The 72,089-nt window shown below is 44.1% G+C and overlaps 2 protein-coding genes across 2 annotated transcripts; both read right to left on the bottom strand.

Moving 5' to 3' along the window:
• Positions 1–25,459: 25,459 nt before the first annotated feature.
• On the bottom strand, positions 25,460–45,017 carry hs3st3b1b (heparan sulfate (glucosamine) 3-O-sulfotransferase 3B1b). Its single transcript, XM_068306151.1, has 2 exons — positions 43,738–45,017; positions 25,460–28,750 (listed from the first exon to the last, which is right to left on the bottom strand). Exons 1-2 carry the CDS (start codon positions 44,316–44,318, stop codon positions 28,132–28,134), a joined length of 1,200 nt encoding a protein of 399 aa, XP_068162252.1. The 5' UTR covers positions 44,319–45,017; the 3' UTR covers positions 25,460–28,131.
• Positions 45,018–47,418: 2,401 nt separating this feature from the next.
• Positions 47,419–64,991, bottom strand: cox10 (cytochrome c oxidase assembly factor heme A:farnesyltransferase COX10). Its single transcript, XM_068305528.1, has 7 exons — positions 64,888–64,991; positions 64,001–64,143; positions 63,462–63,852; positions 62,696–62,820; positions 50,006–50,076; positions 48,351–48,583; positions 47,419–48,270 (listed from the first exon to the last, which is right to left on the bottom strand). Exons 1-7 carry the CDS (start codon positions 64,916–64,918, stop codon positions 47,852–47,854), a joined length of 1,413 nt encoding a protein of 470 aa, XP_068161629.1. The 5' UTR covers positions 64,919–64,991; the 3' UTR covers positions 47,419–47,851.
• Between the last annotated feature and the right edge of the window lie 7,098 nt (positions 64,992–72,089).

Raw genomic sequence — 72,089 nt, 5'->3', positions numbered from 1 at the left:
TGGTTCACAGCTGTGTCTGCACAATGATTCCAATTTAACATAATTTCTACATCCCAGTGAAAAAAAGATTTATTAACAGTCGAAAAGCAACATCTTGCGACACGTGAAGAAAACGGTGCTGCGGCTTCGTCGCCATCGCTCAGTCAGCAAAAAACCTCACTTCCAAACCTGTGTTCTTCATTTTGGCTCGCGGGAAGCTCTTCCATCTTTAATTCCATGGAAATTCCCCCGAAAGTCTGCTCCTAATCACATATTGTGCTGAATATTGAATTTTTAGAGTACGGTGAATGTTTACACGTGGGGCAAACCTGATTGGCCCCCCGGAGTGACTATTTGTCATTATGAATGAAGGAGGTTCATTAACGATGGAGGCAGTTGTTCGTCCAGAGGGCAAAAGATGTTTTTGGGGGGTTTTTTGCGCTGGCGCCGACTCAGCAGATTTTCAAAGAACAACCGTGGGGACCGGATTCATAAAATATGAAATGGTGTCCTGAAAGAGAACGATAGAATGCAGGAAATGGGAAAAGTTAATGGAAAAACCCAATCCAGAGACTTGATAGAGTTCTTATGAACATCTTCCAGGCAGCGTCACTCACGCCTCTTGTCTTTCTTTCCAGCGATCCCACTCTACGAAGCACGCCCAGCACATGACATTGCACATGCACAGAGACCATGACATAACTCCCGCCGCCCATGCGGTCGTACTCCCGCCATGTGCCCCCGAAACATAAAAGGAAGCCGGGGCAGAAAGCGTTCCGCCGCCGTAACGACCTGTGTTTGCTTTGCTGCCGATCACGTTTCCACTCTGCGGCCGGACGGAAAGACCTGAGAAAAAAGCTCAGGAGACGTAACAGATCGGAACGCTCGCTCGCCCACGGGCGGGGGGGGTTGCATATTTTTAAGGTAGGAAATGTGCATCAAGGAAACTCTGCCCTCGCTGTCCATAAGGGATAAAAATACATAGTAAGTTGGTTTGGTTGGACTGACTTGAAGTAAAACAAATATATATGTTGGAAAGCATGCATATCTAAGCTGGGAACAACACATGAAAGTCATAAAGAAGTACTTACTCCCAACAGTGCAAACTTACAGGTTTGAGTGCTGCCAAGTTTATTGGGGCCCGCTTAGAATCTGGTGGTTTTACTTATATGAGAGTGAAATTGAAACAAACAAATATTTTGGCTGCTTTTCTCTCCGTCTTCGAGACCATTTTTGACTCTGTTATTTGCTCGACCAGCGACCCTTTTTTTCTGACAAAAATAAACAAAAAACGGAGGTAAATTTTTAAACGGATCGTGTTTACATGCCACAGGGTGGGAAAAAAAAGAAAAACAGAAAGCTGGGGTAACCTATGATTTTTTTTTTAGTGGCATTCTTGGGTATTTTTTACGACATGTCCGCAGACTTGCACCACTGGAAGAGAGTTTTTACAGCGCCAGGCAAGGGGGAACCTTGAGTTTGCATGCAAAGGATTTATTCCCACAACAATACAATTGACGAATGCATTGTTTTTTGGTGAACGCCCTGTTTTCCTTTCTCAGTTCCGTCCCCATTCATGTATCGGAATGACGGCGGCCCCTGCACCTGTCTGAGCATTTTATTTCTGCTGGGGCCTGTGGCCGGACGAGGAGGTGTCAGAATGAAGTAGAGGAGAGTGGGAGAGGCTTGTGGGAAGGTGGGGGTGCGTGCTTTGATACCTCGGGGTGTTTGATTGACGGGTGCAGACAGGGACACAGCAACAAGTGGACTGCAGTTACTTCAGCTGCACCGTGGACGATGAGGGGCAAACCCCCTCAGCTGTGACGAATATGTGTGTGTGTGTGTGTGTGTGTGTGTGTGTCTGTGTGTGTTGTTTTTTTTCTACTACTTGATCAATCAGTTAAAGACCGACTAATAAACACAATTTAATCTCTGTTTCTCTTAATATTAAATCCTTCAGTTATCAGACATCTGTTACCATAGTAATAAACTGTACATTAATACTACGGTAAATACTCACTGAACTCAGTGAGTGTGTGTCCTGTAGCTTCTTGAAAATAAACACAACATGAATGGAACATTATAAACGTGATGCACTTGAACGCATCACTTTCATTTGCCCTGAAAGACAGCAATAGTAAACGGTGACACTGTTAGCAATTACATCAAATTACACACACTGTGTGTGTGTGTGTGTGTGTGTGTGTGTGTGTGTGTGTGTGTGTGTGTGTGTGTGTGTGTGTGTGTGTGTGTGTGTGTGTGTGTAAAGACAAACTGAATTCAATGCCAGGATAGTAGAAACCGCCAAGAGCCCTGAAAACAAGTATATACAGTATAGAGGTAATTACTGACAGTAAATACACCCCACGGCTGTTGCCGAAAAACAATGTCAACCACAATAAGTCTAAGAAATGTCAGAGATTGTAATTTGAAAGTCATCTTGAACTGGAGCGAAACCACCCAAGACTTATTTTCTTAAACTCAAACCATGGCCCTCAGCTGTCGTCCACATGCAAACTCCAGTTTTTTTAATAGACCGCCGTTTGTGGTGTCGCTTCTTTCTAATCAGAATCGATTCCGTTTCATTCAGAAAAAAAAGAAAAGAAATGACATTCCTCTGAAGACACGCTGGGTTTTTCTCGCAGGACGATTGGCAGTACAGTTTACTCTAGATCGGAAAAAAAAAAAAGACCAAATCACGTCTTAAAGAGAGCAGGAGAATCTGACTTATCTGTTCAGACGGCAAATTTGGATTCAGGTTTGTTTTTTTTGCCCTCCTTGTTTTGCTTGGCTGGAGCGTTTCGGACTCGTTTTCGAACCCGCTCGTGCCTCCCTGTGTGGCGGGATGCAGGGGACCAGCAAGACTGGTGGGGGTGGGGGGAGCCAAAGACCCCTTGAGGAGAGACACCTGAGCATGGGGGGGTGGGGGGTTGGCACTTCCATTCCACCTTAAATACAGACTCTTTAAGAAGGAATAATAAAAACGCCTAACCTTTTTAAACATAAGGCCCAGTATTCTCATAACACTCACATACGAAGCCATTGGGGGAATTCAGTCATTGAATTGGTTGGGGTTGGTTGTGTGTGTGTGTGTGTGTGGGGGGGGGGGGGGGATCTCGCATCTACTCCCCACAGTGCCTGCAGCAAGACTAGATTGCCTTTCCTAAACCTCCTGAATAATAAAGGCTGGGTGGTGTAAAATGGCAGGAACGTTCCAATCTGATTTGACATAAGGGGAGGATTGTTTCAATCCAATCCGTCTTTCAGTCGCCGTTTACCCACAGACACGATGCCCGTCCTCTGAGGCGGCGGTAAAAACGTCTGGTAGATGTTTTTTTTCTTCTTTTTATTGGTTTGGAGAGTTGTGTGGCGTGTAATTGGCAACTCTGGCCTCAGGATCTTGAGCAGATAATAACTGTCTGTCTGGAGAGCGATGTCTCAGACCAAATGTGCTAAATTCATTACCTGGGACCATTATTCAATCACTCCACTCCATTAGGACATCCGTTATTCACCGTAGCGCTCACGCTGCAGCCAAGATGAAGACAACCTCCGGCTCTCCGGGAGGATCCATCCTTCACGAGGATGAAGATGGATCAGGGGGGTGGGGGGTGGGGGGTGGGGGGGGGTGTTTGAAAGATTTACAAGGAGCAACACAGTCAGAATCGCAAAAAATGCAAAATATTCCAACCTCAAGTTACGTTTTTGCCAAAGGTAATTGAGAAACGGGCTTCGGCGGCGCTACACAACATGAGAAACCACAACCTGTCAAACCGTGAGGATCAAATGTTTCAGCCTGACAGTGCAAAACTGGAGAGGATGACAGAACAATGTGTGCTAGCAATACAAAAAAAAAAAAAAGAGTTTTCTGAAAATGTGATGGGAAAAAAAGTCTCATTTGAAGTCTCAGAAATTTCCATTGAAGGCAAGCAGTTTATTTACTTTTAGAAGCATTTAAAAGCAAAAAAACTCAAGCGTGCACAATTTTATTACGATAAAACAAGTGTGTAAACCAAGCCCGCCCCACTTGTGAAGTAACAAATTCAAAATGATCACTAAATGATGAATATTTCAGATTGAATTTTTTTTTTTTTAGCCCCAACTCGCTGTGCCAACGTTGGGGAGCCGGCATAACTCTGAAGGCTGCCCATCGGGTGAAGCTGTCTGACACGAAAGCCCCAGCAGACTGCAGAACAGAACACCCCCCCCCAAGGAAAAAATAAAAAAAACGAGGTGGGAGTGGGGTCAGATGGCCCTGATGGCGCAGGAGCCACGCAATTTCATGGCATATTTTCTCACAGATGCGTCCGTGGCAACTCATGCAAGGTGGAGTTCGGCCGCTGACAGGGGTGATGGATGGACCTCCCGAGTGCCTGAGTCAAAAAATAAATAAAATCAGGCCTCCTCTTCATGCTCACTTGAACCCACTGTACAGAATACTTTTATATATTTCATATCTTTCAATGGTTTGACCATCAGAAAGTGATGATTGACGGATTGCAGAACAATCGCGATGCTCTGAGCTCTGCCCTCGGCTGGGAGCTTCCCGGTCGTGCTGGATCGCGTAATCGGAAAGTTGATCACTTTGTAAACCAGACTTAAATTAGTTTAAGTTTAATAATCCGTATATGATGACGCAAACCAGGCGAATCTGAGGTATCTACGCCGGGCTGTGCCGCATTAATGTGGTAATATTTGTACTTCCAACTTACAAATAAGCAGCCGTGGAGACATTTCTCAAATGAAATGACAGTTTTATGTTTCCTCGTATGTAATGAAGGGAAGTTGGCTCCACTTTAAAAGTTTATAAAACCAATAAAAAAGAGCCACAGGGTGAGGGGGGGGAAGGGCAGCGGATAAAGGTACACACCAACGATTTCCCTGCTCACCTGAAAGCACCGTGCAATTTCCCCCGAAAGGTGGGAATTCCCCCCACCCACCCCCAGGATGAGTCGCGAACTTGCATGCGATGCATGATCGATGTGATTCGGCGGCTGATTTGAAAATGAAACAGATGTTTTTGAAACGGAAACATTCGTCTTCTGCGGAAGCTCTGTCGACATGCCGGTTTTAATTCGGCACGTCCACAAGAAAGAAAGAGCGTTAAGGAAGGCCCTCCCCAGACAAGGTTGATCATATCAGACCCCCACCCGGCTAATTTGATTAATGTTCTACAGTGCGACGCGTCCAACATGTCTGACGGGAGTCGCTCATGCATTGCATTTTTTGATTAACAAGTAGGGGAGGACATGCATGGTGATGTCAGTTCATCATCACACGCAGCTTATTGGCTGATTTTCACATTTTCCAACCACAGCGTGATTATTATAATCACCACGGCGACATGGGTTGTGTCTCACTGATCTCACCTGGCGTGGTGCTTCACAGCGCCACCTGTAGAAAGCCCGAGGGGATGCCCTCCGTCTGGTGAAAAGCAAACTCTGGGATTCCCCACATTCCCAGAGCTGTGTTTATTCTTCAGATCACGACGCCCTCGGGCTCAAGTAGGACGATCCCGCTGTCTGTTTCCTTCCGAATCCCATTCAGGAATAGCTGTCTGCAGGAAAGATCTCCAGCGGTGATGTGCACCGGAACATCTGTTTGCATGTATGCATGTATGTGAAAAGACACCGGGCACCAAAGCCTAACCTCAAGCTTCACCTTTTCCCCGAAACGATCTATGAAGGCTGATTTATGCCACTGCATTATTAAAACAGCCACACACAAAAAAAAACATACAGAAGTTCAGATCACCTGAAGACCTTAATGTTTGTCTCAGCTGCTTAATGTCGCAAATTTCAAAATGCATTGCTGATTTCATGACGATATATTGGGTGTTTTCTGTACTCCAGAAGGTTCCTCGTGTTCGTTCCTCTTTGCAGGACCTCACCGGCTCTATCCACGCTCTATTTAGACTAAATTCCCCAAACCTTCCTGTTCCTCTTGCTGCTTTTGGCAGGGATCAGGCCACCACACTGGTTATGGATCTGTCCACGGTAATAGATGGTCTTCCATGCAGACACCCTGTTCAGTGCTCTTCTGTTGCTCTTCACCTAACATATACACCGGACTCCTGCAAAGATCAATATGAGGTCTCCCTGCTCCTGAAATCTGAAGCCTCCTGAACAAACCTATTACGGTATCAGAGCCGACGTCTGCTAAAAGCCTGCTCCATTAGATTTGCAGACAAAAGATGATGTAAAAGTGTTTTCTTTCATGAATTGATATTTTTCCTCTTTTATCTAAGATGACAAATGAAATTGCCGTCGCACCCCCCCCCCCCTCCGGTCCCTCCGCGGGCACGTTGGATAAAAACGTTTCTGACAAATGACTGATGGCAATTTAATACAGTGTACAGTGCAGAAACTTAGAGTACAATAAGAGCGCAATACTGAAGCGCTGAATTTGGTGGATTTGACGCCATGAAGTCAGCCTGCATGAATCCTTCAGGGCACCGGATCAACCAAAAGCCATCTGCCCCTCATCCAACGCCCACCAAGGCACATGCAATCTGTTGCCCACCAGATAGCAAGTGCTCATTAATCTCTATGAAACTAAAGCAGGACTTGGCATAGATATGTAACCTGTAACAAAATTTGCAAGTGCAGCTACTGCTAATTTTTGCTAATCATGCAATGCCGCTGTGGAGTTTACCGTTAGCTCATTGAGAAGCATCACAAACGTGAACGCCATTAAACCCTGAGCTAAGAAGCAACTTTGGTCCCGGGGATGAAAACAAACGCTTCCTGCCTGCGGTTTTGGAACGAGAGCAGGAAAGTCAGACGTCACTAAAAAAAAAATGAAGTTCATTAATTCTTAAAAAAATGAAAACATTACATCATCTACCCATGCGAGGTGTGTGAGAGAGAGAGTGGGGAGGGGGGTGTTTGATGAGGTCCAGAAAAGTAAAGTTTCTCTGTGATATGGGTGAATAGTCCCCCCATAAACTAGACTCCTGAAGGCGTGCCGTTGCTCCCTTCAACCAGGGGGCTAATCAGCCTTACCAGGGGGAACTGAGGTAAGAGTCTTCAGCTGCGAGGGTAAGAGGACGAGGGTTTGACTAGGGGAGGGGGTAGCAGCCAGACGCGAGACAGAGAGCCCCTGTAATCACCCAGAGAAGGAGATGACGACTGCACCACAGATTAAGTTGAAATGACACCAAATAGAGAGAGGAAGAGAAGAGAGGGCATAGATGGACGTAAGACAAGGGTTTTTTCTGATGACCTGAGCTGACAGATAAGAGAAGGAGAAACGAAATGGGATAAGAAATGGGGGGGGGGGGTGCGGAAAAGGTTGAGCTTTACAGGAAAAGAGGATATAATACCAATCAGACCAGCCAAAGGGCCTGCACAAGGAAGCTGGGTTTCCTCTGGTGTTTATCTTAATGCCTGGATTTAAGGTTCAGGGTCTGGGAAGAGTAAAGACTTTGAGGGGTTCATAAAAGGACAGTCTGGGTGGGATTAGAAAGATCAAAAAGGTGCCCGGTGGTACCTTATGTAAGGATGCACAAAAAATGCTGCATAAATTCAGATTATTTTGGATTATTAAGAAGAGAAACATCCTTCAACTCAGTATTTGTACGTCTCCAGTGGACAGAGTGTGAGCAGAATACTGATGGATATTTACGCTAAAGGCAACCTGCGGTTAGCATATATCACACAAACTACACCATTAAATACACATCATGAAGCATCGGAAAAGGCTGGTCTAAATAGAGGAGCTTCCCATCATTACTGGAAAGATGCAACAGATGTGCATTGGTGCAAACCCAGAGGGGGGAGCATTCCAGAGGTTTGGGCCAGCCACACTGAAGGCCCTGTTGCCCATGGTGGGGGTAGGGGAGAGTGGGGACACTGTGGGCATCTGAGGAATAGTGAGTGAGGAGGTGTGGAGGTGTGATGGGGACCGAAGAGGTAGGAGGATGTCTTTATAAACAGGAAGTGCTGTGGAACAGATGCAGTATTTAACTGGACGCCAGTGTAGTTACTGGACGGCCGATGGGATATGCTTTTTAACATCTTGACTTGATTTTCAAATTGTCTCGATTAATTTTCATAAATTCCAACGCACGTCGTTCCAATCGGGCGAAAAGATGACATCACATCACGTTTTTTAAAAGAGGATACCTCTCGGTCCTGGAGGAAGTGAAGGAGTGTGTTCTTTATAATTTGGTCCAGTGAGCCCCGTGGTGCCTGCAGGCCAATCCAGATGGCCGTCCACCTCTCAGCACATCCAGGAAGCGTTTGCCTGCAGCCAGGATGTGATCAGTGTCAGCACCCGGACCTCAACACACACACACACACACACACACTAACACACACACTCATCAGGCCAGCTGCCTGCCAGGAAACGTCCGACCGATGGGCTTACACGTGTTCCGCTTCACCGCACCGGTTCCGTTTGTCGGTTTCTCCCTCCGTTTGTTCTCACGGCTGCTTTAAAGGCCAACTGGTCACCAGAACCAGTTGTGTGTTGATTAACTTTTATCTGAGTGGATGCAAGAAACTGAAGACCCTGGAAATAAAGTTTCTACATTGGTGCAGACTGACCTGGACATTGTTAGAGAAGTAGGATGAGCCAAACGCTACTGCGGGCTCAAGGGTCAAGGTGTCAGAGGAGTTAAAGGTTTGTCGTAAATTCAACTGAGGATGGAGCTGCCGGGGAAGACGAGAAGAGGAAGACTAGTGAGGAAGTCCGCGGACGCGTGAGACATTGGAAGAAATAGCAACGGGAAAATGCCAAAAGAAGAAGAATATTTTGAAGATTTTATTAGATAAATGAGTATTAATAGGGAGGAAAAGGAAAGGAGCTTCCACATGCTTCAAACTACTTTAATACTACGTTTATAATTATTTTTTTTATTCTCACTGACTGTGATTGAATCTGAAAACCTCACTCTGGACTCTTCTGAAGGAAAGTTTCTGATGAACTCCAAATTGAATTTCCAGATGTAAATCATTGTTGTAAATATTTAATGGACTGCAAACAACTCCTCAATAAAGAAAAAGTATTTCATCATAGTTGAAAGTTGTAAAAAAAAAAAAAAAAGAAAAAAAAAAGCATTTTAACCTAATTTTGGCAGTGGTCTTTGGTTTATTTTTGTATTTATACCACAAGAATTAACACTACACTGCAAATAAATAGACGTTACTAACCCTGCCTCAAGTAAACGAGAACATATAACAAGACTAAATCTAACAGGAACTGGAAAGAGATTAATGGAAAATGCTCTAATTGGCCCTTAAATCAAGAGGATTAGGAGCCATATGTGAGGTTCTCTAATCTCATCTGTCGGAGCCCTGGAGGCTCCCTCTGTTAGTATGTTTTACATTAGCTGAATTAAATGCAATGTGCCGGTGTGATGCCATTCTCCTCTGGGCTCAGGATATAGGAGGCACACAGAGCGTCTTTAGAGTGTCAAAGCAGTTGAGATGAGGAGCTGGTATATATTTATTTACAGGGTAAATATTCCAAATTCCTGCTAGGCTTACATCAAGCGTCTGCAGCGTCAAACACAACTGAGAGAAGCGTTTAAATATTTATCATACACACATATTAATAGACTGCATTTTCTGCACAAATTAAGTCGATCTCGTCCTGAAGAGTTCACCGGTGCGGAAGTTGCTCTATATAAATATTTCATCGAGCCTCGCTTTCCTCTGCGAGTTCTAAACTATTAAAACTTTGTATGGAAATTTAATGGCAAGCTAACAGGTATGCATTGATGGGTGAATGCAGATAAGGTACAATAGATTAAAGTTAATGGTATATCCTGGTTTGTTTGTTTTTTTTAATTCCTGAAGGAGTTTTGCAAAGTCGTCCTCCTGGTGGATGCAGCTTTGAATTGAAAACAGCACTTAAAAACTTTAAATTTAAGCTGCACTTATTCTGAATTTTAACTCAATGTATGCAAAAAAGCAACTCTTACACAGTAACATGGACTAAAAGAGACCAATTACACTTCAATATGAACAGTAGGCCCTACGGTGATGCTGCATTTTGTCCATGCACTTATTTTTTTAGTCGCATATGACCTGAACCCGGCAAGAACAAGTCAAGGGTTGGGTTTTTACCTCATGATGGAGCATTTCTCATCTTCTCACAGATATTTGGAACATAATGAGGCCATGATGTGAATCTGGAGACAGAAATGAGATCATCAGCGAAGGACAGATTAGAGTTAAGGTCCGTCTATCAACACGCTAATATAGCTGTAAATGTATTCCTCTTGAAGATGGGTTGCCAGTTCCATAAGCTTCATGTCGTGAAATGAGGTGGAAAATCAGTTCCATGTTGAGGTTTAAAAACATTTCTTCTACGTTTTTTTTTTGGTGTTTTTTTGATTTTAATGGTGAAGAGTTGACGACAGGCAGAGACAACCAGATGATTCCAGTATCTGTTATGGGAAACTGGTTTGTTTATGGAAAGAAGGAGCTAATTCTCATTAAAAAAGATCTTTTTCTCATTAGTCGCCACCTTTGACTTCTTTAATATAAAAAATTTAAAGAGACATTGTCCGAAGGTTTCGCACAATCTTCTCGTTATTAATAGAAGCGATTACATTTCAGGAGTTCACACTAAACTGAAAAGAATCGGATCAGGTTAAAAATAGAGCAGATATACAATAAAACAGAATTAAAGATGATGCAGTGATAATCGTGGTTATCCACGTGTGTTTGGAGAAAGGAGAATGATTCAAGGATTAAAAAAGAAGATATATGCTAAAAGATTGATCCAAATAGGGAGGGTGCTGATATTTGAGACCAACAGCATGAGACTCAAAATAAAGCCACAAGGAAAAGAATTTTAATGAAGTATAAACCTCTGGATGACATGCAGGAAGTAAAATGTAATCATCCAGAACAGGAAACAGCATTTTAAAGAATGCAAAGAACAGTAAGGGCGTACAGAAATATCGAGGTTGGACCAAGACATCTGGGCCTTCGTGTGCGAGACTGGAGGAGGGGGTGTGTGTGTGTGTGTGTGTGTGTGTATAGGGGGGTCTCAGGTGTTTTATCCATCATGAACGCTGAAAGACAGGAAAGACGACCAGACTTACGGCATGACTTGCGATTCGGTTGGTATTCCCATCAGGAGCGACGGATGCAGTCGGTGAGGCCAGACGTATTCTGGTGTCCGCATTTTCCCCACTGTTAGCGTGTGTTCATAGCATTTGTTACAATTGTAACACACACAAATGTTTCCATCGCACGTGTGCAATCCCACATGTTAAGACGGAGCATAACGGTCCATAAATGATTCACTGCGTGCAACGTTTGCGAGAGGTAGTCTTTAATTCAGAGCGAAATGTTTACTCAGCCCCGGGAGGAAAGAAGAGTCGAGTTTAAAGATATAAAAAGACAGCTCTCCATGTAGAGGGGAAATGTAGGGGAAATGATGGCTCATTTGGAATATTCTCTTTACAGCCAGCATCATATGCATGTAAGACTTGGGACTGGAATTAACACGGGATATGTTCTACATATATATTTGCTATCTGTTGTGTTTTTCATAAAACATGAAAATTGACACTTAATTTAGGAGAAAAGATCTGATCGTGGAAAGGTTTCCTCATGCTCAAAACAAGGTTTTATTGTTGCTTCTTCATGCTTTTATTATGAAAGAAACCCACCACGATCGCCACCATTCCCACCACACTAAAGGCCTCCCATTATTCTGTATGCTATTAAAGAGTGGGTCGCCGCTGACCACTGCCCATTCAGGACACCCTGACCTCATCCACCCCCACCTACGAGACAGCAGAGGTTTGACCGCAGCCCATTGTGGACGCGTCGTAATGGTCTCTGGAGAGAGACCAGACCTGGGTGGCATCCCTCTGTGATTGATGCTGACCCGACCCCGGCGGTGGTCTGTCCCAAAGAGTGTGGCGGCAGCTGCAATTAGCCTGAATTTGTTCATTTAAGTGTCCACTTCTTCCACAAAAGGGACTGCCTGTAGATTCCTTCCATCTCTCTCTTTTTTTTTTCTTCCAATTGAGATGGAGAACTTTTCTTTTTCTTTTCTGTCTCGACACAAATCAGTAGACAGTACAGTCTTTTCATTATTAATATTGACATAAGAGATGGTGACTTCTGTGTGTGCACCAAATGTCTTGTGCATAAATGGCGCAGGCGGCTGACATGCACTTAGTGTTTTTGCTGCAAATTAGTTCACTAACATCTACTCTGAACTCTTTTGCACTGGGTATCTCATCATCATCTTCACCTTTCTTTCATGCTTCTGCCTTCTTTCTCTCTCCATTTTTCTTGAAATCTTATTTTCATCTTTATCCTGAATGAATTCTGACATTTTTTTATGCAGACAGTGACAATGAATGGCAGCTCGTACCAGGTAAAAACACTTTTATAGCACATTTATAGCATAATCAGGCTGGGGTTTGCTGTTTAGAGTTCACTTTCTTCATCTTGAATGCTTTAATTCAACGAAATTCATCCTGGACTGTTTTGGTGATATGAAGTTTCCTCCCCCCCACCTGAGGAAGTCCTAAAGGAAGAGCTCCTATCACTTCCTATCTGCTCCTGTCTCCTGTCCTGCAGAGAACTGTCACCACCGCTCCCTTCAGCCTCTAATGCCTCGTCTGTCTGTGTTTAAGGGGTGATAACACCACCACTGTCGTCGAGCAGCTCCACAGGGGGCAGCACAGCCCCCACCTCCCCACCAACCAGACTCCAACCACCGTTGTAAAGAGACCTGGGAGTTTAACTCTCCCCCGTTTCGCTCCTCATCCTCAGCGTCTCCCTCCGTTTGTCTCTCGCACCCTGTCACACGTTCTGGCATCTTCATCTGGGGACACTTCAAGACATAAACATGAGATCGTCCTCTTCCTCAGCAAGAGAGAAGAAAGTGTGTTAGGAAGGGATTAAAAAAAAAAAAAAGACCAGTCACCGCTGGATAGAATCTACTGGGAAACGTGTAAATCTTGTTCTCCTGCATTATTGAGCCGACAAAGTCCTGAATCCAAGGTGTGGATAGAAATAAGGATTAGCAAAAGGTAACTTGTTTATTTAAGACCGATCCTCAGGTCGCTCTGTCACATTCAGCTTCCCTTTAACTTCCTCCTCCTTCTGCTGCAGCCTCACATTTATCTCCTCCGACGACACCGGTGTGATATATTCACAGAGAGAACATTCAACGCATCAATAAAAAGTCTCACAAAAAATACTTCTGAGTGCATGAGAAATGTGTTGGAGTCCAAATATAAGAATTTCTGTCAAAATGATCAACAACCAAGGTTGTTGATATCTGAGTATTTGATCACGTGCAAGCAAATATATCACTATTGATATAAGGGGGAGGGAGTAGGGAGTGCCAACTCAGTGAGAGCCGATCTAATGATCGGCACAAGCAGATGGTGAGGGCCGGCGTCACCCGCTGCCCCCGGCGGTCAGTGGGACTCTGAATTATCTGTGTTTGGTGTGATGCATCTCATGGTTGATCATCATCATCATCATCATCATGAAGACTTTTGTTTTTTCGAGGCCACACCTTCAACTCCTTGATGCCTTGACAGTAAGAGATTTTAGATTTTTAGAGGCTTGATAAATGTGTGTTTCTTTTTTCCCAGGAGAATCCCTGCGGCACAAACGACCAAAGAGGAGCTGCTGTTAAATTGTGTGTGTGTGTGTGTGTGTGTGTGTGTGTGTGTGTGTGTGTGTGTGTGTGTGTGTGTGTGTGTGTGTGTGTCTGTGTGTGTGGAAAGGGGGTGGTAGGGTAGGAATGTCTTTTAATGGGGAGGGTGAGAAAGTAGGAGATACGGTAGCAGAAGATAGTGGAAACCAGAAGCCAGATAATGTGTTTACCATCTTCTCTCATGGCGTTTCACCCTCCACACACACACACACACACACACACACACACACACACACACTGAGTGGCAGCTCCGTCTGGGTCAACATTGCACCCTTTGACATACCAGCGGTGAGAGATGGGTGGTGTCGGCTCACCTGGTTTTTGGCTGTGTGGCATAGCAGAGGACAGTAGGGGAGCAAAGCGGCTGTTCAGTATATTTATTTAGCTGTTCGGGGGGGGGGGGGATCAGCGACGGCTTAATTTACCCTCCTGCTGCACAGCCTGCAAAGTCAGGCAGTATAGAGGCTGTTAAATATGGAACGGTTTCACTTTCATTCCTCTTTACGCTCAAAAAGAGGCTGAATCCCAACCAAATCTTAGCAAGCTTCAACCCCTCCGCGAGTGGTTGTCATGGCAGCGCGCTGATGTTCTACTGTACGGCACTCTAATTTATAGACACCAGCGCTCTCAGGTTCTTCATCTCACCACAAGTGAGCTTTTAGTGTGAAAGCTGAGCTGACAGACGGGCTAGGACTTCTTCCAGGGAGGAGGGATTTACACCGAACCCGACAAAAGGTGCGGTCCAGCTTTAAAGGCGGCCATGCTGCCTGTGTTTGCTTTCCTATGTATTGATCTATTTATTTATTTACTCCTAGCTTGATCCCTCTTCTCACCATCCTCTCTTGCTCTCCTCGTCCAAACACCCGGGGATTTCTCCTCCATTTTTAAATGATGCATGAGCGTTGGGGGGGGGGGGGGGCTGCTGTGATCCTGACTGACACTAAAAGTCTGTCTAGATTTAGAATCTTGAAATTTTCATCCGTAAGTGTGCAGTCGAGATCCATCTCACGCCTCCTTTGCCTTCCTTGCTTTTACCGACACACTCCTTTGCATGGTTAGCCCCATTCTCTCAGTCACATGCACACTTGTATGAACATCTAACACATACAGCCTCACACACAGCAACCGGTAACACACCAACATACACACACAGAGGTATAGCTAGACAGCAAGACTGCCCACGCGTCACCGAAACACAACGCCGTCATTCTTGACTCGTGAATTAGCGATTCTTGCCCTGTGCTCAATCGAACCTTGCCTGCATTCAAGGACATTTTTAATATCACACCCTGAATTTTTACGGCCGTAAAAACAAGCAGGGCCACTGGAATTATAATGGTGGACAACTTGTGCTATTATCTGCACTCTTCAAGAACTAATGTCTCATGTGTCATTCAGATGCTTCTTTTCAGACGCTTCTTTTTTTTTTGTTTTTTTTGGGAGGCTGAGAGAGATTTATCCATCCAAGACCCGATGGAGTTAGATTTGAGTGAAGAGTCACAGATTTCCAGTTTTTCCCCCGAAATCTAACCAAGTATTTTTTTGTGCACAAACATAACTGGGGTATTTTATCTTATACTGATTGTGACATAGCTGACATTCCTATGTCTTCTCTTGAAAGTCAAGAAGACGGTTTCACTTTCTTAGACCTTGAAAGTCTACAAGGCCTATTTTTATTGTAAGTGTAGGGTTTCGTGGTTTGAATTGAAAGTCGTTGGACTCTTTATTTTTTTTTTGTAGCCTAAATAAAGCTTTTGTCACCACGGCTGAAATGTTAGCCATCGGCTTTGATGTCATTTTCGTGAGCTGTCAGCATCTCATCTCATATCCAGCGCTTTTAAAGCTTCTATATTTCTGCACATGCCTTTTTACTTCGCAGCAAAGACCAAAGCAAAGACTTTGAAGATAATTCCATTCAAGGAGACATCATTGGAGCATCGTTTCCTGGACTGAGGGGAAAGTCCCACCCCACCAACCGAGGGCAAACCAGTAAGGCATTAGAAGAAGGGGGTCATAATTGACGACAGAGCTCACATGTTCGCCCGTAGCTGTTTTTCCCATTTCGCCATAGAAACAACAACCCTTTTTCCATTAGAAATACACTTGATGGTTGTAGTGAGTAATCAGCTGATAAGGCGCCTGGAGCTCAGCCCCTTGTGGTATCAGTTAATTCTCTGAATAAGAAGGAAAAAACGGGAGCCTGGTGAGGAGTTGATAAACTTCCAATGCTAATCGAACGCCATTCATGTCCGGTTGAGAGCCGAGCGCTGTTGCGGCATCAACGGATCTCTTATCAAGAGGCCCATTAATTGGCTGCCATGTTTCCGTCTGTCTGTGTAAAAGTCGCCGGTATCAAAACCCTGACCGGGAGCGATGGGAAGATAACCCTCCGATGTCAGTAATACTTCAAGTCACCACCCACCTCTGCCTCCATCACTTCCATTTTCCACTCCATCTACACCCCCCACCTCACATGCTTCAAGAGGGATAAGTCAACCTGAAGAGAGGAGCTAACCACAGTGTGGAGAAGCACCACTCACACTAATGGACAGAATATGATAGCAGGAAGGGGAAAAAGGCTTTGCAGACTCCCTCCTCCAGACTCACCTACCAGCTTCTCTCTGTTTGTCACTTTCTTTAATGTCCTTTTCTTTTTTTTTCCTCCCTTGGCTAAAACACTTCACATACTTGCTTCTTCACTCTATCACATCTTCTCACTTGCGCCCTTGTCAACTCTAACAGCTGTGAAAAAAATCCCATCTTTGCTCACCGGCGATTTCCGTCTCGTTTTAGTATTTTTGGCAGGGATACGGTTCATTCGGGGTTAAAATAGCACCTCCTGACACCTATAAAAAGTGACCGCCCACGCTTCTGTTTCTATCTCTCCTTCACCTTTTTAGCCCCGCTGGAGGACAATCGAATGGATGCTTTTATGTCAGCGGTCTGGCCATTTGCTTTTATTGGCACTTATTAAAAGGACATAGACTTGAGCAACCTCGAGGTTGGTCTGCTCCCGTCGCTGTCCTTTCAAAGTTTTTTAATTTTTAAATATTTTTTTTATTGTTTTTTATTCTTTTTATTTTAATTTTAGAAATTTTATTAAATTTTATTTTATTTTATTTTGTTTGTTTGCCGCTATTGCTGTGTTTCTAAAGCAATTTTTTTTTTTCCGATGCAGCTAACTTTTATTTATATTCACATCATTCCCACCCAGTATAAATTCTTCACAGTTGTGTTATCTCAAAGCAGTCCTTTAAACTTTTAGCATGCTGCTAAAAATGGACTAGCTCTTCCACGTATGAGCCATGTGACTGGGTTTCCTCTGGGATGTTTGGTAACGTCGGTTACCGCTGTGAGGCTCCGGGAAGCCACTGAAGAAGGTAATAACAGGAGTAAAGGACTTTATTTTCAGGAATTTTATAGACAAAATTAGAAGAAGCCAAATGTATGTACATAAACAGGGCAAATGAAGAATATAATATTCATATGTGCTCATTCTTTAAAAATACAACCGTAGTGATGCCACTTTGGGGCCTATAAAAATGTGTAAAACGTCATTCTAAAGCAAATTCTTTTTGTTTCGAAAACTTCCTGAAGATACAATAAAAAAATAGTTTCCTATACTCCACTATACTCAATCTTCCAGTTTAATGCAACACCACACCAGTAACTTCTACCTTTACCCTGAGGAGCCGCCTCAAATTTTCAGTTTCCTTTAATGTCGCACCCACATTCTCACAACGACGTGATCCAGTTCTGTGTGATGCAGACCGTATCAGAAGCACCATAATCAATGCATCATCCCCATCTGATTCTTTTTCTTTTTTTTTGTCTTTGAACTAGTGCGAAGACACCATTGCCCCGAAGATAGAAAAAAAAAAATAATAAAAATGAACGTTTGAACCGAGCTTCAAAACCGGAGTGAATAAATTTAGTCTGGTGAACTATATATATGCACGACTGTCGCCGTTTGATCAGGCTGGTAACTAATGGAACAGAAGGCTGGACTTTCATCTTTAAAAATTCACACATAGCTAGATAGTTCTGCTAGAAAATATACCTACATGTTTTAATTCCATGTCAGGATGACAAATGAATGATGTTGCGATAACACAAAATCACAGGCTAACAGTGTTCCAGCTACACCATTTACATTTTACTGACTGTTTTCAAGAGAAACTGAAGATATGCTACATTGTAGATGCTAAGCTACATCCTTCCCTTTTAATATTAGGTGTTAACTGAAAATATGACCCAATTAAAATCAGCCCAACGGCTCAATGCGGCTCAGGTATGTCACCGCCTGCAGGGGTTTCAAATCAAATCTCCAGTAAGATGGAACAATTAATATTTGTTGTCAGCTAGTAATTATCAGGTATGCATTTATTCCTGTATTATTGTTGCTTCATTTATTGAAACCGAGTCCCTAAATCTACGACAAACTGAACGCAAGTCAGTCGAAAGTTTTTCAAAGAATTTCCCTAGAATTTCAAATTTAAATCAAGTCATTTGACCTCAGCAGAAGCAGGTTTCAAAATAAAAGAACTTCCTGATGTAGTTCTAGTTCAAAGCAGTTTTATTTAGAGACAAAACTAGTCAAATAAATTTAAAAACAATAATAATAAAACAGATTGACCAAAGTTTACACAACAGATCATTATAACTGTGCTGCAATAAAAAAAAAAATTCTTATCAAATCAACATTTGTTCACATTTTTTTTGCACTATAAAGGAAAATTTTAACCCTTGGATCATATTTTTATGTTGAAATAACTTATATTTTACAGTGTAGATATGATGGAGGGATGCAGCAGGAAGATGGAAACACAGCAGAAATAAAATCCACCATGTAATGAAACTATCGCATGTTTTAAACGACTTATTGATGGCCGGTGTTCAATCTGGTGGATTGGAATAAAGACATTAAACACAGGTGGGACTCGTGTGTTCACTTCTTCCTCCTGTTGGTGTGTCGATGGCGTGCAGCCATGGTGCGTGAGACTGTGTTGTTTGTGGAAACAATGACGAACACACACACACACACACACACACAGACACACACACTCAGGGGTCTCTGGCCCCCATTTGTGGGAGATGATGCTCAGTGGGCAATCTCAGCGCACAGATGTCAGCGTTTTATTAGAAGAGATGCCCACCAGCCCCCGAGGCGGAGAACAGGCTATGAATAAATTTATTACACTAATGTGATGACCTCATAACTGTAATTGACGTTCAAACGCTGCGGTGATGCAGCCAATTGATGTAACAGTCATTAAGGAGATGGAAAAATACACGTCGTGATGCATCTCCATTCTTCCCCCCCTTTTCTGACCGTCTCGTCTACATCTGCGTCCCCGATGCCACCGTGTATTTTTTTGTCGACGTGTCTCCAGAGGGGAAAACACCCCCAAATGGGGGCCCCCAGTTTTTCATGCCGGGACCGGGAAGGCACGGCTTGGCGGAGGAGTTTCCACCACCTCCATCACCAGGCTAACCACCTCAAACAAGCTCCTCAACCGAGCAGGAGCACCGGGCGGCGGGTTTGGGACGCCCTCATCAGGGCCTGATTAGGGCCGTGGGGTCGTGGAGCAGCCTGGGGGGGGGGTGTGAGGGAGGGAAGTGGCGGGGCAATGGTTTCCAGACTGACGAGGTGGTAGCGATTGGGGGAAGCGTTACCATTGAAGTCAGAATGTGACATCACCTAAACAAAAAGATGAAATGGCGCTCTGTTCCCGCCAGAGCGCCATTTCCTGCGGTTTTACAGTGATGCATGTGGAAAACGCGGCGGTGCAAACACACACACACACACACACGCAGACGCGCCCACATTTTCCCTCTTGTTTTCCTTTCCCCACTTTTCTCTGGTGCAGATGCACACAACATGCAACCACAGTCAGTTCTGACAAGGAAGAGAATAATCTGTCTCACAAAAAAAATAAAAAAATAAAAATGGAATCAGCCATCCAAGTCCAGCTTTAAGAGATTCCCAGAAATCCCTCTGTCTGACGTCCAAAATCTAATTTCAATTTTTTTTTATTTTATTTTGTTTGATATCAGATGAACAGACGGAGTCCTGATGACAGCATGATAAGCAGCAGTAATAAACACAGACGGAGCTGAAATGATGTGCAGAAACCTTTGTAGATCTCCCCCCTCCCTCTGATCTGATCACCAAAAAAGAAATGACTTACCCCGCTTTCTCTCTCCCTTTTGCCTCCCACATGCTATCATGCCAACAGCTGGGCGAAAGCCCTCTGAGATATTGTCTCATTTGTTAGAGAATTCTCTCATCATTATATAAAGACCTCATTCCCCCCCACCACAACCACCCAAGCTGTCTCATGCTGGGGCTTAATGTTAATAATCATGCATTAGATCGGACAGGGACGCTCACTCATGGACTTACGCTGGTCTCCTCTGGCAATGCAGCTTTTTTTTTTTTTTATACACTCCTCTTCCTCATCAGAGAAGAGATTGAATCCATCCGTCTGTGGAGACGGGAGCTTCCAACAGGGTTGGACTGATCGTCCCATGATGATAACGCAGGTTGCCAGATCTTACCTCCATATGCAATATTGATGGCCATCAGTCGGCGCGTGTCTGACCGCATTTAAGTGTCTCAGCAGGGGATGGCGGTGCAGTAATCAAAACACACACACACACACACACACTTGGGCTGACTTGCTTCCCCATCATGCAGTTCGTCATCAAGCGTGCGTTGGGACACTGAAACTGGAGCTCACACGTGCAAACGAACACGCACAGATACACGTGCCTATCACGTGTGTCGTTTTCACAGCCTATATTAATGGAACCGCAGTACACAATCAATAATTAATAAGGACTCTAATTCATTTGTAACGTCTAGACAGCTTCATACAGTAGCATTAAAACTGCTTGAATAAAAGTTTTCTTTGGTTTTAACCACTCATGATAATATTATTATTATTATTACTATATTATTATCATTATTATTATTATTATTACTATTAATAATAATAATAATAATAAATGTTTTATTGATTATCTGTTTCTGAATGATCTTTGGGTTTGGAAAATTACCATATTTTCTCCTCCACATCTGTCTATGAGTCACTCTTGACATTTGCTGAGATGCTTGCCTCGGTCACATGACTACCTTCTTAAAGGGGCCGCTCCATCCGTTAACACAGAATATATTAAACTGAAACTCCCAAGCGAGAAAAAAAAAAAAGAAAGAAAAAAAAGATGTTATGAGGATGCGGCTAATAAAGATGCATATTGAATTCACATGTATTATTATATTTAGAAAACAACGTTTTTATGCTGGTGTATCGTGCTGCTTTGTTTTATTTACCTGCCACAATTTAAAGGCCAAATCTGTGAAAATACTGTCTGACATTAAACTGGTCTGTGGCACAAAAACAGAAAAAAAAAACCCTCAACATTGCACATCCTCAGGAATACACCTGAGAAGGTAGACTACTCCATCACTGCATGGGACGGATGCGAGCTCATGCTAATCTGCATTCATAAACATGGAAGAAAAGAACACTGAGCCAACTAGTTGTCAACTAGTTGTTCTTCTCAGAAACACAAATCAATCACTTCATCTATATATACTGTATGTTATACAGTACATGCAGCACGATTCTGGGAGTTCCTCTGAGCAGGTATTTAAAAGCGTCTGGTGCTTCTACATGAAAGGGCCGAGGTGCAGAAGGGGACAAGCCTAAACTTGATCCTGGCTCAGATAAAAGTGACGGAGACGAGGTGTGACTGACTGATCTGAGGAAAGCAAACACTGTCGGACCCCCACCCCGCCCCTACTTCCCCTTTGTTTAACCAGTCATTAACCCCCCGTGTAAACCAGCACGGACTTCACCTCAGGTGCGTCCTCTAATCCCCCTTTTATACACGCCGTGATAAGATAGGCTGCCTCTTGATCCCAGCGTTTCCTCACGCCATAACATCTCAGGGTGGGGGGCCTGTCGCGACACGTCTGACGTCGGTCAGAGGAGACGGCCGTGTGGGAGGAACTGGATTGGGTGAGGAGGGGGGGAGAGGAAGATGGACCCTCCACCCCACCTGAGTGTCGTCAAGTCAGAAAATGTAGGATCTAAATTTAGATTAAATTTGTGATGCAATAAAGCCTCACAAATTTATATGTCAGGTCTTTTTTTTTTTTCATCTCTTCTGTTTCTTAGACTGTGGGGAATTCCTTTGTGACAAGCCTTCCTCTTCAAGGCGAACGCAGCTTTTTTCTTTATCTGCCATCCGCTGCTAATTCTTCTGGCACAGATAGATATGCGAGTCTAAATTTAAAGTAAGGTTTAAGCTATTTTTATTGAATGTCATTCATCCTGATGTAAATGACCAGAAAGTTTCAGTAGAGGAAAAATATCACTTATCTTTCATTAAGCATTAGGACTTGAAGATTACACCCAATGTGAGAGTCTGAGACCAGCAGCAAGAAAATCACAGGAGGTGGACATTGACCACAGACATCTGAATCCATCCTCTAAGCCATTTCCTTTTTTTAAAGAGCTCCTTAATGCTGAGCTCTCGGAGGAGAGAGAGTCGGGTAGACGTCTGAATATTTAATGCCCCCCCCCACCCCCCCCTCCGCCGTGTTCTCAGCCATTGTGACAAGCCTGTTTGGATACTGTGTGACTGCTTTGCGGCAGCTTGAAGCTAATATGATCCAACACACCACATCGCAACCTGCTCCACAGTGTCGAGGGTGAAGGGGGTAGGGGGGCAGGGGGGGGGGGGCGATGAATGGGATGCATCAATAGGGGGGTTGGCGTGTCTAGTGCTGCCAGGTGTCTTTTCCCATCCCAAAGCCCAAAGCAGCAGCCGACAGAACCCATAACAGCCCAGAAGGCACCCTCGATGACAATAAGACATTGTCTGCATACGCTACAATTACCCCCCCCCCCACCCACCCACCCACCCCGGTTTTTTCCTGCCTAGCTTCTCCGCTAATTACACAAACCATTTCCTTCAAGATGGCTCGCCTGGCTGACGGCCCAGAAATCCATCATTCCTCTATCCGCATCTGCCGGGGATCCGCGAACAGGTTAATCGGGCCAGTCGTGAGTTAACGCAGGTCAACCTTTTTGAATTCGGGCAACAAGCTGTAGCGCCTGTCAGGGAGAAACACGTTTCCACTTCAACCTGCCAAAAGCTTTTTGTTTTCATCGTTCAAAAAAAACGCCACATCCTGTTTGCCCTCCTCTCCGGCGTGTCTTTCAGTGCTCCAGCTGAACAATTATCCGGCTCTATACTTGTACATATCGATGAGGATTTGCGATGAAAGGCGGAATCCCTACGTGCACCGGAGAGCAAAGAGTGCTATTTATTTTCCAAACACGGCTAAATAGTCTGGACAAGCTGTGCCGCCAGTTTCCATCAACCACCGCTTTCAACGTGTCTTCGTTTGGACGCCACCAGCGTTTCGATGACAACCGTCTGGAACGCTGTTATGCCTACGATGAGGCAAATCGTTATACCCCAAAAACCAAATTTCAAGAGAAAAACACCACAGATGCTTTTTTTTTTTTTTTTTTTTTTAAAGTAAAGGAATATTTTTTTTTACTCCCCTCAGGATGATTTCCGTGGCTGACGGGAAGAGAAACACTTTACCCACCTTTTTTTTTTTTATTTGCCACTACATCACAGCAATGCAAACTCTGGGGTTTTCAGCTATGTTCCACTTATTATTACAGCCCACCTCTTCCTTCGGGGGGGTGGGGGTGGAAAGCATGAACGGGACGATTTGCCGAGTTTAGCCAATACAAATTGGGAATGGGAAGTTTAATTGCATTTTTTTTTTAAAATTGTTCTATTCCATCCAAGTCTGCCCCAGTTAATTGAATTTGGATTTTAACGATACAGCCCAGTGTTACACATTGGTTCCATTGCAGAAAACTTCCAACCTATCGACTCTTTGTGCATTTGAATAAGAACAGTTCTGAGTCACACATCACAGCGGGGATCTTCTGTTGGTTTTTTTTTAGCAACTGAAAGGATGTCAGTCAGATATAGAATATCTACACCCCTGAGAGCACCAAGAGAAACAACCATTTAGAGCTAATATTTCCTCCAGATATCTAGATCAGTACCTCATACTCGACTCCGGAAGGAGAAAATAGTGGAATAATAATATATTTCCTTTTCATTTGTTTCCCACTTCCTGACTTTGCTTCCAATGGTAGCTGCAGGTCAAAGGACACCGAGCAATTTAAAAGGAATTGAAGTCAAACCTGACGTCCACATTTTTTGTCAATATTTTTGAACCATAGCAACAACTTGATTTTAGTGGTGCAAAGGTAAAGGAAATGAAACAGGATGTTGTCATCTGTAACACAATGTGATATTTATTATCTGTTGGATGCACATCAGCCAATGAATCCCCATTACCAAGTTTTGCTGCAGGTCAACATCCCGATCCGTGGACGGGTCTGTAAATACATCACCTCCGATATTGTGAATGGAGGCCCTGTTAACACACAGAAGTGTTTCAGAGCCTTGTAAATAAGCAGCCCTGGAGGTGTATCTCATTATGAGCCATGAGGAAACATTGGCTGCTTTTATAGAGAGAGAGGGTGTGCGTAACGGGAGGGGGGCATTTCCGATAAGCAGGCAGGACCCACCGCTACCGGCAACCAAACCTCCCACACAGATACGGGTCACCTGAAACCACACAGGCCCCCACACTCCCTCCACCACAGCGCCAGACTAAGCAGGAAACCAAACCATAAAAGAATTATCCACAGGTTTTTTTTTTGTTTTTGTTTTTTTTGGAACCGCTCCACAGAACGCCAGCCTGACACACGTGTTCGCCCACGCCGACTCCTTCAATCACACCTGAGGTACCGGACAGGTGGTCTGCTGTCAATCTTGTTTGGGTTCTTGCGTGCGTCACAAGACGTGTGAATGTTTGAGAAATCAAACGCTTCCAAAATAAACTGATCTCACCCACGTTTGAACCAAAAGTGGCAGAAAAAGAGACGCGAGACGAACCGAATGTGGCAGACTCAGATTCAATCCCATTATGTAATAATTTCTGAGTGTCAAACAACTGATGCTGACAATGCTTCAAGATTATTGTAACTGTATGTAGGATGTTGTGTCACATAACAACCACAGCAAAATGATTAAAAAATGCTCATTTTTTTCATTTCAATAATCAACACTTAAATAACGGCATGCATTTTTCATGATATGCAAATAAAATTGTAATCAGATTGTGTTTGTACACCAACAAACCCATCACATCTAACACCAGTAAGAGCCAACAAGACAACTGAAAGCATGAAACTTAGCACCAGTACTTAGCAGCTTACCTTTAGGGAAGCTTGGGAGAGTCATCCCAGCACCAACCTGGTTCAATACGGACACTTCCGGGTCAAAGTGCACCCGTGTGATGATGTCAGCGATGGCACAGGAAGAAGCAGTGCGGTGCCAGAATAGCAGTCATAACCTCCATCTAATCTGAGCTGAAGTGGCATTTATACTGTTTTAATTTACATCATGTTCACTACCAGCAGTGGGTTTAAAAATTTTTTTTATGCCTGCATGGAGGTAAATAAGTTTGACAAACATGGATTTCAGAGTGAATCCCAGTTTATGAATGGATTTTTTTCCATTAAACCTAATTAAACTACAGTTAATACCTCAACGTTGCAGCTTTTGTAGATTATTCTCTGATTAAATTTAACTTGATTGGCACCTTTTAAAGAGTTCATTGATTAAAAAAAAAGCTTATTTTTCAGGATATATTTTCTTTTAAAATAAATCTTGGAGGAAAGCGAGGAAATGAAGGTCTGGTACAAGCAGAAATTTGGTAAAATATATACTTTTTTTTATTTATTTCTTCATACAAAGAAATATTACGAATGTTCGCTCTTTAATCGGCTAGAAACATCTGTTCCGTTTTTTTTCTTTTTCAATCGTGTAAAATTAACTCTTTGATGTACATATCACAAAATACTTGATTTACACATCTTTTTCATTTTTGTACATACAGATTTTCTAGTCTAAATACATATTATATGTGGGTAAGACAAACATTTCTAACATCTTTAGATCTCGAAACAGGTTGAATAAAACTCAACCATAACCGACGCAGCAGCATGATGTGAATCCATGGGTGCCAGTTGGTTTTATTTTCAGATACTCCTTCCCAAAATTCAAATGCAGTACTCCATCAATTACAGGGAAAATGTCAGACTTTCCTTTCAGAATGTGACAGCTTGCTTTGAGAGGTCATCATAAATGCTTTTTAATAATCAAACATTGCACTAAGGTGAGAGCACGGGGGGGTTGTTGGAGGCTTTCCCACTCGATTTTCACTCAGAGCATCAGGGAGAGATATCAGAAATAAAAAAGGACAGCGCTATAAAAAAAAAAATCCAGTTTAACAAGCCTCCATCTCCCCGAACGACTGGCTTCAACTGACCAATAGGAAAGTCTCTGAATGGCGATGGAGGCAGGCGAGCTGTGTTTGGATTGGATAATTATAGAGGCACAATATTTCCTTAACTTCAGAAAAATCCTGGAACAATCAATTCAAACTTCAAACTCAAACTTGACAATGAGACCTTAAAAGACCGACTTGGAGGGACTTTCGCACGAGGACAGGTTGTGTACATTCAGTTCGGGCCCCTCCTCTGGATGGAAATAATCCCTTCTGATAATCCCTGCATTTTCAGAATGGCCACCCCATGAGTATGCATAGCATAACGCGGCGAAGCACGACCACCTCCCTGCGCCCTTATTATATATAGCGCACCACCCGCTGCAACGAGACGGTGCCACGCATCAAAGAATGATAACTACTTCACCCTCTTGCATATCAAGAATTCAAGTAGAAAGAGAGAGAGAGAGAACAACAAAAAAAACAAAAGAAAGCAGAGATAGTGACTCAAGCTGTGTGAAACATGATATCAACCCAAAGGCTTTTTTGGCAACAAGTAGAGAGCTGAGATCTGGTGTGGAGAGATGAGACTAGCGAGGATGAGGAGAGTGGATAAGGCATAAAGTATATAGGCCATGGACGATGGCACATGAGGTTTTTCTCGACGACTCCAGAGAGGTTAAACGCGGAACTCCGCCTGAGGCAATTCTTGCTGTGCTGAGAGTGCTTCACAAAAAAAAAAAAAAAAAACCTTTCCTCCTTCTTTGATCGTTGTTAGTCTGGGAGCTAAGAATGTCTAAGATCTTTTGGATTTCTGTTTGAAGAAGCGCTTGAAGACGGGTTTCTTGTTCGCAATCTTGGCTATCTTTAACGCCTCATTTCAGGCAGATACACCTCTGCTGCCGCACACAAAGATATTTCATCTTCCCGTCAAAATTAAAAAATAAATTTAAAAAAAAGGCACACGCTAATCGCGACCCATGGTGCCGCTCTCCTCAACAAACCAAAAGCTTAACTTTTACAAGAAAATTTGATTGCGACTTTGCGTGACCTTTGAACTGATCCGATAGGGGCCGAGAGGCTGGCTCTCAGCCAACTCCGCTTCTAATGGGGAGCGGCTCGATCGATCTGCTAGTTACCTTTACCCAATTAGCATAATGTTAACATGGGCCTGTATGTGGTCCTGGAGAGGATTTAGCATTTGATGGATGGGCCATTCATTAGAATAGGCAGCGGGTGCATCGTGAATGAAAGGGCAACTGGACCCTCTGAGCATATGTGGTACAATGAGGATCAATAAGACCTATTGATCTACCTGCTAGTGAATGGGAAGCAACATGTGATCGGCAATGTCCAATGCCATCGCAAGAAAATTGGATTGTTGAAAACATAACTGGAAGTGAGTTGAAAAAGACGAAGGAAAAGGTATCATCCACATATAAAAGAGAAATATGTGCAATCTGTACCCGTAATTCGGTGCTTTTTACGTTTTCCACCCTAATTTCTAGTTCAGGTTAGCGCTGATTATCTGCATTATGGAACACTGAATGAGTCCAGTGAGTTCACAGAAATATGCTGGCGAAGCGAGATAATTCAAAATTAAAGACGAGGAATGTTAAAAACAACAAGGCCAGATGTTACTGATAAGTATGGTTAGACAGTGTAACAGTTCTCGCTCAGTGACAGCTGCCATGACGGCGCCGGGTAACGGTCCCTATTCCATCAAACGTAGGCTACAGTCGTCTCCATCCTCACGTGACCACCCTCTCACCCCGTCCAAACCAACGCACACACTGAGGGTAATTAGTCCAGCGCCAAAAGGGCTGTGATAATTAACACTCCTCTCTTCCCTGAACCACATCTACACTCTCTCTCTCTCACTTGACGCTGACCTCAACCCAAACCCCGCCACCACAGGCAGCTAAGTGAATTAATTGCTTAGAAATAAAAATAAATTATTATAAAATAGATTTCTGTACATTTTACATATATATAGCAATATCTCCAAGTCTTGCCATTTGAATTACACAGAAAAAACAACAACAACAACCTCTCACCAAATTAAACAAAAAAAAGAATTGTCTCTCGTGATTTTCACATCAATCCCAACCAAAGTTTTGTCCCGTCATCTGGTAGAACTTCATGTTGAAGGGCCTGTAGAAGTCCCGTAGCCTCTGCACCACCTCGGGGTCAATGTTCGGATGGGTCCGCCCTTTGGTTTTACCCAGGCAGTGAGGTTTGCTGCTGCCCTCTGCCTTCTTGAGGCACGGGAAACCCTTAGTTTGGTTTAAGTAAAAGTGTTTGTCTGTGATGATCCTCTTAAGGCCCAGAAAGTCCTGCACCCGACCCAGCTCTCCAGCCGGATCGCTGATGAGGCGCTCGCCGCTCACGAACAGGATCTGGCCCATGGGGAAGTACTGCAGCCAGTTGTCCAGGTGCTTGGCGTAGATGCCGATCTGGATGGCGCTCCACGAGGTGTCAATCAGCCCTGTAGTCCTGTTTTTGAAGGTGAGGCTCTCGAAAGAGGGAATGTCAGGCTTCTTAGACAGTGTCTGTGTGTAATCTGAGATAGCCCTGGTGACCGGGTCCCTCACGACTATGATCAGCTTGGTGTCCCTGGACATGGCGGAGATCCTTGCCGGAGCCTCTCTGGTCACGAAGTAGCTGGGGGTTTTCTCCATGGTGATCTGGCCCTCTAGGGTCCTAGGCATCAAGTCCCTGCAGAAAAAAAAAATAACATGCACAAAAAAATGAGGTTAGAAGGAGGGTAAGGTGCAGCAGGAGGGTAAGGTGCAGCAAAGACTTACATAATGCAATCAAGTTGATGGAGTGAACTCCGTTCTGTAATCAATTACTCACTGAGCCTGCTTAGCCTTATTATAGTGCTCGAAAACCTATTAGTGTAGGCAGCTCTCCAACATCAACATGCTCACTCACTCATAAGATATTTCACTACTGACAGAAAACAGAGAACTCTTATTTACTGCATAATCAAGCACAGGGAAACATTTACGGGATTTTCTAAACACAACTGACCCTGAATTTAACCGTATTACGGATTTGGAGCTGGGTTTTCCCATAATGGCTAAGACTCTTCAACCAAACCTCTTTGTTTAGCAGCTTCTAAGTTACCCCAGAATAATTCTGATTAGACTTATGATGCAGTTTTCATAAATTAGTTCATGTGTGGATTCTATTAGCAGGTGTGTCTGCCCTTTTCTTAATCCTCTCTGCTGGGTGTGATGTTCCAAAGTGGTCAGGCTTAATCAAAAGTAATTCTCTATCTTTATACCATCAGAAAGGGGGGGGGGCACACAGCTCATCTCACATAGACATAGTCATACCATGATGCCCCACCCTTCTTCCCACCCACAAGAAAAATTAAATAAATGAAAAAGAAACCACGCCACAATGCTGAAAGATTGTTTCAGAAAGTGAATCTGTTTTTGACGGGAGTGGGTTTGGGTTTTTTTGCCGCGCAGCTACGTTACATACAGACATATAATCAAGAGCTACTTGAGAACTGGTCTTGAAGGAAAAGTGAATCCACTTTGCTTTCTCAGCATTTGGTTTCAGACTCGGTGGCCGACCTCAGAATCTAGATTATGATGGAGGCGATAAGAGCGGTTTGACTGACATCGGGACTTGGATCACTTTCCTTTCATTGCCTGTGTTACGCCCGAATATATGCGTTTGTGGTGTTGGCTTGATGGGATGACTGGCCTGAATGTCACGGGCTGCAACCATTTATTCTACTTTGTTACAGTAATGGCAAATAATGTGATTGTGAGCGTTCCAATACGATAACCAAAACCAGCAAACAATAGTTTAAAGCACTCAAAGAAGGAAAAGGAAAAGGCGAGATAAGGATTGTTCTATCAGGGTGAACACGCTCTCTTAGATAAGACTCCTGTTAGCCTGTTTTGCATTAGACCTCACCTTTATTGTTAAGGCTGGAGTACAGGAACGCCACTGTGCATGCAGTATTATTGTAGCTGATCCCATTCAAATGTGCATAATCCTATACAATAAGTATTTACACAACAAAAAGGGTAAAAGATGTCAAAACTACAATGTCAGTCCAACTGTTTCCTTAGAAGTCTCTAAGAGTCGATTCATCCCCAGAGCTTCGGCTGTTCCTACACTCTAAAAGCTGGAATCTAGTTCATGTCCATCTACTTCATTGCTAATTCATGTAACATTGGCTCTCCATCAGTGCACACATCTATATGTAAGAATGAGGAAATTGTAGGGAAAAGACATTTTTGCAGGGTAATGTCAGGTAACCAATAAAATACCTCATTGAAATGGTGTTGGCAGATTTGTGTAATCCTAATGCACTGCCAGTGATCTAATTATGATAATATCGTCTTGATTGCTGACACATTAGCGGCTTGAATGGAGTCTGGGCCTGAGCTCATTAATAAGGTGTTGAAAACCAAGCAGATAGAGCATGTGGTTTTTATGCAAGAGCATGTCGGATCTTTCCTCCAGCAAAAAATAACCGGAGATATGCAAATGTCACATTATCAGCACATGCACATTTGTTCTCTGACGCAACGTAAAAATGTATATACAGCACCTCTTTGATGTCGGCAAAGAATACAAACCATGCATGCTTGACTTCAACGATTCGCTGTTTGTCTTTTTTCTCGATGCAAAATAGCGACAACTGCCTGCGAGCTTGTTGTCATTCCTTGGGCTAACGTACAAAAAAAAAGAGTCCGGAGTCGACACAACAGACGCAAATGGCTTCCGATCTAATCCGATTTTGAAATGACAATGCAGCATGCAGATAGAGAGGAGGCCTGAGTTACAATGTGCACGGTAATAGATTATGCTGATCCGAGCTCAGGGAATCCTTCTTTTTTTTTTTTTTTTTAAATCAAGTGTTGGGGGTCGGAGGAGCGTAAAACAAGGAGATGGTTGGATAGTGAGGGAGAAAGAAAGTGCCAAATCCACAAGAAGAGAACCCCCCTGCCCAATAAAAAATCTCCACCTCTGACTTTGCCCACTCTTTGCTAAAGAGAAGGATAGAAAGGGGAACAGAGGAGGGGAATTTTAGTGGGACAAGTAGCTCTTGGAGAAACAATGCCTATTATGCTCTTTTTTGATTTATGAGGTGCTGCTTTCAAAGATTCCCTCAGCAAACAGGCAATTCTGTGACACAGTGGCTCGTCTTTATTCCTGCTTTTCTTTGAAAGTCATCCATTGTCCTTGAGCAGAGGGGTGAGCAGGGCAGTGGTCAGGGCAAGAGGGCGGGGGGCAGGGTAGAAGAGAAGGAGTGAGGGAGGGGATGCCGAGTGGAGCACTTCTCCGTCCATCTTTACCTCGAGTGGGAGAAGTCGTTGGAGAGCTCTTAAGTGTGCCAAGATTGCCCTGCAAACATCACCCCCTCCCCCTTAGATACCATGGACTCCATAGACTATCCAATATGGAAGTCAGTAACGTTTAAAACAAGCTGTGATTGACCTACTTGGCATCGAAAGCCCGAAAGCAACATTTTTTTCCTTGCTTTTTTGACTTTTACGTGATATATTTCTTCCCCCCCATCAACGCCTCTCTCATCTTTGTCCATTGAATATATTTCCAAGTTAGAAGACGTGCCAAAAACAGCGATAAGACACAAAGCAGAAGCCCTTGTCACATGACAGCATCAAACGGGGGCCGGCGGACTGGCCCTTTGGCCTCTGTTTTAAAGAACCCTCATCCCAGCGGAGATAAACAGCAGGCAGGAAAATGGTTATTTCTGGATGATGCTCCTGCCTCCCTCTTGTCATGTCTGATTTGATGATAACTGGCTGTCACCGAGACGTCTGTCGCAGCATCCCTGACAAAATGACTAGTTTGCCTGTAGACAAAAGGAAAAAAGCTATTGGGAGTGCTGTTTGTCAATTTTCCCTTTGATACAAGAGGTTCTCAATTGTCTCTCATGTCTGGAGTTGAAAGGATTTGAATCTCAAATTAGGGTTTGTTTATTTAAATACAGACAAATGGGTGTATTTTGTATCCACAAGCAAAGAGAGTCTTTACTCTTATGGGCATTTGAATCTAAAGATGTCTGGTTTCTATGGCTTAACGCCCTGGAGTGAGTGTTAATCTCCCCCTGGGAGGTAACACCATGTAAAACAACAACCTGCACTGAACAGGCTCCAAGCAGAGGCTGAATTAACCAAGATAAGAGAATCAAACGCAAATCAGACAGACTTGGACTTTCTCTCGATGTTGAACCAGTTCACAGTCTCCACTCTTCACCCAGTCCCTTTTTCCATTGATCCTCAAGTTTCCCTCGGTCCCCGACGACCAGGTCTTGGGGTCCAACAGCAAAGTGACACTTCACAAGTGGGAAGAAGGAAAGGGAGGAAATGAGGGAAGGAGCGCTGAAAGACTCCCTTTCTTTTCCAAGGGCCACTTGCCCAAGCACTTCACGTGCACCCAACGTGGGTGATGTACAAGCGTTTCCAGAAAATACAAAGAAACATCTTTATTTCTCATTGGACGATAAGGATCTCGAGTACCACTCACTCGTTCACGGTGAGCCTGCGGACTACAAGCGTTTGAGTGTAGCGTGCAAATTCAAATAAAACGCATTTATCTTGAGGGACAATACTTGAATGTGCTGTAGAAATCCCTTTCTTAGTTTTGAAAAACGATGGAAAAGATGATGATGATACTGGGAGATTTAGATGGTTCACTGCAAGAATTCATGGATGAGTCACCAGTAAGTTAAGTGGTCATTAATAACCGTTTTCACAACCATCACTCCCTTTAATAAAAAACAGTAGATGCCTGCATGCTCTGAAATGGAACTGAAGTGAGCAACATGTTTATCTAAGACATACAGTATAAAGACACACAGACACTATGGCTGCAACCAGGGGGGGGTGGGCTCGCTGAATATTCTCAAGGCAGCATTTAAGCGCTTACAGAACCCGGACATTTTGAAATACTCCCCAGTGTTTCTGGAGTCTGACATTATATTTCACCACAGAGCATGGCTTCGGTTGTAAATTAAAAGAAGAGAGAGAGAGGATGGTTTATGGCACGGTCGGCCACGGCCACTCAAATGCAAAGAGAAGAGCGACGGCTGCCGTCACATGTTCATCTGGTCTCTCCTTGGAGGTACTCAGCCCAGGTGTTAGTATGCAGCCACTTAGAGGCTTCTGACAATCCGTTTCCTGACTGAAAAACACCAGGGATCCCTGCTCACAGCTGAGATCTTGCAGGCACGAGCGATTACGTATCCTATATGTGTCTGGTTGGGGTACGACAAAGTATGCACGCCTTTGCACCTTCGGTTGTGTAAGCCTTCATATTTTCACACCTGCATGGAACTCGACACCAGGACTCATCCATTTAATGAGCCCTTGGTTCATGAGTTCTAAGTTCATCATCCTCATCGACCAGATCAGAGAGAACCGCCAGCGCTCCTCCCAAGCCTGAGGTTTCGAATTAACAGGCTTCATTGAATAATGGTGTCACTGGAAACGAAGGAAGGTGGCTGAGTGGATGCCCCTCCGAATCATCCGTCTGCAAAAAGGATTAATAATTCAGGCTAACGTTGTGTCACATTCTCAGACCTGGACGGTGGGGCCTTTCATTGGGTAGTCTTTATTATGTAGCTCTAAGAGGAGAACCGAAAGCTAAATTTCTGACGCAGATGACTGGGGAGTGATGTCAAAAAGGCCTATTCATGTCAAATTAATTTCTACTATATCTGATTCTTGACTAAAACGTTCCTACTACCTCACCAGTAATCTTATGGGCAGTAATCCACTGCATGACTTTCTGGCTCGGGGTATTTGTTGCAATAATTTCCAGGTACAAAACCTCTGTGCTTTCTCGTGATCCCGTTGTAAGCCAGGTCCTAATTTACTCAGAAAGGCTAACATTTAAGTCACATTTCCACTCTGGGCTTGACTCAACTTGACGCTACTCACCTTTTTTTGTTTTTCCATTAGGTATAAAGTACCAGCCACCTGGTATTACTTTTTTTTTATACCCCAGGAATGCTGTGAAGGGAATTTAAAAGGTCAGGTGAAACACTGAAGACCTCTGATTGGTTAGAGAGAATCATCACACGTGGAACATCCTACACAGTATAAATCAAGCAATGACTGTAAGGTCAACTGTAAGGTTTTAGATGCTGAACTTTTGTTAAACATTAGTTTCAAACTCTGACCATTAAAGCAAAGATTAATCATAATAATACTTTAATGGAAATTTTATTCTAGCAAGAAAAAGGAGGAAGGGGGTCAGAAGATGAGGGATGATGGGTAATGACTGGACTGGAGGCTTTAAGGTCAAAGTATATTGAAGCAGCCACTGTTTTAAGCTTCTCCAGAACAACAGTGCAATGTCCAAACTGATAAAGACCGTCATGTTCCTTGCTCCCTGACACCCATACGCTGCACTGGAGTCCTAATCCGGTTGATAAATGAAACTCCCAGACCCTTAGCTCCGTCAAGAAGTGGCTCTATGTCAGAGCGGCCTGGGAATCTACTGACCCTCCCTATAAACAAAGCTGCTAACCCGACCGACGCAACTCATCCATCCATCATGTTTCACTGGAAACAGGGAGTCGAGCATCGCCAGATTGCTGCATGTTTTTCATAGCATCTCACACAGTGTGTGTGTGTCTGTGTGTGTATGTCTGTGTGCGTGTGTGTGTGTGTGTGTAGGAGAGGGAGAGTGACTGACAAAAAGGAGGATAGATGGAAAGTTAGGCCTCGAGGTCGCTTTGCATTCAAACTGGTTTGTGTCTGATACCCATCCTGGCTTCGGAGGCAACATCATAAACTAGTAATGTAGAATAAATAAATAGAGAACTAACCGCCGCATTTAATGTAATGGACTACATGTCAGACACCTCAACAGCATATTATCCCAGCCACAGCTGAAGAATCTCCCCTGTTGCGTTCTGAAAATATTTAAAACGGAGGCTGAGACATTCTACTCTTATGACATTGTGGGCGCTTTGTGATGGGCAGCATCTCAGAGCCGTGACAAGCGCAAATTATTCAATTCAATATCTAAATATCATTTTTCCTACTCAGAAAATCTGTCTCTAAGTAGTCTCGTTGCTATTTGGCACTTTTTGGAAAAGAATGCAGGAATTTGAGGAGCCATTGAGGGTTTTTCGGCCTGGATTTACCGAGTGTTAATAACCCTGCAGCGAAGCGAAGAAGCCCACCATGTGGTATAAATAAAACAGAGGAGCTGGTGAAAGGAGTGGTGGAGGGTCGGAATACCTCCTCCTTTCCTCTCATCGACCTACAAAATGAGTGTTGACGTTTTTCTTCAGGTTTCCCCTCAAAATGTGGTATTTTTTATTTTTTTTCAAAGAATTGAAGGACGCCATCGTTCTGGAAACACCTATCTCACTTCTTTGTTTGACGTGAAGTGCGGGACGGGAGGCGAAGTCGACATCAAACCCGCCGCCAGTTCCTCGTCCGCAGATCACTTTCACACACCTATTAAACCACAACACTTGGAAAGGTTAACCTTGTTTCTTTAGGGCTGGTAATCTTCATTATTAATCATTGTGTTTGTTCTGGGTGTTTGCTGAAGGTGTTAGCCCAGAGCTAGCTACACATTCCATTGCTCCGTCAGCATCGAGGTGAGACTGACTGACAGCCTGGACGAATTAAACCGATGAACCGTGGATAGATAAAAAATAAAGAAATACAACAACACAAAACAACAATGAAAGGTTTCAGGCATGGGCTTGTGTGTGTATGTGTGTGTGTGTGTGTGGTAGCATTTGTGGGTGATTTTTGCGTGGGTGTGCAGGCAGCGTCAGCCATTCTTGCTGATTTCCTGACACTTGACATGCACCACAAGCACATGACTCCTTGATCTATCTACAGCAAAGATGAATAAAAGATGAAACAGACTCCAGAGGAACATGCATGCCACCCCCCCCCCAGCCCCCAAACCCATTCCCTGGATGCACACAAAGAAACGTACGCACACACACACACACACACACGCACGCAAGCTACTTTGCATCCTGTTTGAATTGCCTGTCATCCGTAACGGCCTGCACACCTATTCTGAAGGCATGAAGTATAAAGTGTGTGTGTGTGTGTGTGTGTGTGTGTGTGTGTGTGTGTGTGTGTGTGTGTGTGTGTGTGTGTGTGTGTGTGTGTGTGTGTGTGTGTGTGTGTGTGTGTGTGTGTGTGTGTGTATTCAGAAAGAGGGGATTTCCTCTCTGTATGTCACTCAGTGGATAGAAAACCTTCTCCCGGTGCAGAGCTATCATTTAGCCTCTATTTGTCACACTGCAGCTGCTTCATGCTAATGGTTTTACAAATTCCTGAAGTCACGCCACCTCCTCGGCTAACCTGTAATTAGCTAAATTGAGAAAAGACAGCAACAGTCGCGACAATTAACCTGCTCATTCCAGGAGAGGCAAAGAGCGGCAGCAGAAATCCTCAGACAGTCTTTGAGTTTTCTTTGGACCTGGGCCTAGATGTTGTCTTCAACGATGCCTCTTAATGCCCCGCAGACGGGGTAATTACGGTGAACAACAGGTACTGCTTCACTTGTTCTTGCCAAACGCTGTCATCGGTGCCAGACGTTCAGTATCAGGGTTTCGTTATTTCATTTGGGGAGGGGAGTGTCATGACAAATGCTGTAAACTGTCAGGCAGGAAGTCTGTCAAGAAGTCGCTCGGTTTGAACTGATGATCTCAAACTCTGCCCTGGTAGACAAAGATATTCCCGGGGGGGGCAGTGTAAAAATGAATGTATGAGAAATGCCATTTCACTTCCAGACACCACACGTAGCCCAACAGCTAACTCAAGTTTATGTACTACTATCTTTTCCATCATTTCACCCCTAGACAAGTTCACCACAGAAATACAAAAGTCCCAGAAACCTTTTTGCTTCCCGCGAAACCGCTATTCTGACCCAGATTTTCACATGTGCAATAATTTATGACAAACCAATTCGCTCACGATACCTGCATTGATCGCCAATGGAGTTGAAGTTTGTGTTATTGTTTCAAAATGAACAATATCACAATTCCAAGAGACGAGTATCAAAGAAGTCAGACGAAAAAAATCAGAATTGAAATTGTCGATTTCTCTAAATTATATATCTTGCTTTTTTTTTGGTCTTTTAATTAAACAGTCCAGGCAAAGAAAAAGTGACAGTTTGATTGTTTGCCGGTGTCTTTATGCCATTTCCAGGGCTGCATTCTGATCGGGAAGACTTAAACGAAGGAGAGAAAAACTAACTCGTGCTGGAAAAATAATTGGAAGCGAGCAGAGTTTGGCCAACTTGTCTCGGGTTTGAGCTGAAGTGTTCTCCCAGCTCTCACGAGCCCGGCAGCTCCGGGAGCAGATCTAAATGGAGAGAGTGACTGGTGTCGAGCCTCCGCGGAGCAGGGACACAACTTGGGGCTTCTAATGAGCTCTGCTCTTTTACTGCCAGGCTAATGGAAACCTCTGGAGACCTCAGTCACTCCCTCTCTCTCCGACTTTGTGTGTCCTCCTCTCTCCCAGCGGCAAGCACTCTCTCTAGAACCCTAATGGCTACCTCTGGGATTTAATACCAGGGACAAGTGCACCTTTACAGGTTTACTGTCATCACTTTCTCCTCTCCTTCCACCCTCTCCTCAACTGCATTTTCTTTTGCAGAACAGTATGGAGTTCCATTTCTGGTCGAACTCTAAGACGAACAACATCGGAGTATTAAAACATTGGAGTGTTTGTTTCCTCCAGCTTCCAGGGGAATCATTTAAAGGCGCTAAAAGGTGCTTACTTAACAGAAATGAATGAACATTAGCTCCGTAGGGAGGATGTCTGGTTCTGTTCTGTTTAACAACATCCAAATTATCACCTTGTTAAATAGGCAACTATTCTCACATCGTACAGAGGAAACGTTTGTGCCCCATTTTCTCCATCTTCCTTCCTTCCTTCCTTCCTCCTAATTGCTGTTATTTATAAGTCATGTCATAGTGGTTAACTTCCAATTGCAAATGCTGCATAAGCAGAGACACACTGTAGAGTGAATGAGCACAAACAATCACACACTTTTTGTGGTCCTCTTGTTTGCCCTGATGAATAAATGAATGTTTGACATCAAGTTCCTGTCAGGCGCTGTGTCCTTTATCCTCAGCTCCAGCAGGAGGTTCCTGTCTGTGGCGGCCATATTGTCTTCACATGGCTGGGTAATGCTCGCTGGACACTATCTGGAGGTGGAGGGAGGGGGTGGCAGGCCACCACGGTGCAGCGCTGCCACTCCCTTCTCCACAGGTTTCGTCTTTCACAATTACCCGCTTGTAATTTGGGGGTGAAAGCTGCCTTTTCTCTTCCCTGCTACCTCCTGGTCTTTCTCCATGAGCCATGCCAGCTTAAGCAGTTGGGGAGACCTAGCAAAAGGCCTCTCTGGAAGACAGCCGCTCATGGTCAGCGACGCCTGCAGCAGGCCCCGCTAGGGATTGGACGAACCAAGCATGACACGCAATGCTATTCTTACACGCCACCGGTGCAGGAAACACAGCTGGGGAACGGTGAAAACAGTCTATACAGGAGGGATTTGAGGATGATATTTTTGGGAGGAACTAGGAGGTGCTGAGGGGAAATCCCATCAGCAAATAATCAACTCTTTTGGGAACTCAAGGTGAATGTTTGCCAACACAGACACAGTTTCAATCTTTTTTTTCTCTTTTTTTTTTCATGTTGGCGACCACTGCTGAAGATTTGAGCAGAGGATGTGAACCTGCTGTCGACTGTACGGCTGGTTGGCCGAGCGCTCATCCCAGAGGAACCGTGGAGTTCCAGGAACCAGGAAACAATGAGAGCTCCAACGTATCTAATCACCCGAGTTCATCTTTGTTCCTCCTGGAACCGCAATGCGGAGAAAGGCCACTTAAAGCGTCAACGCTAGCTGGTTCTGTCAAAACACAGATTGTCTTAAAACAGAGAAAGAACTCGATTGCCGTTATGCAACCCGTTGTCGTGAAAACTGTGCAGTCATGCTATTGTTTTCTGCAGGAGACTATAAAATCCCTCGTGGGGTTGTAGGATCCAGAAGCTTTATGTAGCTCTGCAGATGGTCAACACACAGACTCTGTCAGCAAACAGACGTGGGACCGACCCCAGCCAAAGGCCCTTAACCTATCCCTGCACATTACCTCCAATCAGCCCTGACCAATCAATACCGGCTCTCCCAGAGGACTCAGACCAGCGTGACATTTGTGTACCCTGTCTGAGTGTTTCTCATTCTTTTGTGACTTGACAGGAAAATTATTTGTGGCTTCACAGCTGAGCTTGTCAAAGTCATAATAACACCATTTTATACCCACAGGACTCCTGCGCACGCAAACATCACCAGTAGAGGTTCTTGACAAACAATTATCTGGTGTCTTTGACTGTTTCTACAGAACCAGCTGGCCTCTTTCGACCATTGAGACGACGGAAGGAGGGCGAGGTCAGTGGAAACAGGGGGTGGGACGGGTCACCTACGTGGAAACAGGAGCAACCATGTGGCGAGCAGATAAAAGGGCGTGCACCCAACCAGAACTCGTCCCAGAAATGGCCGGGAGCTGCAAGCCTGACTGAGGGGATAACACCTTTCAAACAACGCAGACTTCCACGGGACAAAAGAAGCCCCTTTTTCAACAAAGCTTCACTTGTGAAACCATGAGCCGCTTTTAAAGATGCTGCACCGTGAGTCTGGTTACCCTCACGGGCTTTTATCACAGACTAGATACAAAGGTTGACCAAAGAGACATCCCGCTCAGGGACGGCGCCGATTCAATCCCAGCAGTCTCTCGACAGCGACTGAAGCCCAACCTTTGATCATAAACCACATCATACAGGAACTGAAGATCTCACAGTTGCCTGTGTAGGCTCCTGGTTATATGTGTCATATTATTACGATGGAACAAATCATGAAAGGACACTTTATAGCTTGAAAACTGCCCAGAAAAGCCATTTTTTATGTATGCAAGAAGCTGGAAAACAAAAAAATGACAATTCTACCAATATAACTGCAGCCTAACGCAACACATACCACCCATATGGCCAGGAACTACATAAGTAGAGTCTCTCCAACGTGTTCCGAGCTGTTGCGAGGGAGGAGCACCGGCGTCGACAGTGCCGGGCCTTGACAGTGAGCTACAACCAGAGCCCGCGACACGACAGCAAAACCACAGAACGGTAATTACATATCAAAGCCCCTTCATAGGCAATAGGGCTAAATGGAATATGAAGAGAACGACGTGCACCACAGACTGACATTGCAAAATGAAGGGTGAAGTCAACAAGGAGTTAGGAGTAAATAAAGTATCTCCCGAAGAGTGGAGAGAGTCCACTTTTAACCGTTGCCTTTTTGAAGAGGTGTAAGCTTTCCAAAAAAAAAAAACGACAACAGCAAAAACTTTTTATTTTTATTTAAATCTTCCATTCCTGCATTGGATTTTCACAATCAACTGATTTGTACTTGGTTCTTTGTGCACATTTTGTTTGCCTCCTATTCTTCTTTAAAACTTTCGGACTACATCGCCCTTGAAGCCACAAATTATAATAGAGAAAAAAAACCATGAACAATTTAACTTGTTGCTTCACTAAATGCACACATTGACCGTGACCCCCAGTGTCTGTGGGTTAATAAGCTCTTCAGGAAATAACTCCCTTCAATTTGACGTTCATGCATGTGAGGGAGATAAGCTTATTTTCTTACCTCGCTATCAGATAAGACCAACTTTCACCGAACCTCTGAACAGACGCAAGTAGAAAATGTGATATAATGAACCATACTGTTCACATTTGGCGCGACACACACACACACACACACACATGTACACACACTCACTTGAGCTGTGACTCTCCCTTTCTCTGTGTTTGTGTGTGTGTGTGTTCCTTCAAGCCAGTTCATGCATGACCTCACTGAGAAAATGTGTACCTCCTCATACAAGGACCCCTCGGTCAAAAGCATGAATCATGTGTTTGTCTTTGGAACAAATAAAAACTGTCAAAGTACATCAGAAATCCACAATGGGACTTGTTATCGCCACCTCCATTCATTTTGAAATCCCTCTCTCTCTCTCTCTTTTCTGCTCCCTCTATAGCTGCATTTTGGTGGAATTCCAGCTCTTAATGTGCGTCCTTTGGAGGGGGAAAAGGGGTGCGAGCTGGTTATAATACCAGACGGCTGGGAGGTTGTGCGAATGAACGAACAAGGAGAGGTGAGACGCTCACAACCTCTTTATGATCGTCTCCATAAATAATCCGATCACATTCCCACAACACGGATCACCGCCGTGCACTTTTTGCCTCCGTATGGAACATTCCAAGGTTCTCTCTGTGCTATCTCCGGTCCTTATGGGAAACTTTGTTGGATCACTAGTGCATGAAGTACAAATTTATTTCTTGGTGCATCCTCACTGAAGAAAGACACTCACTACAACTTTTCCCTCCTGTTTATACCCCAGCTGTTTCACTTGGGAAACATTTCTTCCTGTTGCTCTTCCATAAAACGACATTAAGACAGATTTCACCGAGTTAATGCTGTTTGTGTGGCACAAACACAACTGTTTAGATATCCCGTTGCACCATAAAATGCCTCCCGTCACTCAAAAAAAATCTGTATTTTTTTTCTGCGTATTGCTGAAGGGTCTCTAAAATATATTTAGTTTACAATTAAAAATAAAATTCAACAAAATTTTCCCTCCGTACTTTGGTACGCGTGAAAGAAACCGAGCACATGAGGTTACTTTTTTGGCAACTGCAGAAGCGAAAATGTGATTAAAATGAAATTTAGCTCCAGACAATATGCTTTCATTTTATTCCAGCAGAAAACCTTCTCGAAAAGTATTAGATTTCATGGCCTGAAAACTAGCAGACAGCACTTTTCCACAACTCCCCATCCAGAAGAGTAAGAAATACTGTAGACAGGAGTTGGGTTAAATAACAGCCCCTCATTCCAAACCGAAATACCTGCTGTAAATCTGTTTCTATGGAACTTTGCACAAATCAAGTGACGTCATCTTAATTTTGAATGACGCCAGAAGTTGGTTGTTGATTTCTTTATTTCATTATAACGAAAATTGATGACAAATCATCTTTACATAAAGTTAAAAAATAAAACGAGAATGTTTAATTAAATCACTTTATTTGGTAATGTTTGGGATTTTTCAGCTTCAGATGAAAACTTCTGAAACTTGCGCATTAAGCGCACTGCAGGCGAAATTATTACAACTTTTTGAAAAGAAGATGCGCAAAAAACCGAAATAATCGAACAATTCCGGTATTTGAAGTGGTCTTCCAATAGCCAATCAATAACTAAATGTGGGAGTTAATGTTAGAAACGAAACCTGTTTGCTTGTGGGTGAAGAAAATAAATAAATGATCCGACATTTACGTCATTGCGCTTTGAAAAACGAATTCCATTACATTTTGATAGAGTTGAGAGGCTTTCACGTACACTCATTAAACTCGGTAATTCCTAAACTCACTTTGTATCGTAAACTAAAAGGACAATGTTAGTTTAACGACCTTTGAGGACGTTAAATGGTTTTGTTCAGTGCAGGGTTCTTACTTTGTCTTGCAGATTTTTAGATAATTTGGGCTCATTAAACCCCCCCCCAATCACATAAGAATAGTTAAAACCAAACAAACGCCGCTGGATCCTCTGCAAGGCCTCTCGCAAACAGAACAACTACAGATTCCACGACACAAGAACTATTCCACGACACAAGAACACTGGAGAAATATGTGTTTCTCTCAATCCCAAAATTGATTTGGATGAATATTAATAATTACATTTTATAAGATTGGAATCCGACAGATTTCGGCAATTTCATTCACGTTAAAACTCAAAACAGTACAACGTGTCTACAACGTGTTAGTGGAGTTTTGTCTGACATGCGTTCATCCAAACGCAACAAGAGAGCTGGAGCCAGGCAAATCTGAACAAAAACGCGACACCTGCTTCAAATAAATCATCTATAATTTGGAAGAACAAGTCAAAAACGCGACAAATCTTAACAAACCAACTCATTCTACATTTTATTTAGATAGAACAGCCCGAGGACGCGTCTTTGATGAAGCTGCAGTGTTGCGCTGCGTCCAATAGAGATCACTACAAGTCGCAGAAACAGGTTGGGCTTAACCTTTAAGGCCAATAATGTAGCGTTGGTCAAATATTTTAAATCAACAACACACGATATAAAAAAAAAAACAATAAATAACAATAATACTTTAATTTAAAAGTGGATAATCTTTGACATTCAGCGCAAGTAAAAGGACACAAAACTCACAGCCACCGGTTGTTTTTTTGCGGTTTTTTTGGGGAATAAACTCTGAACTAACTAGATATTTATTCTAATGTATTTTATTTTATTACTAATGGGGTTTTTAAGAGCTCCTAATTATTTCTCCCGCAAATCAGGGTGAGATTCATCAGTTTAATGAGTTGTAACTGTGTACTTGCACCTGAATTAATAAATACAAACTGTACAATCATCTGAAAAGACAAAACACCGGAATGACTCTTATTAATAAGGGCGATGTTTGGCATCGCGGTATTTGCGTAATTCATGATAAATGGCAGCCGGACCGCCTGGCTCAGACAGTGTTCCAATAAATCTATATAATAGCGCAATAAAATCAACCTAAAATAACCCAAGCAGGCAAGTTTTTTTTTTGTTTCCACACCCGTTCAATCATCAGCTAATCAAGAACCAGATTTACCTGTACCACTCCAGCCCGTTCTCGTAGTTGCGGTCGAAGAAGTGGGGCTCCGCTCCCACGGCTCTGATGTCGGGATGAACGCGGAGAAACTCCAGCAGAGCCCGGGTCCCTCCTTTCTTCACCCCGATGATGATCGCCTGCGGCAGCTTCTTGCTCCCGGAGCCGTTGGTGAAGCTGGACATGGGGCTCGGCTCCGGCGCTCTGTGCCGCTCGCCCCGCATCCCGTCCCACTCGTCCGCCCTCTCCGTCTCCAGCTCGTTATTGAGCAGGTCTCTGGACGCCGTGATCCTGATGGACGGCTCGTCGTAGTCGCTGTCTATATCCTCCCACGGCTCCGGTTTGGTCATCAGTCTGGTCACCAGGTCCGTCCTGCTGCTCTCTGTCCTCCTGCTCACCGTCGTACCGACCTCCTTGCCCCGGGAACTGTCCACCACCAAACTTGGCATGGTGTAGCAGTAGCCCAGGCAGGAGTACAGCACGTACACCCAGATTAAAAACATGATGCTGAACAGAATGATTTTCTTCTTCACGGGGCTAGACCAGGGGGCATACAGGCGTTGACAAAACTGGCTATATTCCATAAGCCTTTCGGTTAAAAATCACATCCCAGCGGCGCATGCTGGCCAAAATGAACTCAGTCCCGGTGGCGCATCGGCAATCCTCACGAAATTACGCACAAGTTCACCTAAAACTAAAAATAAATAAAGCATCTAAAGAAAATGAAAAGAAACTAACCTAAATATAACAGAAGATAAGGATGTATCCCGGAATGGAAATGCATTGAGGATTTATGGATCATAGCTCAACTGAGGAGAATGAAGCTGCGACGGACGCGCGTCGCGACCGCTCCAGGTTCATCACAGGTTTGTTGAGGCTACTGGTGGAGCCGGAGAAATTATACCGAGGAACATTAGAGCGACAGCAGCGGGAGCCAATGAAATCACTGGAAATAAATAGGCAGCCGTCCGTCGAAATAAAAAGGACCAATCAGGAGGAAGCGCGGGCGTGGGAGCCTCGGTGCGGGGATGAACGCGCGTCTCTGCTGAGAGTTTGGAAAAGTTTCTTATTGCGCACAGAAGCCAATTAAGTCTTGTTTTTCTTGTCACGTTCAGACTAAATGTCAGGCGGCTGGAAATGTTTCCTGCCAGTTTATTTTGACACGCAAGACAACTTTTAATACACAATAAACCAGAATGAACGTCTGACGCGATTTCACTTGAATCTGTGGGAATGAGAAGAAAAGAGGTTGGAAAAATAAAAAACATAATAGGCATAAATAGGGCTGATAGACCGAAAGAAGGCTTTATATGATTCTCAGCAATAATGGTCGCACTTCCCCACGTTACGCGCTTAGTACTCTAGTTTGAACATTTGTTTTTTTTATAAAAAGTGAAAAACCGTTCTTTGTTTTAATCATGTCGCTCAATTAACAAATAATTACTTAAAATTGCTTTTAATGCACATGGAAATGGTTCATGAAAATAATTTAAAATTATTATCATCATTATTATTATTATTTACACATACAGGCTAATCTAATGACATTTAGGCAATTTAGTACGAGGAAGAACTTATTATGTAGTCTTTGTACGTTTTTAAATATTGTTTTTTCTCCATTAAATATTGAAAAAACTTTGTTTCTTCTTTGTTTTCAGCCTGATCACCAGGATGTCACACAGAAACTCTCTCGTGTCTTCGTTGTTTTATTATCGACTTATTTCCAACTAAAAAAAATAAAAACTCATAATGAACTGATCCAGCAGACAGAAAGTTACGGAAAACAGAGAAAAACAACGTCCGGTTGCTTCCCCCCCCCCCATTTCTTGTTTGTTTGTTCTCCAAAGATTTACGGCATTTTGATAACCTCATAACCCGGAGTATTACAGTTTATTCATTTAAAAAGAAATATTAATGACGCAAAGTCAATATAAATGAATCGACTTACTATAAACAATGAGTCCAAACTGATCGTTTTTAACGTCTTTGAACGCACCATCGGATCAAACTTCATTTTGACGCTGTTGCGTTCAGGTTTAATAGTTTTTTGACGCACTTAAAACTGGACTTTTTCCTGAACATTAAATGAAAACACTACTTGAGCCAAACGTTTTCATGTAATAAACACACAATTCTGGAATATCTTTAGAATTTTATTCTAAAGTTAATACTACCCCCCACCCCCACCCCAGTCCACGCCCTCATAATTGTATTTAACACTTAATCTTAAATTTGGAATCAAACCCTTTTATTCTTTACTCCACTACTCTCCAAAGGACCCGGATAGTTTTACCCCCCTGCTCGCCTGGTTTTTAGTCTAAATATTGATTTAGGATCGCTGCTCCTCTTTCACTTGTGTTTTGCAACCACTAACCTTCTGAAGAGAGGCCAGAGGTCATCCGTCATCCTGTGATTTCAGACTTTTGGTTTGAATAATCGTGGAATCCGAGCTCTCGCGCGGCGACTCGCTTGTGGATGCTGAAGCTGAAGAAGCCCACAGATGGATGTCTGGGGACCCTCTGCTGTTTACTCATGCATAGTTCGCTCCTGGTGTTGCTGACTCTGGAGCTCAGACAGGCTTTGAATGGAAAATAAAGATTCAAGAGGTTTAATGATGGATGTCAAGGAAAGGAAAGGAGGGAAAGTTTTTATTGTGAGATAAGGCAGAGAAAAAATGAAATCGTCTGTTTTGCTTGAGGGTAAATGTGACGAATTTGACATGTGTCAAGATATTGTATTGGCAGGTCAAGTTTGAAAGTAATTTTTTTTTCAAAAACAAACAGTAAGAAGCTAAAAATCACCTCCATGTTGGTTTTTTTCGGTCCAGAAATACTCCAAGTGCCAACTTGACACCATCAGGACAAAAATCTCCAACTGTTGCTTTTAAGTTCGGAATGTTTTCTCCTGCATCAGTTGAGGAAATGGACGGTTGTGTCATCTGTGATGGAACGCCTCGCTCGGTTGTGGATTAATATATCAAGTAGAATTTAAAAAAATAAAAATAAAAAAGACAATCTCAGAAAGCCGAGTTGTTCTCGTGGCCGCAGGGACGTGACAGCGCCGGTCCCCGCTCCACCGCCATCCCAGCGGATGTTGTAACCCACGATGGGGCCATCCCACCGAGGCCACGACATTTAATCTCCACCCAGGTCGGGTGTGTGTCTTTGTTTCCTCTCTCCGGGCTGGAACAGCTGGCCCGATCGCTCCCCTTCCACCCTCTGATATGAAACTCCGCATCCGGTCAGACACTTTACGAGGACGTCGAGCTCCGTTTCAGGTCTCCCCTCCCCGGCCTTGGCTAAATCCCTCGGCCCCCTTTTATGGAGGAAGGATGGCAGCGGCAGGGAAGGGGACGCCTTTCTTTGTGGTGATGGAACTGTAACCAAATACTGAAAACTAGGAGTGGAGGGCGGAAGGGCTGACTGACAGGTGGAGAGGTGGCCTGTTTAGCACGGCTTACTGGAGGGACGGCGGCTGAAGCTGCGTTCACTGAAGCCCCACTGAAACTTAAATCCACGTTTCAAGCAGGCGTGGAGTCGGCGGCTCCACCTAACGAGGCGCAGTGTCGGTCGGTGTGACCGATGAGGCCGAGGCGCCATTCATGACTATTAAATGGAGTTTAAAAAGCGGCGAAGAAGCGAATGATGACAACAAACACGGGATCACACTCATGAGGCGTTTAATGTCGGAGAACATTTTGCACTTGTGGTTCTTTGTGTGTGGGGGTGGGGGGGGTGGGTGAGTGTATGGGGGTAAAATTCAGGCGCCTTTGTGTCGATTTGCAGAGGAACAAAACATGAATGTGCCAAAACCGTCGAGTGTCAACTTCAAGAAATAATAAATGTATCCTCCTTTCACATCCTCACAGAAAACCGTAAATCCTTCGACGGTGACCGTGAGGTCACGACCTTTACAGTCCCTTATTTTGCATTTGCAGTGATGATGATCCTCGTGGGGATCCATAGCAGACATTTACACTGTACAAGACCCTGTACGTAAATCATTGTAAATAAATACAGCGTATATACAGGACGCCGTCGTCACACGATTCTGTGCGTTTTTGTTTCCTGATCGAGCAACACGTCGAGCGCGCGGGTAAAAGAAATCAAACATCCACCTAAGAAGCCAAAGACCCTGGAGGTAGATCCGGATCCGCCCCCTCCCTGCGGGGCTTCTTGCATGTCAGCGCCAGCAGCAGCAGCATGGGGAGGTGCCACAGGCTGCAGAAGAAGAGTTTGCGCGCGCTGCTACGGTCCGCCTTGCGGTAGAAGCGGTAGGCCAGGTAGGTGATGTACAGGTTGATGGGGAGGGAGATGATGGGGAACGCCCAGGTGGTGACGTCCAGGACGGGGGCCGCGGTCGACAGCCCGACGAGGCCTGCGCTGTGGCGCAGCGCCACCCGCTTGCACATCCCCGGGTGGGTTACGGACATCATGCGGTAGCCGCCGCGGGAGTAGTCCTCCCTCAGGTTCCAGCTGAGGGCGTTGAAGTGGGGGAACTGCCAGCTGTACAGGAAAGCGCCCAGCAGCAAGGCACCTGGGGGGGGGGGCAGAGATGAATAAATTAAACCGTTTCAGAGAAAAGAGACGAGTCCGTCAACGCCCCGCCCGTCGTACCTGGATCCAGACACCCCGTGGCGGCCGTCCAGCCCATCACGGGGGGGATGGCGCCCACCACCGCCCCCACCCAGGTGTTGGCAATGCTGAGCCTCTTCAGCGGCGTGTAGCAACAAGTGTAAAGGAAGATGTTCAGGCCGCCGAGGAAGCCCGTCAAGGGGTTCACCGCCAGCGAGAGCAACGCCACCCCGGGAACGCCGCAGGCCAAGGCGAAGGTCACAGCGTGGAGGGGGCTGCAGCGAGAACGGGGAGGAAAACACACACGAGGGGAGCAGCTTTAATGTCAAGGTCAGCGTGAAGCTCATCGCCGCCGTGAGGACGACGGAGGAGGACAGCGAGGTCGTGTGGACGCCAGATAAGACGGTAATAGCCACACACACACACACACACACACACACACACACACACACACACACACACACACACACACACACACACACACAGCAGCCATGTTAAGACAGGAAGCTCATCTGATAAGAGTTTGCCAGGAATAAAAGCGCCGCTGCGACATGAAGGGCACGTGTGCAGAAAACCACAGCGATTCTGGCTTCCAGTCGTACTGAGACCCCCCCCCCCCGGCCCCCAGCCCCCCATCTTTTATTAAAAGCAGCGACGGCGAGGTCTGGTTCAAATCCACTAGTAAATGCTCCATAAATTAAAGAGGTGGGGAGATTAAAATCTTGACCAAACGCAGGGCTTTACTTAAAAAAAAAAAAAGCCAGGCGGGGCTTTTATTTTGGTAGTGCGGGGTGAGTGGGGCATTAATGTGATTAGTGGCGTTACGTGTGTTTCATGTGGGCTAAGGTGGGGCAGATAGGGGCTGCAGACAGCGTGGTAGTGGGCGGGCTCCACGGGGGTCGGGGCGGTAGTGGAGAGGGGGGGTTACTGTCTAACAGTCTGACACAGCGGCGCTGAGTCAGAGGTGACCGTCCTAAAGTTTGTGTTCCTTCACTTCCTCTTTGGTCTCAAATGCTGCCAAACTGCTACAAAGGGGGGGTGGGGGGTGGGCTGTCATCCGTGTTTTCACAAACGAATGATAATAAAGCCAGGAAAGATGAGACGCCGCTGTCGCCGCGACGTTAGATGACACGCCGTTTCCTACGCCGACATCAGCTGTGAGGGAACAAAGCCGGAGAACGTCGTTACCGCTCGCGCAAAGCCGACAGGGAGAGCGCGTTAAAAGTGTCCCAGTGGGGGCTTGTTTGACGGGAAGGTCCAGCCTTCCATCTGCCTGCTATGTCTTCACGTCTGAGAGAAGAGGAGGACGGAGTGTTCATCTCTGAGACAGACGGACACCTCCTGTCAGGGACGGGGCTGCAAGCCAAGACGGCGTTTAGATGGAGAAGGCGTTTTAGCTTTCACCGTGGACCGCTGGAGGCGCCTCGTCTCCGATGTCAACAGGTTGTTTGCTTTTGTCCTTCCTGAGTGAAAATGAAAGGAGCGACGGTGAGCTTAATCCCGCCGCTTCCTGGTCCGGACAATGGGCGGAGGGGGGACACGGTCAGGGTTTGTTTTCCTGTTTCAGTTCACGCATCAGGGAAATCAGGTGTTGAGTTGTTAGCCGTGACGGCGGCGGCTGATGCTACTGCAGAGCCGTGGCGTCGTTTTGAGGCCTTCACTCTTTTGCAAACTCTTTAAAGGCAGAAGAAGCGTACCTGATCTGTCCTCTGACCAGGGGACGGTTCTTGGTGCGGTTCATGTTGGAGTCGAAGGGAACCTCGAAGTACTGTAGAGACAGAACCAACAGCGGGTTAATGGGGGAAACAAATGCACTGAATCACTGAGAGTTAACAGACGTGGGGGGAGAAAGACTCAGAAGGAAACCTTTTAAGACATTTAAAAACATCTCAATAACGTTGGTGGTTCCGTGCAGCATCTGGAGGGGAACGACAACCCGGCAAACCTCTGAACCAGACGCTCAACCTACGGAGACTAAATGGACTGGAGGTGGGAGGTGGAAGGTGGAGGCCATGTCTGTTGGGTGGTGGGAGGAGGAGGAGGAGGCAGAGGAGGGTGGGGGGGGGGTGTTCTGGGATACAAATATGTGAAAAACTACTTCTACTCCTGTTTTATGATCCACGTTGGAGGAGTTTGCTTCAAAGTGCTCCCATGAGATTGGCAATGTGTGACTAAAATGCAAACACATGGGGTGCTTAAACGCAGGAACTGGCTAATCTGTGTGTGTGTGTGTGTGTGTGTGTGTGTGTGTGTGTGTGTGTGTGTGTGTGTGTGTGTGTGTGCAGCCAGCATATGGACGTAGATGCATTTGCCAGCATAAGCGTCTGAATGAGGAAGAAAACTGATAAAGTACTTAAACTGGGAGGCATTAAGATCCATCTCTCCTGGAAAACGTCTAATAAACTGATAATCCACTTTTTCTGTTCCACTTCCCAGATTTACTGCAAGAAAAAGTCCTGGTGGAAAACACCGCATTTAATTTCACATTGATTTTGTAATGAAGAAAAAATAAAAGAGGCCTGAATCAAGGTATAAAGGTTTAGACAATCGGAGCGTTAGCTTTAAGACATGATGTCTCCCTGATGCATCTGCAGCGGCGCTAAAACCCTCAAAGCGCCCAGAATCTTTAAAGTGAACTCTGGAATGCGCCACAAAGAACGTTTCCAGCTCTCCCGCTCAGCCTTTGGCCCGTGGATCACAGGCGAGCCGGGCCTGAGCGGACTGGTCCAGGTTAATGGACAGCTGTGGACGCGGCTGTGGGGACCCTCAAGGCCCGGGCCGAGGTGTTAATTCTATTTCCTGGGTCAGGAAATGCGTCAAGAGGTCAGGGGCCGCATGAGAGAAATCCACTTTGTGGCTCGGCCAGAGCCAAGTGGTGCTGAAACAGGCCTCAGGCGGGCCCCGGGGCCAGCACAGCAACACCGCTCATCATAAAAGAATCCACACAGTTTCCAACAACACCATCCCTCCCCTGGTGTTAGGAACACTCGGATACTCTCGGTGACGGCGCCCTGCGCGTCGGGCCCCCACAGACATATAAGGAACCTGAGCGGTAAATAAGAGGCGGGACCTTTACAGAGTGAGAAAAACATCTGAGCACAAAAGATCAACAGTGTTGCCGTTGTTTGGACGAGCCTGTCGTTTGTGTATACGGGTGGTTTCAAGTGAACGTCAACGTCACCCGGTCCACTCTCTCGCTCTCCGTCCTCTGTACCTCCTCAGGTTCATCTGGTTTGTATCAGCCGCCCCCCCCGGCCCGTGTCACTGTTTTCAGTGTACAAAAATCCACTCATGAATGCCAATTAGCTTTAAATTATCTCATTTAAAATTTATATATATATATATATCCTGATTTACAGATTGGATTCATTTGAAACATTTTTCTTTTTTTAATCTTTTGTGTTTTATATTGCATAATAAATCAAAACTTGTTTACCTCAACATGAAAAGTCTGTAAATTTAATTCGCCTTCATTTAAGTTTAATTTACAAATTAACTGTGAAATGAAGAAAAAAATTTTTTTCCGTTTCTTAAACTTTATTTCTTAAAATCTTGGAATGATTCCTGAATGAATGGAACTGAAACCAAAAAGCGACTGAGTCCATAGAAATGTGAATGAATCAGAACCGCTGCTTTCAATGCTAAACACAACCTCCCACATCCCCAAACACTGGGGGCAACAGTCGACAACAAAGAGAGGGGGGTGTCCAGCTTCTCTAAGCTATCGAACATGAAAACACGTTCAGTTTTGATAAGTTCTCAGGAAGTTCTGTTTTCTTCATGAAAGCAGAAGATTTTGCGACCTCATAGTCTGTGCACCCGCTGCTCCATCGGAGATGGGTTATCGACCCCACGCCTCCTATCAGACTGTTAAAACAACAACAGGAAGTCTGGTGAAGGTCAGAGAAGCGCGATACTGCGAGTACGCACTGCGCTTAACAGTGTTTGTTGGAAACGTACACCTTAGGAACACATGGCCGAGCAGCTGTACAGCCCCCCCGGATCCCAGAGAACATCAGCTGGCCCCGAACGCCACGCATCTCTGGCTCCGCCGGGACACCCAGGTGCAGCGCCGAGCCCGATGAAAAGATCATGTGATCCACTTGTTAGAATGTCACCTGTTGGCAACGCCGGAGCAGAGCGTCCGCAGGGATGGGCGCGCCCCGGTGCGTGCCAGCGGGAAGCGTGAGAGCTCTCAAAGCGGCCTTCAGCGCCAACTGTGAACCGTCTCTGATCAACCACTCCACAAACAAGCAGCCAAAGATTTACATAGATTAAGCTTCCCTCAGAAGTGAGTTTAATGATTCTGGCAGACGTTCGCCATGTTTTGAAGTCACATGAAAGGACACGAATGGAACACAACAGACGTGGTGTGCAGCCATAAACCAGTCCCAACACAGGAACGCAGGTATGGGAGATTGATATTTACAAGATGTTCCTGCCTTTGATTACATAAAGTTATTTCTGTTACTTTATTCACGCCCTAAAGAACCTGTTGTACTCTGTTGTACTCTAACTAAGAAGAAAATTCCAGAAGACATGACACGAAACAATCATCTGTTGTTAAAGTTGGACCCAAAGGGTTTTCGTGCCGTCCAACACATTTAAGCATTAAAAGAGGTGTTGAATACGCCTCCATCCTTTCGTTTCCGTTTGCGAGAGAATATTTAGAGGTGAAAAAAAAAAACGAAAAAAAATAGGAGAAGTGTCTAGAATGCTGCATCTGGACAGCCAGCAGATGTTTTCTTGCGTTTCTCGTCTTCTGCTGACGCGATGAAACGAGCGTTTGGTGCGATGACATGTGAGAATAAACCATTTGATCTGCACGAGAGAAAAAAAAAAAAAACGTTCAGCTTCAGCCTTGGCGGCACCGAACTCGCTCGAGCTACGACTTCTCTCCCGGTCGCCGCCGGAGGGCTCGCAGCTCTCCGTCCTGCCAAAGCGAACGTCTCATCCCCCCTCTTTCAGCTGCAAACCGAACCCATACCTCTTCCTTCTCTTTCTAGTGGCCCGCAGAGCTGCTGGCAGCGTTTCAGCTGGCATGGCGTTCCTCTTGATTAATGGCTCGAGTACGGGACGGTGAAGTCCTAAACCGTCCTCATGTTAATCAGCCAATTAATGCCGAGCAGATCCACATTACCTCTGCCCTAATCAGTTCCTTTGCCTGCGGAAGACACCATCGGGATCTGGCGGCGGAGCTGACTCCATGGTGGAGGCATGTGGGCCACGATGACTGGATGATGGGAGGGGGGAACAAAAAAAAAAAAAAAGAGGGAGAGATTTCTAAAAGTAGAGGATTACTCTGATATTCTGCTTCTCTTCTAACTTGCCTGATCAAAAGGAGGATCTGACAGCGGCTGTTTTCCCTCCATAAACAACATGAGGAAGGGTTTTTGGTGCGGAACTTAAAATAGATGGCGCTCATTCATCTTAACTCTGTGAAGACGATCTCCTAATCCGCAGGCAGACAGGGGGTCGTGGGGACGCCGGAGTTCAGCGATGAATGCTTTGTGCGTTGGGTCACGTCGTTCGATTCGCCTTTAAATGTTCAGTTCGAACTGGGAAACACCGCCTCCTAGCTGGAGGGAGGACTCGGATTTCAAGACAAATTCTTGGCAGATAAAAACTCCACGTTGAGGATCTCTTAAAGACACAATTCTTTCGTCCTTCCACAGGCCATGATTTATATATTCGCCACATTAATCAATTATGCATCACACCAGAAGAATGTTACACAGACTTTGAATTACAGGCCGAGTAAATGACTTTTGGCGTATTAATCTTCATTTGCAGAAAGTGTTTCGGTGTCATTCGCAGCTGGATCCTTGCAGACGCATCCGTTTTAACTCCGCCGTAAAACGTCTGCTGTGTAAACAAGACAAATTCCTGTCTTGGAGTGTTGGCTGGCCGTATCTCGAGTCTGCGCCTGATAAGTTAACGGTCATACTAATGAGGGCATTTCACTCCGGTTCCTGATTACCATTAACAGTGCACACATTTAAGTGCTTTCTATTCGGCCTCAAATACTGTGGGAAAACATCAGTGAAGGCTGAACGAGTAGAGCTTCCCCGGGTGTGTGGTCAGTTGTTTAAAGAGAAATAAACAGTCCTTTCCACCATCGATGGGCATTTGCAAATGACTGTGAGAGTGTGACTGACATGACAAAGACTGAAAGGCTTTCAACGCTTTGGGGGAGATTGAAAAAGAGGCATGACTGTGTGTACATCTGAGAGAATGTGAGTGTTTAGATTTTTCAAGCGCAGCTGTGTCCGACCACAGCGAGGCGCGGGACGGGTGTCTCGAAGATCCCGGAGAAGCTCAGCCCCTCGTGAAAATTAGAAACGATAAGGCGCAGACGTGCATGAAAGCCTTCACTGTTCTCTGGGAACGCGACAGCGGCCGTCAGCACCTCTGGTGGATTTGTGTTTGCGGCAGTGACCCATGGTAAAATCCAGCCCTTCATCTAGACAGCCTCCTTCAACAAGCCTTTCAAATCAAAATGATGAGGACCCTAGATGAAGACCACGACCCATAAAGAGGACGAGTTCAGCATTTAGGTGTTGTTTTATCCTCGTTCATCACGTGCTTTACCGTGAAATGATATTAAATTAAAGTTTGGACAAACTATGAAATAAAACAAGTCATATTTACAAGAAAAAAAAGTCATTCAATGAGCTCAATTATTAGATTAAGACGCCCGTTACAATTGAGGAGCATAAAAGACGACTGTATTTCTAGGTGTTGGATGGTTTAAAAAGGGAAACTTCCTGGGATGTGGGTCGCGTGTTTCATAATACCTGCTTGTCCTCCAGGGGACTGCTGTATCTGACGATATCGTGCCGATCCAACCAGATGACCACAGAGCGAGACGGGCTTTACCTTCTTCAATCAACACCATTGTTCTCGTTCCCTTTCTTCTTGTCAGCGTGTTGTGTAAACTAGACTTAACGATAACACACATGCAGGTTCTGGATGAAACGGCGCAGCTTAGTTTGGTTCAAGGACAAAGCAAGAAAACGCCAGGATGATGACTGAGAAACTGCTGATAGACCCGACGCTCATGGCATAAATGGAAAAGACTGCATTTTGCCGATTGATTTAAGTTCAAGAGGAAACTAGTTTCCACTTCCTCTACATCTGATACAGAAAACTCGTCTCGTCTCTTGTTTGAATTAACTCAGAGAGGAGATGCTTCTTCTAAAGCTGAAGTCAACAGATCAGTGTCCACGTCGACTGTACAACACGCTGCATCAATGCTGCAACCAAGTCTTAAACAAAGACGGCAATTTCAAAGCAGCAAAGCGTCATTAAAAATTGTGGGCTTGTGAAATTGGAGCCACTCTTCCCCTACCCACCCATTCTCTTAAAGAGCAATTACTATAAGAGAAGCACACAGATAAAAGGTCTACTAGCAGCAGACAGCACGCACACACACACGTGCATACACACACACACCCATACACACATGCCACGGGCACACGTTATCATTCTCAGGCTGATTACAGCTGTGTGGGTGCAAAATGAATGGGAACTCAGCAGTGGTTACTTCCTTCTGCTTGAATGAGTGACGAGTGGTGATTAATGGTGTTTCGAATAAAACATGTGTTACGCTTCAAGGTCTTTTTTGTGTGTGTGTGTGTGTGTGTGTGTGTGTGTTTTCATGCCTCTTGTGTTGGAGGCACATGGACAGATGGATAATGGCACAGAGGACGAATGCAGCTCAGACTTTGCTGAACTGCACCTAAATGATGATCCGTTGTCTTTTCTATCGTGACGATTGGGAGACAAGAGAATGGCGACTAGTTGTGGATGACGATTTCCGAACATGGAAAACAACACAACCCCCCCCCCCCGTCAGGCAGAGTGATATTATGCAGCCGCACCTTTATAACAGATTCATAAATTTTGAATGTGGGTTAATAATGGAGTGATATTTCAGCAGCTGGCTTACAGGTGAGCTCTGGTATTGAGTGAAAACAGTCATTAAGACCCGCAGCAGGGTAAAGTAACGTCACGCTGCAGAGATAGAGAGCAGATGCATCGTTTTTCAACGACGCGGTGATGTGTGCACACATTCTGGTTCAAAGTCACGGATGCTGCTGCTTTCAGATGTAACTACTGTTAGCAAAAAGCTACAAACACATGCTTCTTTGTCATAAAACAAAACAAAAAAACACAGCCTGATGAAGAAGCAAGACGCCATAAAATTTAAAATATTCAACAATGAAAGGCAATTTGGCAACACAACCATCTGACTGCATTAACGCTAATCTGGGTTTAATTAATCCTGCCTTGATTAATATTTAAAAGAACCCAAGCCCCCCCCCCCCCCCCCCCCCTCCAGCAAATGGCAGGATGGACAGCTAACAGCTAATGAGTTAAAAAAAATAACACACAACTTAATCACTTCTTTTATCGCAGGAAGACGGTGGGACATCCTAAAGATTTTGGGTTTTAGAAAAACTGAACTAATAAATCTGAAACAGATCTAGAGAACGTGGGACACGCCCAGGCTTTACCGAACGCTTTGGCGAATGTTGGTAACAATTTTGTTTTCCAATGACGATGCTCTTGCCCTGAAAGCGTCTTGGGTTTGAATCAAATTAGCATTCAGCGTGTGCTCACGGGAGCGCCATAAACAGGGCCGCTTTTGTTAATTATCTACGGACCGCAGCGTTACAAAGGGTGTTCCTGCTCGCCTTTGGCTAAGTTACCTCCAAATGGAGGAGGGGGTCTTCATGGGAAAAACGGTGAATTTGGCAAATCCATCTAAGTGATGTCATTAGAAAGAAGAAGACCTGACATCTGTGCACACTTACAACTCGACTTGGTCAGTTTAAGACGAGGAGTGTCCAATGACACCGTTGCCAGATTTGTTTTCAAGCAAAGCGGTCAAGTTTACTCGGCATTTATGTCTGAAACGGGACCAAACCAAACGTTGATGCCTCCAAAAGAAGAGCTGTCCTGATTGTAGAGCTCTACACCAAAGAAACAGAAGCTCTTCATTGGTGCATCAACATTTCCTCAGCTTTCATGAGCACTAAGGTGGGCGTCTGCCTCCCTCTGACTCAAAGCTCAATGGCGTCTCACTCCTGCCTTGTTGGTCACTGAAGCCTGTAATCAGTGTTTTGTCAGAATCCAAAGGCTAATCAGGGAGGTGTGTTGGGAGGGGCTCCACCTGCCCATCAGTCACTGCCGTTCATCCCCCGGGTGACGGCGGCTCTTGTTGTGGCGAGGCGTGTTCGCCCAAACAAGCACCGGTAACTCGCTGAGACACCTCGCGTGCGATCTTCATAAAAGATGATGACATGTTGTTGACTCCTTCGAGGAGTAGAGTCGGCTTTTTCCTTTTGAAGAGTTCCCTCCTTGTTTTGTCAAAAAGAACGTGGGAGGAGGAAGAATATTGATACAGATGCAGTAAATGCTTCAATGTAGGTAAAACGATGAAGACGGTACTGAGTTAAACTTGAAAAATAAAAACATTTTGATTCTTCTGATTTTATTATTGGAATCAATTTCATATCCTCGAATGCTTGGAAAAAATGGCTCACACTTCTACCGCTCATTGATATTTCAAGAATTCATCTCCATTGGACGTGATGCTGCCTGTTTTACTGACTGAATGAGGTTAGCTGGTATTTTAAGGATTCACATCAGTCGGATTTCTGCGCTGCGTAGTCAACACCCTTGAAGTACTTAGCCAGCTGCTGCTGCCAGACAACGCTGTCAGCTTCCTGTCAATCGACTCCAATGAGACCGTCCTGCAACTTTTCCTGCTTTCAGTCCGTCCACTAAAATTAAAATAACCAATATAACGCCAGGATGGTGTCCATGGTTAGCGCAGAAGACCTGGGTTTTGAAATCCTCAGATGAATTTAACAACGGAACCTACACGGTGTTGAGATGAAATGATAGAATATAATGAAAAAAACATGCTGTTTTCCGCAAATTTTCCTCACAGGAAAGGTAAATTTAAAAAAAAGAAATAATCAAAAATTAAATGCATTAGCAGAAGCCAGATTATTAAGATCCATCTATGTCGGAAGAGCGCTGCCTGGCAACAGTATTTGTTCATGTTTCCCCTTGGGCATCATCTTGGGGCTCTATAATAGATGGATTTACCCTTCATGACTTTATCAGAGGAAAGCATCTGTCTCCCTTCTGGGGTGCAGGAGATCCATTTGTACAGTGTGAAATGGAACGGCACCCTGGTGTTGACAAAGACAAAAGCCTTTAAAGAAATTAACTATTTAACAGCTCTGTCTGGTTAAATATTCATTTCAATCAGAATAGAAAAGATTGCCCACGGAGCCTTTCTATGCCATCTTGATAGGCAATTAAACAAAAAAAAAAGAAGACTTTCCATCCCTTCTCCCCTGGCTGAAGTGACAGCTTGATGGACACGGTTAAAACAAGGAGCTCAGAGTAATAGATGTCAAAGATCAGTTTGCGCTTTTGTTAAAAATAAGCTGCTGGAAATCCAAGGCTTAGCATTAAAGAAAGGAGCAGATTTTTGGGTGAAATATGCCCACATACAGTATATCCTCACATAGAAAATACACTTTCATACGGCCGATTACAGCACATGGTTGTGTGTGCTGGTGCTTTCACAATTCAACGCATGAAATGATCATAGTATTCACTCAATACAAGGTTATTTTGAAAGCATCAACGTCACTGATAGGAGAATGAGTTGAGGGTCGGGGCGGTTCTCAAACAAAATAAAAAGAAGCTGCACAAAAGATAGAAAAAGTTGGTTTTCATTGTCTCTGAAAAGCAAAGCGGTCGACAGGGTTTCAGTGGCGATGAGGTTTAGTTACAACTAATGATCTTCAAGAGGTACAAGGTTTTGAGGTACCCCGAACAACAACAAGAGGAACCCAATAATAGAAGACTGAAGTGGCAGCATTTACTGCCAAGGCGCATCCAGGTTAGGGTTAGATGTTCAAACAGCATCTGTCTTGTCACAGATGCTTAGAGCATGTAGCTTCGAATCTAACAATCAGAGGGCAACATTTTTTTGCCTGTCTTTAAAAGGTTCTGTAAACATTTGTTCATGTTTAGAACCGCAGAAAAAAGATTCAGAGATTTTTTACATCTTACATAAAGCAGAGATGGAATTGCTGCACGAGCGTCTGCTCCACCCGCCTCCATGTTCAGTCATGTACCCCTACGCTGACCACGATGCACGCACAGGGAGGCGTGCAGGAGGGTAAATAATGCATGCCTGCACAGGACGAGGTAGGGGCTGGGGGGCTGGGGGGGGGGCTACGTTTGAGTGGCAGAGTGGATGGGCTTTGGGGGTAGGGGGCTTGTGGGGTCTCTCTTGTGCGTGCCAACCTCAGACGGCTCACCGCAGGAGAGGCAGACACAAAAGAAAACTCCGTGACGTGGTCACGAAAGCAGAAAGGACATGAGGCGGCAGCAAAACAAGCCGGATTGAGTTTCCATCAAAACAAACACGCGAGCTGATGCGGTGCGACTCGCGCTAAAGCCACTGTCAAAACAGTCGGGCGGCTCTTATCTGACAGCCGAAAGGCCGTATCAAGTCTGCTTCGCGCTGCGTGGGGCGGGGGGCTCAGGTACCCTCAGGGGTTTTCTTTAAGGCTCCATCAGACCCAATTATCCAATTAGCCGAAGCGGCGGCCAGACGGAGGCGATGACGGCTGGAGCACCTGTGGAGGCCGACCCTGGTGTGGGGGGCCTCCAGTCCTGAAAACCAGACCAGCTCCTATTTTTTTAACTAATGCTAGCCAGCAGCTTTTCTTTTTCAGCAGGAACAGAAGGAACTCTGCTGTTTAAAGATAAGTTGTATTTAAAGACAGGTTTCGTAATTCAAGTACACAAAACCGTGTAGACGAAACTTCACATGCAAGGAAAAGTTTGTCAAACCGTAGGAGCTACAAGATCCGGAAGTTCAAGTTCAGTAATGACACTCATGGGCTTTTGTTTTCGCTGAATGTTTTTGATTGGGTTTTTTTCAAATTGACAATTAGACGTGGCTGTTACTTGATTCTGAGCGCTTACAACCTTCCATCAATTTCCCCAAGCAGAGTAACATTTTAAAAGGGAGACCACAACTGTTTCTGGTTGCCCCACAGGCGCTTCCCATTGGGACAAAGAGCAGCCCTGGGTTCTGACAGGTCCTCTAAAGGTCTGGCTGCCTCTTCCGAGAGCTAAAGCGTTTTGGTCTCCCTCAAGGCATTTTCTTCTTTCCTCACGGTAATTTGGCAGTTGTGTGGTCGCATACTTGCGTTCTCTCTTTAGATGTAGAGCATTAAGAGATTAGAGGCGAGCAGCAAGCATCCATTGAAAATTATCCCAACTTCCTGCTTTGACTTGTTTGCCACGCTTTTGTTTGACTTTTAATATAGAATGAGGCTTCTACCAACATCACCGATGGTAACGTACACATTTTTCAAGATGAAAGAAGTGATTAAAGAAAAAAAACCTGGCAGCAGGTCTGAAGGTGAGACGGTTTGCCCTCCCCATTCATATTTCTTTTCAGGATTACGCAGAACAAACGGACGACCTGAACATTGAGCTCATTCACACAGGTAAGGAAGGGTGTGTCCTTAGCATTTTGGTCAATCGCAGAGCAATGTCATAGTCACAGCACGACATGAAATTACATGTCACACATGAAATACTTTGTGCTTCTGTGTGTGTAATTACAGTGAAGAAAATGATACGACATGTCAAAGTAAAACAGTACCCACAACATCGGAAGTAGAATGACATAATTTTCATACCAGACAAGCAGAGGGGGATAAAAAATCCAACAACAATACAAGTTGACACCTAATCATGACAGCCAGCATTCAAATCAACATGTCTCCTTAAAGGACTTTGTCTGACAAGTCACTTGGAAAACTCAATAAAATACAGGTGACTCCGAGGCATCTCAATCTCTGACTAAACCTGTGTTCACACCGCACCATTTTCTACCCCCACCTCTACGCCGTTGGTCGATTTCACTGCGGTCCAATTCAAAAGATTCACCTCTTTTTTCACTGATCTAGTCCTTTTCTTTCTTGTAGTTCTGACATCAAATCCAATTCCAACTGTTTTCACCGCAGCCCAGCTGGATGAACTGTTGGCTAGGATCACAAATGGGACTACCTAGCTGGATACCCTAATCTGCAGGAAAACTTTAGGAATGCTTGAATAATCATGCTAATGCTAATATAAAAAGATATTCATTCTTTTTGATTTGCTTGTATTTTAGAGTTTAAAAAATACTGACTTCAAAAATGCGCAAATTGACAAGAACGCCAAGTCTTTCCTGCAGGATTTGTATCGTTGGGTCTACATGTGTTCTAAGATTCACCTTTGGCCCTTGCTTCACCTTCCCTGTAGGTGTGAAACCAGACCTGATGAGGAGACCAACAGCGAGGTGCTGAGGATAATAACATTAGATCAGTGACACATGAAGCCATGTCGTATCCTCACCTCAGGACTGGGGAGAAAATGAAGACTGGCAGGTTTGATGTGAGAGTGGGCCTCACAGATAAAGGGACACCCGGGTTACAAATGTCGGCGGCTGCGTCCTACATCACTCAACGCTCTGGACATTTCGGAGCTGGAGCCGGGGCTCCTTGCGCTAGCGTGAGGAGAGGGGGGAGCATTTTTCAAATACCTGAGGAATATTTACACACCTGCACGGTGTGAGGTAGGGGTGCACACAGGAGGGAGAGTGCAGCGCTGTTTCAGGTCACTGAATAGACAACACAACTGATGGACTGACTGACAACATTCAGCCTTACTTACAAAAACACAACTAAGTAAACGCTGCATGTTGGGAGCCCCCCACATCACTCATTATTGTTACATAACGACGCAGACAGCAGTCGGAATGCCGCTTTTGATGCTATGCTGGGATGGGAGGCAGGCAGATGGGCTTGGCCCCATAGGGCAGGAACATGAATTGTAATCAATAGCGAAAATTACAGGCCAAAGTCACCGTGGAGCAAGTTCAATCTCAGGCTGATGGAGAGGTCACCCATTAAACTAATATCCTTGAGTCATGGGGCAAATTCCTACGCACAGCGTCAACACCGGCAACGGGAGGCTGTGCTTATTGAAGGCATTTTAAGTGTCTCTTTTGTTTATAGCTTGGAAGAAAGCTTTCAGCGGGGAAATAATAACAGCGTTACAGTTCGCTCAGAACATGTCTGAGATGCGCAGCAGGAGAGGAATGTAGACTGGATCCAAAAGGATGTTCTGGGTGTCTAAGAACTTTCTACAACATGAGCGCCATTAGAAGACAGAACACTGTACGTGTGCTTCCATCATCAAGTTTGTGCACGTTTGAACAACTGTAAGCAAAATATGAATTATTTTTCAAGAGGTCTACAGACAACATGAACAGATATTAGGTAACTGACCTGGTTGATCGAATTGGCGGCACAAGAGGCGAGGCCCGTTCCCAGAGACGACACGAAGAAGATGAGGGGGTCAAAGGCCACCGGCGCCATCGCAAAACCAGCTGCTGAAGTTATTACCACCAATGCTGAAATCAGATGAGGAATAATGCAAACCTTTCCAACACACATTTTTTTCAAGTTTGCCATTCCTTGCGGGGGGGTGGGGGGGTCATCTTAGGCTTGTTGTACACTAGGGGAAACTTAAATTGCACAATTTATCTGAGAAATGTCTCTAAAATTGATTAAACCTGTGAAACATTCAGCTCCTCACAACAGAAAAATGGTCTATGGTGGAAATCTCCTTTGAGGACTGCCCAAATTTGCCCAAACCAACATGAGACCTGACACAGTTGATCTCTATGTGGTCAATAAGCTGGTGCTTTTGTACCGTGGCGCGACAACAGACGTGACGGCACCTTCTCAAAGGACTCTGGACAACAACAATGAGACTCCAGAGAATCACTGCCCAGAGTTGTCCCTTCATAAAAGTAGCACATAACTCCTCTTGCACACCTCATAACAGCATATGTGGACATAAAAGAGACATTCTCGTACATTTTAAGTTAGTCTAGAGATAATGCGCACATTTTTTTTCATTTATTGTCCTTCTGATTGGGGGTAGAGTAGGAATTTCAGGAGCCCAGTTTAATGCCTTTTATGTGAGAATAGCTCAAATTATATGGAAACAAATCAGACTGTACTCAGTGTCAAGCAGAGGTATACACACCTGTGAGTTTGATTTTAGCAAGCCGAGAATAGATATCCGGCAAATCAGCAACATTCAACTTTAGCTGCTTCCACTGCCGGTCTAGACGAGCTTGTTTTGCTTCATCCGTCTCCACTTGGACGTGAGGATTCTCATCTGCATTCGCATTTGATAAAGAATTGCTTTGCAATGATGTATTTTCTGCATTTGGATTCAAGGGTGATATTTCAGGTTGAGACTTCCTGGTCCTGCCATCTGGCTGCGAAGCAGAATCTGTATTCGCAGGATCAATGGTTGGTATTCTCTGCAACTGTCTTTCAACACTGTCATCTCTCTCATCCACAATAGTCACGGCAGGAGCCTGCTTTGGGATGGCACGTTGGTGAAGCTCACTGTTCTTCTTTGTTACGTACTGAAAGGAAAACAATTTCACATAGCGGTTTAAAGGGGTGGTTTAGATTTATAGCAATAAATCTATATATGGACATATTACAAAAGTTGTTTGATAAAAAGAATATTTTAATTACAAAGAAGTAAATTTTGTGGAAAGCAACGAATACCTGGCGTTTCAAGAAGTTGAGATGCTGGTATGTCAGCCAGGTCGATGGATCTCTTCTGTGCAGCTGAATCAGACCGCAAGCGGTCTGATTACATCTAGAAGTATTTTGAACTAATTTCTGCTTCACAGTCACACAAACCAAACCTGAAGGAAATGTGAGAAGCACGTATATGGCCATTTGATCAATCTTGCATAGGCACGTTGAGACATTAAATGTGGTAAAATAAAATAAACTAAACACAACACACAGTTGCAAAGAAAATACACAGCTGAAAGAACTGTTTGATGCATTTAAGACACGTTTAATCGCTCAGTTGCTTTATAATTCAATGGATATCGTTGCTGCACATCTACCACCAATAAATCTTGACTGTACTGAAGGCGGAAGCTGTGTTTAAGAGCTCTGCACTCTGACCAGTGGTAGCTCATCTTCATGCTGGTTTTAGTATTTTAATAGACAATACATTTATATGTGTGAGGTTCATTTAGGTTGACTGAAAATCTGGAGCTCCCCCAGTGAGTTAGAAGAAAACCATAAAAGGAAATAAAAACAGGATGGTTATGAGAGTCGTCACATGTGATGTGGAAACTAAGTTAAAAATCCCATTTTAACATGTTTCGTCTTTATTTTTGTTTTGTATTCTGTGACATAAGCAATAATGCAGATGTCGGCATTCACAGTCGGCCAGTATGATACTAATTTTAGCATCTAACTATGTGAGTGACTTCCACCTAAGGTCACAGCTAGCCTATTACTAAACATCTCGGCTATGCTAACTAGGTAGCTTCCGTCTTAGCTACGGGGGTCGTTTTCAGCCAAAACGACTCTAAACCGACTTAAACCTGCGCTGTATTTAAAACCAAACGCCGCCTTTTCCGTTTTTTTACCTGAAAATCTGCGACACGACGATTTATACATGTTCTCCAGTCATAAAGCCGGCTCCCGTTCCGACCCTTTCACACACAGTAAGTCTCCATTGTGACCTCCCGAGCTCGTCAGAAACACTTCCGGTGCACAGGACGAAGTGACTCGCGCTGGTACGCGTCACACAGAAAACCATCGAAATAATATTCATTGAATATAATGTACATTTACAGAGTTTGAAATACTAATGTGCGTAATTTACTATAATTAAATATATAATCGAGCAAATTGTCATCATTTAATTTTATTTGCTTTTATATAGAAGTAAAGTAAAAAACGTAAATAGTAAGTTAATGTAACATAAATGGACAATACATTTAAAAAAAGAGCTTTAATTGCATATCAATTATTTCATATAAATATTTTATTGCTTTCATTCACATGAATGAATGTCCAGAGGTCTGTTTTTCCATTTGAGACATTTCAAATGCCACCATGCATAATTTTCATGATGATTTAATTTACTTTCTTTGTTTGGTTTAGCTTTTCATAGAATGTGGCTCCCACCAGAGAAAACTGTTGCTTTTCCTAATTCCACAAACTGCACCAGCATGTAAGCAATTTGAGAGCCCATTAGTTTGAAGAGGAAATAAATAATTTAACAGTTTTTTTTAACACCTGGAGACCTGCTATTAGTACAGCCAAATTAAAACAGTGTGCTTGTTTGTAAGAAACACCGGCTGGAATTTTATTTTTTCAGAAGTCAGGGGGGCGGTGGAACTAAATCACTGACCTATTAATCTGAGGTGAAGATGGGGTTCATTTAATTTGAAATTTCTATTTAATTTAAAGTCTAGCCTTTGCCTCCTGCCCTTGTGCGTCCTTTGTCCAGCCCGACTGTTTGGCCTGTTATTTATGTGTATGATCACCTTGTTGGCCCCGTCTGCCACGACCAACAAGATGGAAACCCTCTGATTAACACTCCCTCCAACGCTCTCACTTTCCAGCCTTGCACAACTGTTTCGGTGCAGTATTTCATTTCCAGGACCAATAACATTTTATTCAGCCGGATGCACATTATACTGCTCCGACTGTAGACCTTAAGTTCCTTATGCAGAAAAAAATATTCCTTGTTTTTTATTTGATTATTACATCCAGGGAATCCATTTTTGACTTAATAAATAACATTAGCAGTATTTACTAAACATGGAATCAAATGACATGTAGCATTTATATTATGAATAGTCGTGATGAAATATCCTGTACAATCACAGGTGCTGCCTATGAACTCCAATCCGACTGCACTGAGCATCCAATTCTCCTGATCCATTTCATCCTTTCCTTTCCTCTGCCAGCTACACATTCCCTGCTAAGATTACACGGCGTAATCTTCTTGTGCCATCGCGATGTAGGGACTGATGAATGCCGACGATACACACATGGCCATCCTAGATCCGGAGAAGCACCTTTATTATAGGAGAAAATCATTACGTGCTATTCTACGAGATTTCATTCCGCACTGACCCGGGCAACCTCTTTGGGGAAGGTTTTAATTTAAGTGCTGAAAACAAGGTTTATTGCATGATTTTACATCATACTATTTTTTCTAGTGTGTTGCTATGCAATTTAAATGGCTTTTCCAGGGATATAATCAACCTACCAGTTTATGGCTATGTGGGGCACTGCGTCAAACTGTAAGCTATTGTGTCCCAATCTCTAGACCCTGGATGATTGACATCCTCAAAAGACCAGTCATGGCCTCACAACATCAAGCAAGCTGGTTTATGAAAGCACAACCCCCCCCCCTACTTCAGACTGGAACGGAATACTATTTGTTTACCTGTGTGGAGGCTGGGATTAATCAATTCTATGAAACAACCCTCCTTATCTCACTGCCTGGCTGTTATTCTGCCCACCGCATTCTGACTGTATAATTTGATTTTATTCATTGAAAGTGAAACCTACGATTAGGGAGGGTTTCCAGAAGACATATGGCACTTGGTTGGTTGTTCACCTAAACTCAGGAAGCTCTACGTCTTTGGATAATTGCACATTGCTCCAAAGACAAAGCCTAACATGCTTCTATGCCTTCTGTCCATAAGGTGGGCCAAAAGACAGAACCTGAAGAACAGATGGACTAAAAGGAGTGGAATGGCTCAGTAACAATAGGAGGGGTTTGTGAGGCCTAGAGGTTCTTTCATGGGATCTTTACAGTTTTCCTGGCTCTGGTGGTGGTCTCAGTATGGGGGCCTTTTATCACGCTGCTTTCACTGCATCTTGAAAAAATGAAATGGCTGTAAACATTCTCTCCAGAGAGAAACAAAAACACAAAAGAAGTCAAGGTTTGCTTTGTATGAGGATGACGACATGCAGTTTATCAGAGGAAAAACGGGCTGATGTCTGGAAGGGGATGCCAACCCTCCGTAACGCAGGAAAGGTTTGGGATTTGGATTTGGAATGAAAATATATTATATATGAGAAAGAACGATAAGCTGCTTTTAAATATATTTTTAAATATGTTTTGTCTTGTTTTAATCTATGTTATATTTAAAAAATGTAATTAAAAGAAGTAGTATTTTTAGGCTGGGATTACCTCGTAAACAAAGTGGATATTTTAAAAAAATTACATAATGATATGCATTGATTCCGGGATATTCTGTTGACTTCATATCTGATTAGTAATCTAAATTCAACGTTGGTGGACCCAATTTCTGGTCCTCTGGTGCGATAATATGATGCTCACTGAAGTTTTGCATTTTGGTCCAAGGTTTTTTATTCATCTCCATGCAATTTGGTTGTTTGAGTTTGTGAGAATTAAGGAAATAATGTAAAAAAAAAAAAAAAAAGTAAATATGGACATAAAGGCAAACACTCATCTATTTCATTGAACACATACTTTGGTCTGAAATGTGCACACTTTTTTTTTTTATTCCTCACAAAATAATTAATGATTGCTTAGAGTCCTTTCTTATCTCAACCAAATGGTTTAAAAATAGTATATTTTACTTTCATGGATAGGAAAGACAAATAATCCTGAAGTGCAAAGCAGATGTCGGTGAGATTGATGGTGTCGCGCAGTGTTAAGATCTCTGGCTGTTTTACTGTGAAGCTGAAGTAGTGGGAGGAAAACAGTTCTCTTTAACAATTTCAAGGGTCTGCAGATTTACAGTTTTCTATTTAAAACTAAGCTAGGTGACATTTTGTGGTGAAAAAAAGTGACATGTTGCACCAACTGCCGGAAACCCACACCCCAGGTTGTGTTAGGCAAAGTGTCATTATTTGCACTAATAAGGAAGGTACTGTCTCCATGCAAAGTGCTCGACACATATGGCCCTCACGTAATGGCCAAATCATTTTTTACTCTACTTTTACATGTCACACTGGGGAGCACACTAACCAGATATAATGACACCACCTCCCCCAAAGAAACCCCAATAAATGGTGTAGTGAAATACCGGGGGCCTCCCAGACCTGTCATCGCCTCAGTTCTTCTGCTCTGATTTACAAGCTCTGTCCCAGAGGCTTCAGTGTCATCGCTAATCCCAAAGGGGATGACCATCTGAACGGCGGTGGAGTCAGACCGGACAAAAAAAACACAAAACAGACAGGCAGACAGTGCTGCATAACTCCAAGCAGAAACAGATGCAAAGACGCTTCCCCTGTCTATAATTGATTTTCAAGGGCAACATCTTGTTGTCATAGTTTGTCTAATGAGACCCCGGCTGGCGCCCTCCTGCTCGTCAACCACAGGGAGTCAGCTGGACCTGGTCATCTACCACCCCTGCCCCCCACCCCCCGACCCCGGTGGAATGGCACCACACTAGGAATACTGACATCACTTGTGGAATTTTCATATGGGACAGACTTCCTCCCTTTGAAAATCCTCTCAGACTTATCTTTAAATGTTTTTTGAGTTTTTCTAGAGGAGAACTGCTCTACGGACTCGAGGCTCGCCCTTCTTTCCACGGACAACAGGTATCGTCAGACCCTGAGGCCGCCAATGTTTATGTCTGAGATCATGGGTGACTTTGCGGGCCTCCAGCGGCTAAGCCTCTAATTGGCCATGGCTCATCAATCACACAGAGAAACCCCTTCACCCAAAGTCTCATCCAAACAGCTAAGAGGAATGAGACCAATGGAATGGACTCCATGTCTCCCAAAGGCCTAAAAGTGGGCTTAGGGAGGGGCAAGTGGTTTGTGAGAAACGCGCACTTATTCCAAGTTGATGTCAAATCATGTGTCTGTCCTTTGTCTTAAACCAAGGAATAAAGAATACAATATGACCTCGGCTCAGTTTGCGTCAACGTGGAGGAGCGGGGAACATTTTTTAAAATAATGCACAAGATGTTCAGACGGTGTTCTAGCTAAACGTCAGTCTGGACTGAACCTCATTACACCCGTTTAATGTTGGGTTATGGAGAGGCGACAAACATCTGGCTTAGCTTTGCTTCGTGTTTGTCTTTTTCACCCTTACTTGACCTCATGGTGAGAACAACAGGATTTCTTTCATTCATTTTGGTTTGGTGGCAACGTCCGGCGAGAAGGAAAGGATTCGTTTCATGTGGCGTTGGACAAGGTGACACTTTGCAGCTTGCTGGTAAAGCACGTCCGGGATCATAATTCAGAAGTGAGTTCCAGATGGGGTTAGAGGGGTCACGTCGGCTCTTTAGCCGTTATTTGGTTTGGCTGAACTCATTCGGTCCCGGATTTGGCCACGGCATAACGCAGAGCCCACACATTTGTCAAAAGGAGTAACGAAAAGTCCACAGGACAGGCAGTTGACGGGGTCACAGCAAAGTCCTCACATTTCCTCATAGCCACAGATGGTATGCTTCAAACTGTGTTTTTTCCATCAACCTAGGTGTATTATTTATTCAACTATTCATTCATTCATTTTTTCATTCTTCTTCCTTTCCTTCAACAGTTGACTTGCAAACAAATCAGGTCACCCGTCGGGTTTATCCATGGGAAACTTCCGTGATAGAGGTCACGGAGGTCTGATGAAGAACAAATCAAACAAAAGTGGGTTACCGTGTTTCAATTTGCCGTATCATAAACACAAACACACACAGTAAACCTCCCTGAAACCAGTCCATGTCCAATCCCGTTCAGTAACCGAGAGTAATCAGCTGTGTCATCCTCATCGTAAATCTAAGGCGCTGCGGTGGCTCCCGGCCCAGATGGGAATAGACCTTGTTCGGTCGCACTTGTCTCCTTGTCATAAATCCACCGCCGTCTACGCAGGATCGGTTTCCTGTTTTGTGTGTATAACCCAAAAGAAGAGTCCACCAGGAGGGATTCTGCAGCCTCCCGAAGAAGTCAATTTGTAAAATGGACTGTCTTTTCCTCCCCTGCTGAAATAATATCAGGTATTTTTTTTAAACCATCTGACGTAGAATTCGTCCCTGTATGGTGGAAGTCTGTGAATAAATGAGAAAAACATGAGGCTTAGTTCAACAATGCTACATTTTTTTAACGAAAAGTTTTCAGTGGAAAGAAAGATTTATGGTAGGTAGGATGACTTCTGTCCACGTGGCTGTAAATTTTGCAGGAACTGAAGCTTTCTTTCACAAAGGACACACGGAAAGCTGAAACACAGTCCATGTGAGCCTCACGGGTGAACCCAAATTGTTGGAATAGTTTCATGTAGGTATGAAAATAGACAATAAATGTAATCATCTTACATTAAATATTAAATATCCTTTTTTTAAAAACTGACAAAAAAAAGTATAAAAAGAAAATATAATCATGTGCAAAACCTAATATTTAATTATTTTTTTTCCCCAGTTGAGATATTCACTAGAAAGATTCTAAAATATAATTTTAAATCAGGTGAACACTTGACTCTTGTCTTCATATTCTTCTCTTTTTCCACACCTGTCTAGTGACTCTGTAGCTGCTTCTCTGACCATTAAATTAACCTAGTGTGAATAATCTGAGCCTACGGTATATTTAACTTTTAGCACCCCAGTCACATACTGTCTGCACATATTATGATCCATCCCTTATTCTCTGAGAACATCTTCTATTCCCAACAGATCAGCGTCTGTCAGATGCTGTGCTATCGCCTCGAGGCCAGAGGAGGACCTTTCTCGCTGTAGGTCGGCGAGCATGGCTGCTGGTGTGACAAAGTCTTGGCAGTGAGGTCTAAAGGGCTGCGTACGGAGGAGAAATATGGGCCATTCCTGGATGCCGCTCTAATCTATGGGGACAAAGGTGTTCCATACATTATGATGACAGTCTGGGCTATTGGTGCTCTGCTCGTAAGCTCTCGAACCAAATCCACACTGTACCATGAGGTGGGGGGCTGCAATTCAATTCTCTGGTTGCAGTCATAATAACTTATTATTATTTTGTCATGATTTAGTATTTAAATATCCACAAAATTAAAGATACAGTACTCATGAAATGCTTCTCGTGTTCCGAAGAAGACGAGTCAATCTGAATTTTTCCCGTATCATTACCCTGATTGATACCTAAAATGGGATAAATACAATTTGAAAATAAGAAAACTCATCAGACACAGTAAGAATGACTCCCCCCCCCCCAGGCTTCTTCTCAACTGTAAATGGCGATTCTGTCACTGCAACCCTGTGATGCTGAACCCCCAACTTCCTTTCTTTTTGAAGATGCCAGAATGACAAAGTGCCTATGAAACGCATGGTGGCAGAAAACGAGGGAATCCTATCAGTGCATGAATTTAATTACCAGTCAGACAGCTCCACATAATGAGGAAAAAGGTGGATGTGTTAGAGGGCTTGCATAATTCATTTAGCTTTTCTCATTTAAACCTATGCCCAGTCTCGTCTGGATTTTTTTTTGCTCCCCCTTGGTGTCGCATTCCTCTGATCTATGATCAATAATTTCTTTTCAAATGAGAAATATTTGCCTCGCAAGAATTATTTGCTCCTGAGAGCGTAACAGTAACTGGGAGTACAGGTGGTTGCAATCGGTTCTCATAGTATCTTCTCTCTATTTCTTCCCTCCTAATTTCTCATCTCTTGTTATAATAAATGGAGGAGCGGCACAATCAGGAACAATCGGGAACATTTACAGCAGCTGGGGCAGGGATAACAGAGACAGCAGTCCACTTCATCATTAGGCAGGGATGTCATACTGCTTAACTAAAACACAAGGAACACTGGAATCCATTAATTCTACGTTCTCTGACCTAGTATATCTGATTTTGTTGGCGGATACTCTAGTATCCTCATATTTTCTAATG

This window comes from Antennarius striatus, chromosome 21, assembly GCF_040054535.1.
Source record: "Antennarius striatus isolate MH-2024 chromosome 21, ASM4005453v1, whole genome shotgun sequence".
NCBI classification, from domain to species: Eukaryota; Metazoa; Chordata; class Actinopteri; order Lophiiformes; family Antennariidae; genus Antennarius; species Antennarius striatus.
This window is presented reverse-complemented; position numbering and strand designations above follow the sequence as displayed.

What these genes read in the sequence shown, in the direction of transcription:
- cox10 (XM_068305528.1), bottom strand. Translation starts at nt 64,918, where the DNA reads ATGTATAAATCGTCGTGTCGCAGATTTTCAG. An exon ending in TGCTAAAATCAAACTCACAG is followed by an intron (nt 62,821 to 63,461) that starts GTGTGTATACCT and finishes ATCTGATTTCAG; the next exon opens with CATTGGTGGTAATAACTTCA. An exon ending in CACGGGGTGTCTGGATCCAG is followed by an intron (nt 48,271 to 48,350) that starts GTACGACGGGCG and finishes CCCCCCCCCCAG; the next exon opens with GTGCCTTGCTGCTGGGCGCT.
- hs3st3b1b (XM_068306151.1), bottom strand. Translation starts at nt 44,318, where the DNA reads ATGGAATATAGCCAGTTTTGTCAACGCCTGTATGCCCCCTGGTCTAGC. An exon ending in AACGGGCTGGAGTGGTACAG is followed by an intron (nt 28,751 to 43,737) that starts GTAAATCTGGTT and finishes TTTTTTCTGCAG; the next exon opens with GGACTTGATGCCTAGGACCC.